Genomic DNA, 60,948 nt, shown 5'->3' on the forward strand with positions numbered 1-60,948 from the left:
CATTCAGTAGGCTTTAAAATTAATATCTTGTGGGACTGTATTGGTTCCAAGCACATTGTTGCTGCTTCCATCAAATCCGAAACAGAATAGGTATTGCAGAAAATCTTCTTTGTCTGTCCCATTTAATTATTGTTCCTAACAGAGGAAATTTATAGTTAAATATCATGTTTGCCTTGCGGATGACAATGATCATCTTTAAAATAGTTTTGCAACCAAAAGATCCTTTTCTGATCTTTAATTTGATTCCACTAACCCTTCAAATTTTTTTTTATTCTAGTTAGTTCTGAATCCGTACATCAAGATGTATTATGTACATTTTAGCAACTAAGACGTGGCACAGCCAAAATAAATAAATAAATAGATAAATAAATATTAAAAAAAATAAAATGTATTATGTACATTTTTATAAACAACACTATAATATCACAGAAAAAAAAATATTGACTCTGTAGCAGTCTAGAGTTTTAAGATCTATGAGAAGCAGAACGGACTTTAGCATTCCAAATGTTATAATGATATGCTGATTTTTAAAATAGTGAAATCCAAAAAGAACTAATCAAAGTAACTTTGGGAAAAAATGGTAGGAAGTGTGTTTCTTAATTTAATTTTGCTATATAATGTAGTTATATATTGTTTTATTTTTGTCACAGTGAAATTATATGTAAAATTACATCACAATAGCCCAATCCTTGTCTGTATGGATTTGAAACGCGCTGAAAAAGAAACAGTGGACCCCACCTACTTATGGGTTGGGCCTAATGAAAAGCCATTAACAGGTAAGTTATTCGATTTTAATACCTTCTTTTCTTAATGATGCGAACATTTTTTAAGAAAAGCACTGTCATTTATTGGAATGAACAAATTGAAATTTAATTTTAACTACAGATTCACTTACTCCATATTTAGACAATCATATTATATCTTGGTCTGTGCCTTATTTTCTCCTTAGGCAAAAACTGAAGCAGTAATTTTTGTACCTTACTTCCCAAAGCTGTATTAGTTCAGAAGTTCTTATAAAACCTAAAATTTATCCTTGCAGCACCTGTGATAGGAGATGAGGTAACTAATAATGTAATTTTTCACGATGTTAGGAGGGTGTCTTATAATATGAGCATTGTTAATTTCTGTCTTATGTGAAGAAATTGCATAGAACTATAAGGCAGTGTGATCTCACAGAATTACTGGCATAAATCAATTGAAATTAGATACCAAGAAATGAATTAAAGAAAACCAAAATATATTTCAAAAGTGTACTTATCTCATGTGGTTTTCCATTGAGTAATATGACAGAGTTACGATTTTGTTGAGTTCTTGAAGTTAAAATAGTCCATTAATTTTTAAATTTTTGTATTTATTTGTAACCCCAAGTTTACTAAATAATGTTTGAATTGTTACATGTTAAATACCAAGCAATTTACTCTTTCTGTTTAGGAAATAATAAAATAAATATAACCAAAACAGGAAAGCTGATGGTGAAAGACTTTCTGGAGCCTTTGTCTGGACTTTACACATGCACTCTTTCTTATAAGACTGTCAAAGCAGAAACCCAAGAAGAAAAGGTAGTAAAGCAGAGATATGACTTTATGATCTTTGGTAAGAATATAGGCACATTTTAACTTAAACATTTAATATGGATCAGAATTAAGTATATGGTTTCTTCATTTAGTGAAAATGAGTCTTATATATAATCATTATGACTTACAGAGTATTTTGGGTGTATTTGACTAGGCAAACTCTTAAACTGACATCAAAACAGTGTGTCCTAAATAATCCTTTTTCAGCCTCCCACTTCCCACTCTGGGTATGCAGGCACAATCTACATTATCACAACTTTGCCAGGTAATTTAAAAACTGATGTTTAATTCCATAAAAGCAAACTAATGATCCTTTTCACTGGACTGTGCTGACAGCAACACTTCTGTAAATTAAGACCCTCACCATCAAAATCTTATTTTTTTCTTGATACTTTTAACTTACATATATAGCCAGCCCACAGAAACCATACAATCTCTTGTACTGAGTGGGTAATATATCAGATGAAAATAACCTTTTTCATTAAAGTTATTCGTTTTATATGTTTTTGTGAGGACAAACTGTTAAAACATTTTATTAGAAAAAATAAAATACCCCAAAAAAACCCATTTTATTAGATAAATTAAGTTTCTGTGCTGGTTTGCAAGATTGATGGGATTAACTATTACATATTATTTGGAAATTAATGCTAGGCACAATTGTTTTATTCTCATCTTTTTTAAAGCCTACCGGGAACCTGACTATTCATATCAGATGGCTGTACGTTTTACCACAAAATCTTGTGTAGGAAAGTATAATGATCTGCTTTTTAGACTGCTGAAGAAAATCTTGCATAATTTAATCGCTGATTTGTCATGCCATATCATAGAACCATCATATAAATGCCATTTTGTTAAAGTCCCAAAACATGGCCTCATTCCTGAGCTATTTATAGCCTTTCAAGGTAAAAAAAGTTTTAATATTTCTTTAATTTTATGTGTTTAATCTTAATTACAAAATTAATTGCCATATTATTATAGAAAGCTTATAAATAGTAGGCCTTAAATGTTCGTTAAGCACTAAAGTATGTTGTTGGTCTTAACCTGGTTGTGGTTTTAAAAATTAACACATTATTTGCCTTCAACTATGATATATTGTTGCCTGTCTTTTAGAACTTAATATCATTTTATAAATATGGGCTTTAACTATGCAGCTAATATTTAACTTATAACTTCTTATAGAATTTTAAATTGTATTTTTGAGAACTTAACAAAAGGGAGAAACCAAACCAAACCAACCCAGAATTATTACTATTCATTTTAAAGCCTTGTAGTTACCTCCATTAGCCCCCAGATGGAGTGAAATCATAATGTATAAATCATTCAAATTGTTCACCTTTACTTTATTACTAGAATTACATAGATTAAACACATGCACACATGCATACTGAATTCAGCATTTGGCGCTTTATTGGAATGTTTGGAACTTTTTGGAATCTTTCTGTGAAAATGTTATTTTTCCCCCTCCAGTTAATCCTTTTGCACCAGGGTGGAAAGGTAAATGCAATGAGTCTGTTGACTGTCAAGATAACACTAACCATAATATCCTCCAGGTGAGAATTTCAGTGTAAGGGGAAAGTATTTGAATAGTATACAAAGCTATTTAAAAACTGAAATATGAAGTATTATTGATTTTTGGTTTCAGTTTTATAAACTGAGATTTTTGCGATCTTGGCTATTTAAAAATGTTTTGTTGTGGAAGAGTACATCTGGAATGTTATATAGCTCCCCAGGTTAATATTATGTATTTTTCCTATGACAGAAGGATGGATCACTGTTCTTTGTTCTCCAAATGTAACTAAGCAGCAGCTTGAAGAACAACCTTACAATCATGTCAACCTAGGTTAAAACAGTGGTTCTTCCAAAATTGTATCTGTACTGATCAAAATAGTTGCTCTCTCCTCTGCCTCCTTAGAGGCTAAGGACATAGTCTAAAAACTCCCTTCGCTCTCCTCCTCTATATCCCTGAGCGCATACCCTTAATATTGTGCATGGTTTATGGGTTATTATTAGTTATTATTTAAGCCCCATGCTCAAAAAATAAAACAAAATTTACACCATTAGTCTGTAATGCTGATTAGAGAAAAGTTTTGGCTTCCATTTTGCTTGGCTTTTTTTTTTTTTAATTTTACTTATTTATTTATTTATTTTTGGTTGTGTTGGGTCCTAATTGCTGCGCGTGGTCTTTCTTTAGTTGCGATGAGCGGGGGCTACTCTTTGTTGCAGTGTGCGGGCTTATCATTGCGGTGGCTTCTGTTGCTGCGGAGCACAGGCTCTAGGTGCGTGGGCTTCAGTAGTTGGGGCACGCGGGCTCTAGAGCACAGGCTCAGTAGACGTGGCACATGGGCTTAGTTGCTCCGCGGCATGTGGGATCTTCCCAGGCCAGGGCTCGAACCCGTGTCCCCTGCATTGGCAGGCGGATTCTTAAGCACTGCGCCACCAGGGAAGCCCCTTGGTTGGCTTTTTGGAATTAGAAATAATGAACTCCCGGTTATCTACATATGGAATAGACATGATGCAAATAATTCAAAACAAGTGCTTTTTAACCTCAATTTAGTTTTTCTTAACTGTTGTGCATAAAAATTGACCATAATTGATAAGGTCAAGGCTGAACTAATTTTAGTATTAACATGCAACTTTTCGGGAATTCATCTGTTGTGTAAAGCAATGGCATGTTTGTATTACGTTTCATTGCCTCTGATACAGGAGGAGAAATTTGGTTCATAGTTTAGTAATTGTACTTCTCTCTGGTGTTTTCAAATCTTAGGCAAGAAATCGAATAGAAGAATTTTTCCGGAGCCAAGCATATATTTTCAACCATGATTTTAATAAAACTCTACCAGCTATGCATTTTGTGGACCACAGTTTTCAGATAGTACGAATAGATAGCTGTCGTCCAGGCTTTGGAAAAAATGAAGGTCTCCACAGCAATTGTGCTACCTGTTGTGGTAATTATAAAATATAAATATCTAATTATTTAGGTTATATAGTCAGAATTCACTTAGCATAATTCAGTTGAATATTTATAGTGGTTCTCTTTACCAAAAAAATATGTTTAGTTAAAGGGAAGTAAAAATTCAAAGCCCAAATTTCTAAATATAATTATCTTCATTTATATGAATTCTGCTAATGTAATCTTTTGTATTACAAAATATTTCTGTAGTTTTTTTTTTTTTTTTTTTTTGGCTGCGTTGGGTCTTCATTGCTGCGTGCAGGCTTTCTCTAGTTGTGGTGAGTGGGGGCTACTCTTTGTTGCGGTGCGCAGACTTCTCATTGCAGTGGCTTCTCTTGTTGTGGAGCACAGGCTCTAGGCGTGGGCTTCAGTAGTTGTGGTGCACGGGCTCAGTAGTTGTGGCTCGCGGGCTCTAGAGCGCAGGCTCAGTAGTTGTGGCGCACGGACTTAGTTGCTCCGCAGCATGTGGGATCTTCCCAGACCAGGGCTTGAACCCGTGTCCCCTGTATTGGCAGGTGGATTCTTAACCACTGCGCCACCAAGGAAGCCCTTCTGACTTAAGCTACTATACTATGAAAGAAAACAAAATGGTCCTGCCTAGAAATTGTAAATAGGAACTAGAAAACAAGAAATAGGAACTCATAAATGAAGCAATGCAGAAGATACTGTAAAATGCTGATGCTAAAGGAAAAAGATAAGATTCTAACTCTTTTCTGTCTTTAAGATGATCAGATAACAATGTTTAAAACTTATAAATGGGGAGTTCCCTGGCGGTCCTGTGGTTAGGACTCTGCGCTTTCACTTCCGTGAAATCCCGGGTTCAATCCCTGGTTAGGGAACTAAGATCCTGCAACACGCTCAGTGCAGCCCAGAAAAAAACCTCATAATAACCTTCCACACCTTAACTGGCTGAACATTACTCATAGTATAACATAGATATAGAATGTCAGTGGTGTGACATTAATGGCAATTTGTATTATTGGTATAAGATACCTCTAACTGAAATTATAATAATCTACTCCATTGTGTTTTCCTCTGCAGTGGTTTGTGGTCCTGAGACTTTTAGTCCTGATGTTGATGTTACATGTCAGACCTGCGTTTCTATCCAAATCTACGGAGCTAAATCTTGCCCATAAAACTTCAAACAAAAACTGCAACGTGAAGACTAGAGGTGAAAGCATTGCTACTTGCTTGTGGAGGTGGCGAACATAAGATGATTTGTTTACATCCCAGACTGTCATAGATAGTTCCAGTAAGTAAGATCAGTAAGACCAAAACATTGGAAAACATACCTTTTAGAAACCCTAAAAAGATAGTTGACATGGCATTTCTAAGAAGGCATTTAATATCTCCAGTGTGCAAAGGAAAGTGTAAGTATGAGTGGATGAGTTTTATTGAAATATGTTTTGTTGTTTACAAACAATCTGTTTCTGTGTTCCTAAGACTATATTAAGGTAAAGAAAAGTAGCAAAGTATAATATAATAAAAACGTACTTTCCATGTATTATTTTGTTTGATATCACTCTTATATAAAGGCATATATATTACCTTTATAATTAGAACCAAAAAAGTTATTTCTTTTGGTGTCTTTGCTTTCAGTTTGTTTTTAGAATAATAGAATATATTAGTATAGTTTTAGGTTTACAGAATAATTGAGCAGATATTATACAGAATTCCATATACCCACTCCAGCCCACACCCTCATCCCTCCCCAGTTTCCCCTATTATTAACATCTTGCATTAGTGTGATGCATTTGTTACAATTAATGAACCAATGTTGATACATTATTATCAACTATAGTTCATAGTTTATATTAAGGTTCATTCTTTGTGTTCTGCAGTTCTATGGGTTTTGACAACTGCATAATGACATGTGTCCACCCTTAAAGTTTCATACAAAATAGTTTCACCACCCTTAAAATGCCCTATGCTTCACCTATTCATCTCTCTCCCTTACCCCAGAGCCACTGACAACCAGTAATCTTTTTACTGCCTCTATAGTTTTGCCTTTTCCAAGGTGTCATAAACTTGGAATTGTACAGTATGTAGACTTTCCAGACTGGCTTCTTTCACTTACCGATATTCATTTAAGGTTCCTCCATGTCTTTTTGTGACTTAATAGATCTTTTTTATTGCTGACTAATATTCCATCATATGGGTGTGTAAAGGACATCTTGGTTGCTTCCAGTTTTTGGTGATTATGAATAAAGTTGCTATAAATATTTGTGTACAGGTTTTTGTATGGGCCTAAGTTTTCAAATCAATTGCGTAAATACGAAGGAGCATGTCTGCTGGATTGTATAGTAAAATTATGTTTAGTTTTGTAAGAAATTGCCAAACCGTGTCCCCAGTTGGTCTCCCATTTTATATTTCCACCAGCAATGGATGTGTTTCTTGTTGTTCCTCATCCTCACCAGCTTTTGGCATTTTCAGTGTTTTTGATTTTGGCCGTTCTAACAGGTATATAGTGATATTTCATTGTCATTTTAGTTTTAAATCCCCTAATGACATCTGGTCTGAGCATCTTTTCATATGTTATTTGTCATGTGTATATCTACTGTTCAGATCTTTCTCCATTTTTTTAAATTGGATTAGTCATTCTTATTGTTGAGTTCTAAGAGTTCTTTGTATATTTTAGATACAAGTTCTTTATCGGATATGTGTTTTGCAAATATTTTCTCCCATTTTGTGGCTTGGCTCTTCATTCTTCTCACAGTGTCTTTCACTAAGCAGAAGTTTTTAATTTTAGTAAAATTCAATTTACCAATTTTTTTCCCATGGCTCATGCTTTTGGTGTCATACCTAAAAACTCATTACCAAGCCCAAGGTCATCTAGGTTTGCTCCTGTTGTATTCTAGAAATTATATAGTTTCATGTTCTTTGCATATGGATGGTTCCAGCACCATTTGTTGAAAAGACTATCCTTCCTCCATTGAATTGCCTTTGCTCCTTTGTCAAAAATCAGTTGACCAGGCTCCCCTGGTGGCGCAGTGGTTGAGAGTCCGCCTGTCGATGCAGGGGACGCGGGTTCGTGCCCCGGTCCGGGAAGATCCCACATGCTGCAGAGCAGCTGGGCCCGTGAGCCATGGCCGCTGAGCCTGCACGTCCAGAGCCTGTGCTCCGCAACAGGAGAGGCCACAATAGTGAGAGGCCCGCGTACCGCAAAAAAAAAAAAAGTCCACATCAAAAAAAAAAATCTTAAAAAAAACAATAAATAAAATAAAATTAATAAATCAAGGGACTTCCCTCGTGGTCCAGTGGTAAAGATCCACCTTCCAATGCAGGGGACTCAGGTTCCATCCCTGCTCGGGGAACTAAGATCCCACATGCCGTGGGGCAACTAAGCCCGTGTGCCACAACTACAGAGCCCACGTGCCCTGGAGCCCACACACCACAACTAGATAGAGAAAACCTGCACACCACAACTAGAGAGAAGCCCGCACGACACAACGAAAGATCCCGCATGCCTCAAGGAAGATCCTGCATGCCGCAACTAAGACCTGATGCAAGGAATTCCCTGATGGTGCAGTGGTTAAGAATCCGCCTGCTAATGCAGGGGACACGGGTTTGATCCCTGGTCCAGGAAGATCCCACATGCCATGGAGCAACTAAGCCCGCGAGCCACAACTACTGAGCCTGCACGCCACAACTACTGGAGCCCGCACACTGCAACTGCTGAGCCTGCGTGCCACAACTACTGAAGCCCACGCACTTAGAGCCTGTGCTCCGCAACAAGAGAAGCCATGGCAAGGAGAAGCCTGCACACCACAACGAAGAGTAGCCCCCACTCGCTGCAACTAGAGAAAGCCCACGTGCAGCAACAAAGACCCAACACAGCCAAAAAACAAAATTTGTTTTTTACATCTTTATTGGAGTATAATTGCTTTACAATGGTGTGTTAGTTTCTGCTTTACAACAAAATGAATCAGTTACATATATACATATGTTCCCATATCTCTTCCCTCTTGCGTCTCCCTCCCTCCCACCTTCCCTATCCCACCCCTCCAGGCGGTCACAAAGCACCGAGCTGATCTCCCTGTGCTGTGCGGCTGCTTCCCACTAGCTATCTACCTTACGTCAAAAAACAAATTTTAAAAAATTAAAGGGCTTCCCTGGTGGCGCAGTGGTTGAGAGTACGTCTGCCAATGCAGGGGACACAGGTTCGTGCCCTGGTCCGGGAAGATCCCACATGCCGTGGAGCGGCTGGGCCCGTGAGCCATGGCCGCTGGGCCTGCGAGTCCGGAGCCTGTGCTCCGCGGTGGGAGGGGCCACAACAGTGAGAGGCCTGCATACCGCAAAAAATAAAAAAAAAATTAAAAAATAAAAATGAAAAAAAGACCCAATGCAACCAAAAAAAGAAAGAAAAAAACCTTTAAAAAATAAAATTAATAAAATTAATAAATCAAGAATAAATATAAGAATATCATGTTTAGTTGTAATAAAAACTAAAACTGTTAATATGGGTGTCTCAAGGAAGTGGGACTAGGTTATAGGGTTCAGGGGTTTGAAAGGAAACTTTTACTTAATTTGTTTATATTCTTCTGTACTGTTCAAATATGTCCTCATGTGCATATATTATGTTTTTAAAGTTTTTATTGAGATAAAAACTCACAGTAAAGTGCGCAGATCTTAAGTGTTTAGCTTAATAAATGTTTACACATGTAAACGTGGTTACACATCCATGTAACCACTATCCGGATAAAGATATAAAATATGTCCGGTGCCCCAGAAAATTCCCTCATGCCCCTTGCCAGGCAATACTGCACCCACTGAGATAACCACTATTTTTTTTTCTTTTTTTTTTTGGCTGCACTGGGTCTTAGTTGTGGCAGGCAGGCTCCTTAGTTGCGGCTCGAGGGCTCCTTAGTTACGGCATGTGGACTCCTTATTTGTGGCATGTGAACTCTTGGCTGCAGCATGCATGTGGGATCTAGTTCCCTGACCAGGGATCAAACCCGGGCCCCCAGCATTGGGAGCACAGAGTCTTAACTACTGTGCCACCAGGGAAGCCCCAGAGATAACCACTATTCTGACATCTACCACCATCATGCAGTTTTGCTTGTTTTTCACTTCATTTACATGGAGTTATATACTGTGTGTTTTTTTAAGACTTTTATTGATGTATTGAATATAATACACTTACAGTAACATATACTGATCTTAAATGTTAGCTCAGTGAATCTTGATATATTTCCAGCCAGAAGATTCCCTCATGCCCCTTCCCAGTCACTACTGTCCCCACTAAGATAACCACTATTGTGACTTTCTACCCCTATTGCTTGGTTTTGCCTGTTCTTGAGCCTCATATAAATGGAATCATACAGTATTGTGGTGGCCATGGAGGGTACCACCCGGATTTTCTTTAGGAGAACCTGCTGTGGGAAGCAGAGTTGACCGAGAACATCTAGCCTACCCCGCTGTAGATCTGTCTTCTGAGCCCCAGCTCCCCGGGGCCACGTCCAGCCAAAAGCTGAGTATGAGGTACTGGAGCCTGGGCCTTCTGCCTGATGGGGAGCCCTCCGGCAGACCACCTTTGCTCAGGTCGGCTTGGCTGAGACCCTCAGGCTGTGCTGCCACCCGAGACCCTTCCTACTTAGTCCTTCCCTCCTCCTCTCCATTCCCAAGTTTTAGACCTTCATTGTGATTTGAAGGTTTGCCATGCCGATTCCTCCTCCCTCCCTTTATTCTTCACGGGCTTTCCCCCTATTAAGTCCCTTGCATATCTGGTTCCATTTTGGCACCTACTTCTCGGAAGACCCATGTGTTTTTGTGTTGGCTTCACTTGCTCAGCCTTCTGTCTGTGAGAACCATCCATGTTGTTATGTGTAGCAGTAATTTGTTCCCTTTTATTGCATAAGTGTACCTCAATATATGTATCCATACTAATATTATTGGACATTTGAATAGTTTTCAGCTTGGGGCTCTTATTTTAACGTTTCTGTACATGCAATCTTATGGTGAACACGTGCATTCATTTCTCTTGGGTATATGCCAAGGAAGTGGAGTTGCTGAGTCATAGGTATATGTTTAGCTTTAGTAGATACTGGTAAACAGTTTTACAAAGTGGTGGACCAAGCTACACTCCGACAGCACTTATGAGAGTTCCTGTTGCATATAATATTTTTACAAATTTAAATGTAAAAGTGACTAGTTCAAAAGATAGATACAAAACAAATGTATGCTATATCATTCCTAGTTTAATGTTTAAGTTACCATTTTTAAAACTGCTCCATAGAAAAAATGTTCACATACCCCAAAATGTTAATAGTGGTTATATTAAAGGGAGAAGGGAGATCACAGAGTACCTTTACCTTTGACTTTGAGAAATATCTGAAATGCTTTACAACAAATATATATTTCTTTTGCTTTTAATTACATTGTCTTGAAAAATGTTACATAGAACTAAAAGACTTATGATGAAAACCAGCAGTCTCCTCCTACACTCCTACGCATCCCTCAGTCCCATGCCTCCTAGCTTGCACTCCTATAATTGCTTCCTTGCTTCCAAAGATGTGTTGAAATCCCTTATCTGCTGCCTAATTCTCTTTATTCTTGTGGGTTTCTATCTTTTCCATCACTTTATTGTCATTTAGTGAGATTTCAAGAGGGAGAGGAAATTAATATGATCAATCTGCCACTTTTAATCTTACAATCCAGGCTGATTTTTGGACATTATCATGGTGAATGGGATGTATCAAAAAATAGCGGCTTGTTTTAAAGACATCATTCTGGTGATTGGGAATAGGGATGGTGAGAATGGACTGGGGAGGGGAGCACCCAGAGGCTTGTGGGGAGAATGCTTAAAGAGCTGACAGGAGGGACTTCCCTGGTGGCGCAGTGGTTAAGAATCCGCCTGCCAATGCAGGGGACACGGGTTCGAGCCCTGGTCTGGAAAGATCCCACATGCCGCGGAGCAACTAAGCCCGTGCGCCACAACTACTGAGCCTGCGCCCTAGAGCCCGCGAGCCACAACTACTGAGCCCGTGTGCCACAACTACTGAAGCCTGCACGTCTAGAGCCCATGCTTCGCAACAAGAGAAGCCACCGCAGTGAGAAGCTCGCGCACCGCAACGAAGGGTAGCCCCCGCTCGCCCCAACTAAAGAAAGCCCGCGCACAGCAACGAAGACCCAACGTAGCCAAAAATAAATAATAAATAAATAAAGTTATTTTTAAAAAAAGAGCTGACATGGTATTAGGAAGACACAGAGGTAGAATTCTCACCCAGCTGCAGCAGGATGGAGACAACAACGTAGAGGGCACAGAGAGTCCGTGCCTCAGGGTCACAGCCCACGTCACGGGGCTGCTCACCCTGGTTCTGCTCCAGGATAGGCTCCACCTGGAAGGAAACCCACCAGACTGTAAAATCTAGAAACAAGGAAATATGCCAGAAATGGCAAATATTTGGCCGCACTCCTTAATCCTGAGCCCATGGCAGATGTAGCAATCCACCACGGCACTCTTGCCTGGAGACCCTCAAACTCGCAACATAGTGACAGGTGCTGCTGATCAGTCAAGATGGGGCCAACTGCCCTCCTGGGACTAACAGTTTTCCAACCCCCTTTCTTGCCCATAGGCAAGCAACAGAGCCTAAAAAGCCCATCCTAAATTGTCCTGGGAACTATATATCCGGGGAATTGCCACAAACCAGCTGCATAGACAGCTGGCAGAGGACTATGAAGTAGGAAGGGACTGGTCACTGGGACTTCTGGATCCTTGAGAGCACGGGCATTCACTTCCACCAGGACCTGGGCCCTCAGCCCAGGCTGTCTTACCTTGTCCTTCAAAAGGGGCAGGGTCCCCTTAACTAGGGCCTCAGCAACAAGCTGCCCCTCCTCAGAGAGCTCAGGGGGCAAAAAGGAGGGTGGCTGGTGGAGAGGCGAGGCACATAGTGGGACAGGGCTTCACTGTCTGGTGAGAGCTGGGACAAGCATCAGAAGTTCCAGAGAGCCCCCAGGAGTGCTAGATGGAGGGTCTTCCAAAGGGCTCCTGCTTTCCTCTTAGCCTGCAGGAGGTCGTAGGGGAAGAGGAGGCTGTCCCTCAATCCCTGGCCTGGGAAAGATGGCTAGTGTCTGAAGTGTGGAGTTCTATGCCTCACAAAATGTAAAAGGCAGTGTATACCCCCTTCCTCCCAAGATTTGATTCCCCACAGGCCCCTCTGCTCAGCATTTCCTCCACACCAGCTTACATCCAAACCCCTCCTCACCCATCAAGTCATCCAAGAAATCCGAAATGGCTTCTGTGTGCTCCTCTATCAAGATCCCAGCAGCGTATATACAATGGAATATTACTCAGCCATAAAAAGGAACGAAATTGGGTCATTTGTAGAGACGTGGATGGACCTAGAGACTGTCATACAGAGTGAAGTAAGTCAGAAAGAGAAAAACAAATATCGTATATTAACGCATAAATGTGGAATCTAGAAAAATAGTACAGATGAACCTGTTTGCAAGGCAGAAATCGAGACACAGACGTAGAGAACAAACATATGGACACCAAGAGGGGAAAGCGGGGGTGGGGGGGTGGGGGGATGAATTGGGAGATCGGGATTGACATGTATACACTAATATGTATAAAGTAGATAACCAATAAGAAACCGCTGTATAAAAAAGATAAAAATTCATTGTTTCAAAAAAAAAAAAAGATCCCAGCAGCGTTAAAAAGGCTGCATGACAGAACCTGCTGGGCCTTCCATCTGTAGCTCCCCGGAGCGCCGGACCTCAGACATCTAGGACCAGGAGATGGGGGAGATAAGCCCAGTCCCATTATAGCAGGTTGTCTCCCCACTGGCTCCTCCCTCTCTCTGCCCCAGTTCTTCCTTGGGCCTCTTACTCTTCGCTCTAGATCCTGCAGCTCTTCATCCTTGCTGAGGCACTTGGTGAAGCAGCTTAGCACCTCTTTTTGCTCCTCAGTCGGATTCTGGAGGACTCGCACCATGTCCTGCATCCTCTCCTTCACGCTTGGGAAATCCTCCAAACTCAAGGACTTCCCAGTAGAGGCAGAAATTAAGAACCCCACCCACCTAGCCTAGCAAGCTCCATTACCAAGGCCCCCGAGACCCCATTCTTTATCTATCTTTCTTCTGGAGACCACCTCTCTGTATATTCCCTTCTTCTAGTCTTTTCCTGTTAAAGCATCCTTCTTCCCAGACGCCCACCAGCATTGCCTCCCGCTGACCCCACTTCCACCTCCCCAACTCACCCTCAGTCTTGTACCAACCCCCAATTCTTCTCCATCTGCAGGAAATCAAAGCTTATGTCGTCCTTTCCATTCAAAGTGCAAGCTTTGGGCCCCAGCAGGAGTAGTGAGGATTTAGAGGAAGGTAGAACAGTGGTTCTCAGCCTTGACTGTGCATGAGAATCCCCTGGGGAGTGCCCAGACCCGATGCCCAGACCAGGCCACACCCCCAGATCACTTAAGTCAGAATTTCTAGAGGTGGGACTCAGGTATCACTACTTTTAAAGTTCCCCCAGGTGATGTCTACAACCCATGAGAATCACTGTGTTTAGAGGAGACAGATGCACTCTCCAGACTGAAGTTGAAACCTGCTTTGGGCACTGTCCTACCCTTCTCCTCCCAACGAGCTCCACTGCCACACACACATATGCACACACACTCACACACACTCAGCTGCCCCACCTGAGCTGCACTTCTTGAGGGCAGAGGGCTCAAGAGTGAGGAGTGCAGCTACCCTGAACACAGCTGGCTTCCATCCTTACCTAACCAAGATGAACCGCCATCTTTCTCTGCAGAGAGGAAGAATAATCTCAGAGAGTTTTCAGGTCACCTCCACCCACCTGTGGATCTTCTTGTCCCAGTGGTGGAAGTTTTCAATTTTGGACTCTGAGCCCTCACTGCCCATGCCAGGGAGCCTGCATCCTCATCATTGTGTGTAAATGACAAAGCACTATATTTACAGACCCCTTCCTACACCCTCGGAGATAGGCAGGCATAGGATTATGCCTGGATGATTGAAGGAGAAATGGAAGCCCAGAGAGGGCCGCTCAGCAAATCTGGATCAGGGCAGGAACTGGAATCTATCCCCTGACTCCTCTGTTATGGCACTGTAGTCTCTTTTGAGCTAGCAAGACCTTGCCAGGACTGAAACTGCAACTTCTACAACTTCCAGAAATTTTTCTTGAATTTTCTGCTCCATCTAGACTTCTCTCTACTCCTTCACAAGGCCTTTTAGGCAGTAACAACCCTTATTGGATTCAGGGAAAGACTCTGAAATTCCAGAGGAAGCCACATTCAGAATCATAGGGATCTCCTGGTCTAATCCTAGTTCTTTTTTTTTTTTTTGCGGTACACGGGCCTCTCACTGTTGTGGCCTCTCCCGTTGCGGAGCGCAGGCTCAGCGGCCATGGCTCACAGGCCCAGCTGCTCCGCGGCATGTGGGATCTTCCCAGACCAGGGCACGAACCCGTGTCCCCTGCATCGGCAGGCGGACTCTCAACCACTGCGCCACCAGGGAAGCCCCCTAGTTCATTTTAACGTCAGCATAACCATGGCTCAGGAGGCTGTAGAGCTAGTGAGTGGCAGAGCCAGGACTAGGCCCTGAGACCGTCTGACTCCTAGTCCAGTGCTCCTTTCAGTGCTAGTGCTATTGTGTGAGAACTGGCCAGACAATTCAAGTGTGCTTCCTAGGCCAGTAACCCTTCAGTAAGGGCTGTGAGCCCAGGATCCAGCACACTGACCTGCACAGAGCAAGTCAAAGCTGGCGGAGCCTGGAAACCCTAGGTCAACATGCAATCCAACCTACTTCTCCAACAGGCAGAGTTTTCTCCTGCCCTTACCACAGTTCCCACCTGGGTGCATCCTATTACATTCTTAGCACTAAGAACTCTATAATCCCAGGCCATTTGTTATCCTCTTTTTCAAAATAGTATCCTTGCCCATTCTGGAATGATGAACAGGAGGCCCAGAAGCTCACTCACCTTCTGGAAAGGATTTTTCTTTTCTGCCCGAGAAAACCTAATACCTAAACCAGTTTGTAAAAAGAGAAAGAGAGAAAGACCAGTTATCAAAAAGCTCCGTTCTGGGACTTCCCTGGTGGCACAGTGGTTAAGAATCCACCTGCCAATGCAGGGGACACGGGTTCGTAACACTGGTCTGGGAGGATCCCACCTGCCGCAGAGCAACTAAGCCCCGTGCACCACAACTACTGAGCCTGCGCTCTAGAGCCACGAGCCACAACTACTGGGGCCCCCATGCCTAGAGCCTGTGCTCTGTAATAAGAAGCTCACGCACCGCAACGAAGAGCAGCCCCCGCTCTCAGCAACTAGAGAGGGCCCGCGTGCAGCAATGAAGACCCAATGCAGCCAAAAATAATTTTAAAAATTAAATTAAAAAATAAAAAATCGTTTTTAAAAAAGAAAGCTCAGTTCTCTCTCTGTAAGGTCCTCTTTCTCCCCAACCTTCCCACCTTGCCCTCCAACAGAAAAAAAAAATACTGGGAGAGAGATGGGAGTTAACACTTCTAGGGAAGAATTAGTGTCATGCTGGGGCAAACCCTGGGTCAGTGGTGTCTGAGCAAGGACCCTTCATCACCCTTCTTCTCATTCCCTGGAACTTCCCCCCACCTTCCAGCTCACCAGGGCCCCTCCAGGCTGGCATAGACTCCAGCTGAATCAATCCCCAGCCTACTCATGTGTTCAGGCTCCCCCATCCACCCCGCCTCACCAGGCCTTGCTTACCCATACTCTCTGCGTTGGGGAAGACTAGCTGCTTTACTCGATAGCCCAGGACCTTCTGAGGGGTGATGCTCACTTCCGTTTGGTGCTAGGAAAAAGGAGCTCAGGTTGATTGATCCCTAAGTGCTTGACATAGTTATCTTGCCTGATCTCCCAAACAATCCTGGGAGGTAGACATTTTTATCCTCATTTTACAGATGAGAGAACCGAGGCTCTGAGAGGGTCAGCAGATGAGCCCGTTTCACAGCAGTAGAGCTGAAATTTGAACCCGCATCTGACCCCAAAACTCATGTTGTTTCCACTTCATTCAACAAATATTTATGGGGAATTCCCTGGCCATCCAGTGGTTAGGACCTGGCGCTTTCACTGCCAGGGGCCCGGGTTCGATCCCTGGTCAGAGAACTAAGATCCTGCAAGCCGCGTGGCGTGGCCAAAAAAAAAAAAATTATAGAGGACAAAACATGCCCGTTTTGTTCCAGGCATCGTGGCTCCTGCCCTCCTGCCTCCTGGAAAGGGAGGAAGACAATGAACAAGCAAAAAACACCCGAGTAACTATGAACCGTGGGAAGCGCTATGAAGCAAATGAAGACAAAGCACCACTAGAGAGTAACAGGGGAGAGGCTGAGTGATGCCACACAGACTTTCTTGGGGCAAGAAGAGAAGCCGTAAGAAGGCCAAGGAGCAGGCAAGACTGCTCAGAGAGGTCTAAAGGAAGAGCTGAAGAGTGCGGCGGCTGGGCTGGCAGCCCCTGACCTGCAGTGGGTGAGCCGAGCTGGCTCTCCCACAGTCCCCACCTCCCAGGATCCTAACCTTGTGTTCATATCGGAGGCCAAAACATTTCATCGGGTCCCAAAAAATATATTGCTTTTCACTTTTCAGGATTACAGTCTTTGTCGTCTTCAGAGTTTCCGTCACTAGATAAAGGTCTTCTCTCATTGCCTGGATTGATTGGAACATAGGGGTCAGTTTCCTCTTCAGCTTTCTGGAGGGAGTAAAGGGGGAATGAGAGGGGCCCCACCTCCCAGGGACATTTGTCCCTCTCCAGCAGCTCGTTTCTATTTGAGATTAAGTGCCTCTGAGGCTGGAAGACCACAGCACCCCTGTCCCAGTTCACTTTACCCACTGTGGGCGGGAACGGGGTGCAAATGGGAAGGGAACCTGCTAGCATTTCTGGAAGATTACAGTGTACCAGCACTGTGAGATACTTCACGCATCATTTCATTTAACGCTCACCGCCCCGCTATGATGTAGGCAGGATTGCATCCATTTTTCATATGACGAAATTGAGGCTTAGAGACAGGTCGTGAATGGTCCAAGTTCACACAGCTAATAAGTGTATAACTGGGATACAAACCCCAGTCTGTATGAGTCCAAAGCTTGTGCCCTTCCCATGGCACTGAGACAGGTATCTGCCCAGTCCACAATACCCCCTTCTCTGAGAAGGGGCTCCAGCTCCCTGCACTGGTCTCTGGGGCCTGGTTGAATTGTCCACCCTTGGGGGTCCATGAGGCATCTCTGATTCCATAAAGAAATTCATTTGGTGACTTAAAACAGCCTGATGGGGGACTTCCCTGGTGGTCCAGCAGTTAAGACTCCACGCTCCCAATGCAGGGGGCCTGGGTTCAATCCCTGGTCAGGGAACTAGATCCCGCATGCATGCTGCAACTAAGACCCCAAGCAGCCAAATATAAATATATGTATAAACCTCCCTCCCTCCCTACCTGATGGAACTTCTGGTATTTGCAACCAAAAGACCCCCAAGAAAGTCCTACATCCTTGCCTGAGCATATCTTCCTCTACCTACCCTCCCCCCCACAACTCTATTTACACATTCCACATAGCTTCACTCTAGAAACAACAGGCATGCTAGAAAAATGGAGTTCCCTCAGAAAAACTGCAGAAGGCCCCTCCCCAGCAATACCGTGGTGGGTAGGGGTAGATCAAAGGACCAGTACAATTTCACTGCAAGGCTTTCAGTTTTTAATTAAAAAGGAAAAACAAAAGGCATCCACCTTGCTCAGGGAGGGCTAGCCCAGGAGAGCGGTGGGGCCCCTTCCCCCGACCCATCCACACTTTCCAACAATTGCAGCTAGGGAAGAAGACACCAGTACCGACCACAACATGACTGCCGAGGAGGAAGGCTGGTGATATCCCTCTAAGTCCCTTGGAAGGACCATGCCCTCAGCTATCAGAACTTCTGTGGCACTTGATTGGTGCCACCCTGGTGGGGTGGGCCGGTGGTACATCCTGTGCAGGAAATGTTCGACGGGGGTGCTTTGATTTCATTGGGCTTCACTTCAGCTCTCTTACCAAGTACTTACCATGTGCTGGGGATAAACAGAGAGGTTAGTAAAGTCAGTCCCTGGTCACAAGTTGTTCTGAGTGCAGTGAGGGGAGGGAACATGGAAACCACTGGCTTGCCGCAAGGCAGAGTGAAACAGGCACAAAACACAGATTTGAGCAGCACAGTATAAGTAAACAGAGGAGAGTGTGGCCTCTTGAAACCAGCCAGTTTTGGTCCAAGCCCAAGTAATCAATCACCCCGGAGGACAGCAGGGAAATGAGAGAATTGAGGACCTCAGAAGAAGGGCTCCTGGAGGCTGATCCTGGAAGAATGAGAAGGCTTCCTGAGGGTGGAGAAGAGGAGGGCATGCTTGAGTGAAGGAGTGGGGCGGGGAGAGCTGGGAGTAGGGAGTGGGAGGCTGCACCAGCCAGGGGCCCCCCACCTCAGATGCCCTTGGTGCCCAAAATGGGCTTCTCCCTCTCTCCCTCCCTCCCCCTTGCTGCCCGCATCCAGCCTCACTTGTTCTTAAGGGAATCCAGGAATTTCTGGAGTATCCAGGTCTTTGATAACTCGATGCCCTGCTCTGGGGACCTGGAGAATGTTATTCCCATGTCAAGTGTTTTTTCTTTGGGTAATTTCACTGTCAAACTTCCCTTTGAGTCTACGCTGTCCATAACTTGGGACTTAACCTCTTGACCTGGAAAGAGAAAGGTAAACGTCACATTGAGGCTGACCCCAAAAGATCTCTCTCTAGAAAATCCTCCCTGGTGCACCCCGTCCTGGGCTCCCCTCCACGATCCCCTTCCCTTCTGAGGAATTCTTCCAGTTGTGGCTCTCCAGCCAATGCTGTTCTCACCAGAAGTCATCATGCCTGGAGCCCACTCTGCCACCTTCTTACCAAATGACCTTGGATAAGTCACATCACCTCTGAATCTGTTTCCTCATCTATAGAAGGAGAATTTTTTTTTTTTTTTGGCTACGGCCTGCGGCATGTGGGACCTTAGTTCCCCGACCAGGGATCGAACCCATGACCCCTGCAATGGAAGCTCGTTGTCTTAACCACTGGACCACCAGGGAAGTCTCTATAGAAGGAGAAATATTAATAGTACCTACTTCTCGTGCTTGAGGAAATTAATAAACTAATGCAGTTAAGCACTTAACAAAGTGCCTGGCACACATACTAAATGTTCAGTAAATGTGAGCTAGTCCTATATAACTATTTGAGAGGCTGAAATGAGACAAGGAAAAGTAAAGTGAAAGAATTAGGAGGCCCTGACCTTTGGGAAATAAAAGTTAAGCAGAGTTCAGTCTCTGTGTTTGTGTGCACTGTGCATGTGTAAAGTGAGGCAAGTTTGCAAAGTTGCCCACCCAAGTGGACTCTGCCCAGCCTTGCATAAGGCCTTGCATAAGGGCGTGGACTCCAAGTCAGTTGCTGCCCTGGAGTTAGTGGAGCATATGTGGAGATGCTGCCAGGCTGAGTGCCCTTCTCTCAGACCTCCCAGTTCTGAGCCTACAGAGCAGGGAGAACTTCTACTGCTGGATTTGGGGGGGCAGGGCCAGATTTACAGAGAAGAAATGCATTTTGAAACTGGTGGAAATATGACAGACCTAGAAATAGTGCCTGAAATCAGTCCTGTGTGTGGGACGCTAATGTCTCAGGGCCCAATTGTTTTCTGAGTAACGTAAAAGTTCGTGGGTACTTTATCAGAGAGAAAGAAAAATCAAACCTTATGCACACAAAGAATACAGTATGGGGGAATTCCCTGGCGGTCCAGTTGTTAGGACCCTGGGCTTCCACTGCAGGGTTCAATCCTTGGGTCAGGGAACTAAGATCCTGCAAGCCACACGGTGTAGCAATCAATCAACCAATCCACAAAACGGTATGGAGGAGGGGCAGGGGGAAAGAGTAACTTGACAGTGGAGAAACCCGACAGGCAGTACCTCAGCCAGCTGACCAAGGTCAACATCAACAGTGGTAAGTCATGTTGATAGTACATAGCCTTGATATGATGGGGACAGCACTTTACCTCTGCAGTCTTCCTCCCCAAAACCCATTACCTAGGTCTATCCATAAGAAAAAAATCAGACAAATTCCAATCAGAGGGGTGTCCTACAATATGCCTGACCACTACTGCTCAAAACTGTCAAGGTGGCTTCCCTGGTGGTGCAGTGGTTGAGAGTCCGCCTGCCGATGCAGGGGACACGGGTTCGTGCCCTGGTCCGGGAAGATCCCACATGCCGCGGAGCGGCTGGGCCTGTGAGCCATGGCCACTGAGCCTGCGCGTCCGCAGCCTGTGCTCCACAACGGGAGACGCCACAACAGTGAGAGGCCTGCGTACCACAAAAAAAAAAAAAAAAAAAAAAAAACTGTCAAGGCCATCAAAAACAAGGCAAGTCAAAGAGGAGCCAAAACGTGACAACTACATGTAACATGATGTCCTGGATGGGATCCCGGAACAGAAAAGGGACACTAGATAAAAACCAAGGAAATCTGAATAAAGTATGGACTTTAGTTAATTTAAAAAAAAAAAAGATGTACACCATCTAGTTAAAAAAATAATAATGTTTGAAAAGGGAGCAGGCCAAGTTGCTGAAAATCAATTTAAATGACCAGTTCACCTCATTCTTAAGGACTTTTTTAGTTTGGTTTCATCTCTCCCTCTGAATTTTTTTATGCAAACAGATAGACTTTCCCTTAAAGCAAGTTAACTGACTTAGTCAAATTTTTTTTTCCATAATTAAACTTGCCCCTGCCCCCTGGGGAGTAAGATTATCATTGCAAAACATTCTAGTCCTGCTTTAAAGTTTTCTTCTGTTTCCAGTGAACTTGTCTTTTTTTTTTTTTTTTTTTGAGAATTAGCTTTTAGTGAATTTGATTCTTGGCAATTCTCGTTTCAGAGAATTGACTCAGAGTCTTTGAAAAATACTAATCTGAAAATTTCCTAAAGTCCCCTTGCTTACTTAAACCCCACTTGTGGAAAAGCCCACCACCTCAGAGCATTCCGTGCACTGCTCTTGGTCACATAACAGCAGTACCAGGCACGTGGCAGGTGCTCTAAAACTATACAGTGGTGTTGTTAGAATTCTCTTCCATCTCTTGGTGAGACCCAAATGGGCTTTGGCAGAGATGTCGGAGCTGTAAAACTCCTCACCATGAGGCGTGAGATGCTGCAATACGTCTCCAAGTGAGGGTTCATCAACACCTATCCTGGGGCTTCTGAAACCCAAGAAACCCCAGGAGTCGCTGAGCTTGGAAGCAGGGGGATGGAACAGACTTCTCTACTAAGGCCTTTGAGCCCTTAAGGGAGCTCTGCTCACCAGCAACTTCCCATTCAGCCATGATGTCCAGGAACAGGAAGAGATAACAATAATAACTGCCACCAGTAGAATGATTGAGGCGAACTTTTATTGAATGCTCCTTCTTGCATGCACTGTGGTAAATGATTTATGTAATTTATCTCTTTTGATTCTTGCAACAGTCTTCTTGAGTTGATAGATGAGGAAACACACTTAGATGAAACCACTTGTCCAGAGGTCACCCAGCTGGTAAGTGTGGCAGAGCCAGGTTTCGAAGGCAGATGCCCCCAGTTCTAAAGCCTGAGTCCTTTCCTAACCACTAAGCTAACTGCCTCCATTTAATTATCCATTTAAATGATAAACATTATAAACACATGAGAAGACCTCAGCTAATTTAAAAGCGAATTATTTACAAAGGAAAAAAATAGGAAAGACGACTATTAAAGAAGAGTTTCCAATAAAAATAAATTTCCATTTCCCCTATTCCCTTCTCCCCATGCAGCTCTCCTGTACATTTCTTTAATTGAGGTGTATGGACGTGTACATACAAATACCACAGTTCCTCTTTTGACTGGCTGACCTCATTGATAGCAATGGGGTGTTGACAGTGGGGTAGCGTAGGCGTAGACAAAGTCTCTCACCCACCTCATACGGACCTTGGAGCCCAGGAACCAGCTTATCAAACAGCCCTTCACCCTTGTCCATCTCCAGGATGTCCTACAGGGTGAGGTCTCTCTTATCGTATTGGTATCCAAAGAAACGTCTCCTCTCCTTCACCAGATAGAAGCAGTGGAATCTGTCAGCATCAATGAGGCTTCTGACAGCGATCATATCCCCACCAGCGTCCACGTGTTGGACCACAGCTCTTGCAATTTTCTCAAATACCGCGAGCATGGTGCCTGGACCAACTGGGAAAAGGAAGCCCATTGCAGTTTGGGGGAGGGAAATATTAGTTCAGGTTTTTAAATCTTCTACCTTTGGCAGCTTGGGGTCAAGAAAGATCCAAAAGTTCTAGGCCAACCAGAACGGTTTGCCTTCCCTGTTTCCAGAAGGTGTGGTGGTCACTACACACTAAGGTGGGATGGCCATCACAAATGCTGGATTCTCCTCTGCCCCTTGTGGAAACTTTCTGGAGGAAAGCTGGAGTGGTGATTGCCCAGAAGGAAAGCGAGATCTGTTTTCTGCATCTCCCACAGCAGAGTTGCCCCTTGCTCAGAGGGGCCTGATGGGTGGGAAGGTAGGCTCACCATCCCCAGCCAGACCCTCACCAGTGCTGATGAAGAGGACCCAGGAAGAGATGAGGGGCATGACTGCCGGACCTCACATTACCAACCCCAACAGATGACTCGCTTCGCTCTGACCCCTGGGCCACCCCCCCTTTCCTGTTCTGCAAGGCAGTTGGATGTTGCCCCTACCAACCATTTCCCAGTGAGATGGTCATAAACTGGCCTCAGAAGGAAACAAAAGAGAAAAGGTAGTGCTCTACCTTTGTACTCAAGAGTGGCTGGGAGCTAGGTGCTCTGGACAGCCCCCCGCCCCCAAGTCCTGTCTCCTCAGTTTCTGGTCAACTTCTGAAGGGTCCCCTTATACTTGGTAAAATAAAATGAATCCCAAAACCCCGCCTGGGGCATCTCCCTCCACCCACTCTCCCCTTCACCCTCTCCTGGTCTACTGTTGTCTCCATCTTGCCTGCCCTGCGGGACGCTCCACGGGCCCACCACGGGGCCAGCCTGACACAGCTGCTCCTCCCCCATTTCTGTTCAGCAGCAGCTCTTGTGTCCCCACCACGTTGGACCCTTCGGGCTCTCTTTCCTCCAAATCCTTCTTACTCTTTCCCCTTCCATCAATCATTCCGCATCTCCTTCCCTTTCTTCAGGCTCCTCTGTCACCCTCCTGAGGCCAGATCACCCCTCACAGTCTTCCTGGCCGCCTTCCCCTAAGTCCCTTCTGGCTAGCCCAGGCACCTACTCACCCATGCTCCCTTCTCTGCCCCTGCCCCCATCATGGTGGCCAACTCTCCACTCACTCCCCACCTAGGAATTCATCTGGGTATATGGAAAGGCTGTGCCCAGGGCCCACAGTCCATCTCAGGGGCCACCCTCTTTTTTTGTCCTCAGCGACTCACCAAAAATGGAGGTTGAAAGAGTCCCCTCTGTGTAAGATCTCTGCACAGTTCCTGGCCACTGTGTCTCAGGAAATTATAAAAAGGGAATTGAAAAAAAAACAAAAAAAACCAAAAAAAACTGGAAAGCTAAGTGCCCCACCTCTCAGGCGTTTAGATAAGCCACATTACAGCTGGGGTGGAGGCAGACAGGCCAAAGGTAAGAAACCAACCCTTCCCTCCTCCTGGACCCAGGGAGCAGGTGGGAGATAGATGATAGACATACACAGATGATATACACAGATGATAGATATACACAGGTGACAGATATACACAGATGACAGATACACAGATGACAGATATACACAGATGACAGATATACACAGATGATAGATATACACAGATGACACTGCACTGAACGCGCTGTAAAGACTCCTCCCTCTCCTGGCCATGTGAGCCTCAGTAAGTCCTATTCCGTCCCACTCACGCTTATGGTGGGGAGAAGGAAGCAGGAAGATTCCTCTGAAGACACAAAGGCCAGGAGGAGATGCAGCCCTCCAAGCCAAGGAAGACAAGTGAAACAGGGCAGGAATTCAGAGGAAAGGACTGGGCACCCCTTGGGGCTCTGCCTTCTACATGAAGCCATTGCTGAACTGACCTCCTCCCTGGCCGTGTCACAAGCTATCCCTCTGCCAGCCCAGCCTGGCTGAAGCCCAGAGGTGTAAGTTCTGTCTGAGGACCAGCCAGGCGAAGTCCCAGAGCAAAATGCTGCTCTCTGGCCGGCCTACTGCCTCTGCCAGTTCCCCGCCAGCCCCTCCAGCTTGCTCTGCTGGAGGTGGCAGGAAAAGCAGAGGTCCCAGGGGCCCTCCCACCATCCAGGCAGAGGGTCAGACTGATGCTCCACACTGCCCCGTCTCCGCCCCCTCCAGGAAGCAGAGGCCAAACTCAGGGGAAACAGGAACACACTGTCCTTTATTTGTGTTTCTCAGAATACTGTACAAAGGGAGTAAAAATCCTATTCACACTTTGCTTAGAAAGATTTTGAGGTCAAAGTTCCTTATGATACGTGGGGCGGGGGTTGGGGGGACCAGGATGCAGAAAACAGGGCCAGTGACGCCACCACCGCCGCTGCCACCGCTCCCTCAGCGCCCCGGCACCCACACCTTCTCAGAAGTAACACGGACCCCAGTCAGGCTGGGGAGGGGAGAAGGCGGCTCCTTCCCGCCACTGCAGGTCACTCCCTGCGCCTGCCACTGTCCCGCTTGAGAGGGACCATGCGGGACTCTGAAGCCCACCAAACCCCTTTGGAGGTGGCCTGATGGCCCCAAAGGTGCATGCCACACGAGAGGCCCTGCCCCAGCGCAGTCTGCACAAGAAGGTTACCGGGTGAAGGGTTGCAGAAGGGCCCCACCATTCATCATGTCTGTCCCATGTCCCCGCGGCCCTCACACCACTGCAGAGACGGGCGTCAAACCGGACCTGTGCTTACGATGACGCACAGGCCCCTTCCACCCATCTCCACCCCCTCATGCCAACCCCGGAGCTTCAAACCCATAGCCGCCTCCCTTCCCATTACCCCCACCATGCTGTGGGTAAGTGACCCTCCAAGACTGTCCCCTTCCCTGACCACTTCCCAAAGAATGAGGTTGGGTCTGTTCCCCCCACCACCCCGCATCTTACACGAAACCCCGCTGCTCTGCGGCCCCGTTGTTTTCAGTCTCAATTCACCCTCCCCACCCCTGCCCCCAGCCCCCTCCCCACCTCCACCAGGGCCAGAAGGCTGCAGCCCTGGCCCCCCACCTCTGGGACCAGGCCATGCACACTCAGCCCCACCCCCCCACATCTCCTTACCCTCCCCACCCGCACCTAGTACCCCGGGGGGTGCTGTATGGGAGCTGTCTGACTTGAATTAGACAATTCTCTACCCAGAGGGATGAGGCACGCTCACACAACTGCTTTTGTATATATAAGCACACACTAAGTGTCATCCTAAAGACTTAAGAATTAAAGTGAAACAAACTAGAAGCTGTACCGTTCCCTCTGCCCTGCTCACGGGGGTTAAAGTGCTTTAGCAGGCCAAGGAGGCGCAAGCGAGCAGGGGGCTTCCCTGGCCTCTCGTCCCAACCTCATAGGTCTGTGTTCAGCCCAGGAGCCCAGCCCATTCCAGGAGCACCCCCATGAGGCAAAAGGAAAAGATCAAAAGAATCAGGAGGGGTCAGAGCCCCGGGGGGGGGGCCCACCCCAAACTACTTCAAGTCTGCTACTGTGGGAAGTGAGGGGGAAACTAGGGCCCAGAGGCTCAACCCCCAGCTCCGGCGGTACCCGGCGGCTCCTTCTGTCTTCAGCGTCACAGCACAGGCTTCTACCCCTCCCCTGCCATCCCAGGCAGGGGAAGGGGCTGCACCCTCAGTACTTATTGATTCCGAAAATCCGGACTCCATGGAGCTGCGGCAGCTTGGGGATGAGCACGCTCATCAAGGACACAGTGTTGAGGATGAAATGGATCTGGTCGTACTTGGTGTAGAAGCTGGTGAGGAAGTACCTGGGTGGGGAAGGTTGGGGGCAGGTATAAGACGCTGTTTGGAAGACGCCTTTCTCCCTCACTCCCTGGTCGGGGGAGGCAGATTCCTGACAGCCGAGGAGTTATGGGAAAGACCCCCCCCAGAACAGAAGTAGGGTGGCAAGATCTGCGCAGCTAAGGAAGCTCCTGCTGACCCAGTCCCCTTGCTCTACCCCAAGCCCATGGGCCAAACTCACTGGCAGGAAGGAAGCCCCAACCGAGGAAAGACAGGACCAGGGAGGCACAGCCTGAGCCCAGTGTAAGACCCAGGCACACCCCAACCTTCCTTCCTTTGCTCATTCCTGTGCCAAGAGCCACAGCTGGCGAGGGGTTTAAGCCTTGCAGGGCCCCAGGGTCCCCCAGGCCTTGGCCTTCCTGCTGGCGTCCCCCTCTCCCTAAGGCACTCACAGCACGATGGGTGTGATGGTCAGGAATTTCCGAGATGCCGTGAACTGCACTCCATAGTCCATCTGCTCCCAGTGGGTTAGCAGCCTTGCCTTGCCCTGGTCGGGGGTCTCAAAGGGGGTCCCCTTCACCGTGTGCAGGAAGATGTACATGCCCTGGAGGGAGGGGCCTTTGTTAGAGGACGCAAAAGGCCGAAGGCCCTCCAGCTCAGCTCCTCCACCCCAGTCACAGACGTGGGCTCCTGGTGACCTGGAGCCCCCTCTGCTGGGCAGGGGGATGCGGGCTGGAGGTCAGGTGGGAGGAGCTGGGAGCCTGGCCAGAAAATAAGGGGACCCACCGGGGGAGAGGGCAGGCCTGGCATGAGAACTCCCGGGGAGGTGTCAGCCACAGAACCAGCATGGAGACGCCACCCCTCCAGCCCAGGGCTAGGCTCCCTGTGCCTGCCAGCTGGCAGGGGGCAAGCAGATGGGAAGGAACGAGACCCCTGCTTGCCCACCAAAAGAATACCAGGGAGCAAGCAGGTAGCGAGGGAGCAGAGAGGGGCAAGAGGAAAAGATGCTCTGAGATCCTAACTCGGGAAAGAGGCATTTCTGCCCCAGGCTAGGACCTGGGTCCTCTGGACTGTTTAGGGCCCTTAGTTCAGCTCTCCGTGGCCCATCTTCCAGGTCCACAAGTCACCCCATCCTAGAGGTGTGGACATATCTGCAGATTTTATTCCAATAAAGAGGAATGGGGCAGAAAGAAGAGGGTGGGGTCTGGGCTCTGCTGACACGTGCCGTCAGCAGGTCACCCTGACGTCTGGCCCAGGTCTGGCGGGCTCCCATCCTCCCCGGCCCCACCAAAGGCAGGCAGCAACAGGTCCTCACCATGTTGTGGATGAGGTTGGTGAGGGTCCAGACGACGGGGACGCTCACAAAGGGAATGCTGAGCAGCACGACGTGGAGGAGCCCGATGGCCAGCACGTAGGACAGCCAGATGCCACGGCTGTTCATCACCCGCGTGTTGGGGTTCACCTCGCTGTGTGCTGTTCCCACATTCATCCTGCTGCCCCTCTCCTGCCACTGTTCTGCAAACAAGCAGCACAGGTGAGACAGGTCACACCACTTTCCCTGCCCTCTCACACCCTCCAAATCCTGCAGGGAAGGAGGCTCTGCTCTCCCCGAGAACTCCAAGCAGGTCTACCATTTTGATTCTCAAGCGAGGAGGCCAGAGAAAGTCCATGTAGACTTAACTCTATTCATTTCTCACTGCTGGGTTGGGATGAACACCAGGCTGCTCCGCACATAGTCCGATCAGGACAGTGCCCTTCCAGGCACTGGGACTGCCTGGGTGGATAGGTCGTCAAGAGGCATGGAGCCCCAGAGTCAAGAAACCACTGCCCATCCCGCAATCTCACCCTCCAGAGGGTCCCCTTCCCACGAAGCCCAGGGGAGGGGAGAAGAGGCCTGTGCCCTTAGAATCACTCGGCATAACCCCTGCTGGACTCCGTCTTGCTGAGGGTCTGATATAAGACACCTCCATCCCTGAGCCCCCCGCCCTCCTGTTACAAGGAATAAAAGGAGATGAGAACAGTCAGTAGTGGATAAAATATTTGGGGGGTCATTGCTTCTACCCATCTCCCCTAATTCTCCAATCCTGGGTATGACTGGCAGCGTAGAAAGAGAGGGAAAGGGAAGAAAAGAGAAAACACACTAGAGATGAACTTTGCCCAGACCTGGAAGCTGCCTTCTTGGTGACACAAAACAACCCGTCCAGACAGATGTTTTTTGTTTTTTTTTTTTCCGTCCAGATGTTTTATCCATTTGGCAGCCACTCAGGCTACCCCTCCTGATGCCACCAGTTTTGCTGCCAAACTTCCAGGGCCCTTTTCCCCACCAGAGGAGAGGCCAGGATAGAGAACACAGCCAACACCTACAGCTCCCACGGGTGGCTGGAGCCCACATCAACATACCTCTCCCAGGGACACAAAATCACACCTGTGGCCTCTCTCCTACCCCCCCCCCCGTTTTCTCTCTGCCCACCCATCCTCACCTGGGCCTCCTTTCCCAGCACCTGTTTCCAGGTGTAAGTTAGCACCACGCCTTCCCCTGCCCAGCTCTAAGGGCAGAAGCCCTGCAGCAGGAGGAACCAGGAGGGCTGCCCTTGATGCCCATGAAACAATGCAGCCGAGCTGCATTCCTGGATGCAGGTAAGGAGGGGAACGAGCAGCCCCATGTCCAGAGCTGAGCTCTGGATCCCTGAGGGCCCTGTGACCAGCAGGAGGTGGGGACAGATGGCACCTTTGTACTGGCTCTCCTCCCTAGCTGAGGGAAGATCCTGCCTGATAAAGACCCTAAGGTCATCACCATGATAACAGCCCCATCTTTCCTGGGGATACAGATGAGGGCATCCTGGAAGTGCCCAGAAGGTCACCTCCCTCACCCTGCTGCAACAAACCCCCTCAGAATCGGTTGCCCTCTATCTCTGGCTAGGATCACAGAGTCTGCAAAGGAGCCGATTCTCAAGAATCAGTTCTCTACTTCCAGGATAATGGGAACAAGTTTCCTCCTTTCAGATGGCTCCAAGCTTAAAGACCTCAGGGGAAATGTGACCCACAACACACTTTCCCAACATACAAACACATGAGATGGCCCAGGGTGCAACCAGAAGTAGCGATGCTCCTGGGGCCCACCAGCTCGACCCATTAGGCTGGATCACTGGGCCTAAGAGAAACCCAAGGAACCAGAAAACCAGGAGTGGCTCAGGCGTTTACCTTCCCAGGGCCTTAGGGCTTCAGTTACCCTACCAGAGCTCCTGGGATACCTACTGCACAAAAGCCTCCGCCTGGTGGACAGGGTGGTCGGGGACACTTGGCTAGGAAGTGAGGGCTCTGAAGGACTTCATTACTGACGAAGGAGAGAGAAAGAATTCCCCAAGTTGACCAGACACTGCTGCCCCTCCCCACTTCTCCCTAACCTAGACCCTCAAGGGTGTAGGAGTAGCTAGATCTCTAGCCCTCCCTAGTGTTTTGTCCAGGAGTGCTAAGAGCCTTGCTGAGTTCCAGATCATCCTACACTCCTTTCTGGCTGTATCAGGGCATCCAACGAAGCCTGATGAGTCTAGGAGGGGCCCAGACCTATGACTTAAATGACACCCTGGGAAGCTTCTTCCTGAAACCTGAACACGAAGTGCCCTGAGAACAAAACATCTCAGGAGCCCACCCCCCCAAGAGGCCCCCCCCAAAAAAGAAAAAAACAGAAGAGGTCAATAAACTAAGAAAAAGACTGGAAGCAAGAAGCACTCTTGAGACTTTTGTGTGACTAAGGGTACATATCACCACTGCTAGTGAAATAACCAACCCCCCGGGCCCAGAAGGGGAGAAATGGAGAGAAGAAGCTGTTGGAGAGAGAGAAGGCGCACAGCAGCTGAGCCTGAAAAGTTCTGCTGCCACCGCTGGCAGCGGGCAGGTGGCTGCCTGTGTCAGTCCCTGATGTGGTTTCACAACCTGCCTCAAACCAGAGCCTGCAGCAACTTTGTTCTGTTAACTACTTTCTTGCTGGTAACTCTTTCCTACTAATTCCCTCCCTTCCCCTCTGGCTCCGTATACAAATGTCTCTGCCTAGCCAGTCTGTCAGACACCTAAGCCGAGGCCACAGTGCCAGCAGCCAGGTGAGCGCTTCCTAATCTCTCCCCCAAGTAAGGGCAGCAAATCTTTCGCCTTCTGGGTTGAAGAGCACAAAGCCTGCAACCTGGACCCCAACGGGGAGTCCCTGGCAGCACGCCACAGTGCCATTTTCATTCCGCCCACCCCGCAACCCGCAGGGCCACAGTCGTTCACCTCGCAGCTCCGGCTCTGCCTCCCGGACTCGGGGTGGCGGTGGGAATGGAAAAACCGCGAGTACAGGAGGGAACCCACACTAGCACGGGAAGAGGGTGAAGCGAGGAGGCGGAGTTTTCACTATTGTTGGGGTTTTCTGAGTGGGACTTCAAGCCGAAGTGGGGAGCCTCCGCTCCGTTCCCCAGCCTGGGACCTCGCACTCGGAGCCTGGCCCGGTCCGGAGCCCCACCCCCACCCCCACGCGTTCACCCAGCCCTGGAAGCGAACAAACCTTTATCCCCGAAGCCCAGCCTCTCCCCGCCCCCCACCCCCAGACCGAGCACTCCTCCTCTACGCCCCATCCCGGGCCTCCGCCCGCACTTTCCCCTTTGGGCATCCCTTCGACTGATGCACGCCCCCCTCCGCCCCCCGCTCGGCTGACGCACCCCCTCCACCTCCGCTCACCCTGTCCCGGTCCCCTCCAGCCACGGGCGCCTCCCCAGCAGCCCCCACCTCCTTTCCCGTCCCGCCTCTAGCCCCAGGAGGCTCCCGGTTTGGCCACTCCGAAGCCGCCCGTCCGAACTCACCGTGCGCGGCCGGAGCTCGAGGCCCGGGAGGGGTGCCCGGGGGCGAGGGCCACTGCTGCTCCAGCAGCTGTAATAAGCCGCGGCGGCAGCCACCCCGCTGGCAGCTCCGGCCGAATCAACGACCCGCGCCGGCCCCCATTACGTCACCGCCCAGCGCCGGCCCGCCCGCCGCCTCCTGGGAGTTGTAGTTTTTTTTTTAAACCCCTGCTCCAGCCCAGGCCTCGCTGGGGCCGCACGGAGCTTTCAATAGCAAGAGAAACAAAGATCAGATGGTATCGCTTTGGCGCATGGCAATGCCTGTTTCGGCGTCTGCGCGCTGCTTGTGGGGTTTACTCTTGCCCAGTTTTGCTGGCGAGGAAACTTGGAGTTTTAAGTAGCTTGCCACAGCCCCCGGCTGGGTCCCCCCAGAAATTCTGACCTCAAGTCAGAGTTTTTCATCTACACCTCGCTGCCTCTGCCCTGGCCCTCCAGAAATCGACTGGCGCAGCCGGTGCTGGGCACTCCTGGAAGCGGGTTTTTCACAACGTTGCTTAGGATGAGAGTCTGCAGGGCAGAGAACGCAGTCCACAGCCTGTCTGCTCCTCAGTTACACCTGACCCAGGCTGGCCTGGGCCAGGTCCCATCCTCGGCCTCCCCACATTAGAAGTTGGAAGAGGACTTGGGAAGACGACCTGATGAATAGCCAAGACCCTGAGTCCCAGCCCCTGGTCAGCTGTTTGGCTTTGGGTGGGAGGCTCTCGGATCTGCACTTTTCACCTCTGCATGCTCTAGAGGCAAGGGCACAGATTTTCCTGTCAGGTAGACTTAGCAGGCACTGCTTCACCAGCAGTGTCACCCTGGGCAAATAACTTGTCTTAATCTCCAATTCCATGCCTGTGAAAACCTACCTCCCAGGTTGTGGGAATTCAGAAGAATGTATGTGTAGCAGCTGTTGCGTGGTAGGAAGCTGTTGCTCTAGGAGGTTGAACTAAACGACTCTTGAGGTCTCCTGGGTCACTCCCACTCTCCATGTCACCAAGAGTGCCTTGTTTGAGGAGTTTCCAATCCCCTGACCCAGGTTCTAAGTCCACTCTATGCACAACAGGGCTGGAATAGCAGGGTCAGGTGATGTCATGACACGCCAATCTGACTGGCTGTAAACACACACTGAAGGTGAGGGGACAAAAAGGAGAATGCTGGCCCAGCGAACCTGGGGAGCACTCCTCTGTGACCTCACCCACCCCTCCCCAAGGGGGCTTCCAGGGAACAGCTGGCATAAAGCAGGAGTGGGGCCCCCAGAGGGGGCACCAAGCAGGTGGATATCTGAACCACCCAGAACAGAACAGGCAGCTTCTCGAATATTTCCAGGGCCAGTAGCCCAGGAGCACTCAGCCCAAGACCTAAATGGTCACCCCAGAGTCTGAAAAATTTTTGCTGTGTCTTACAGAAGTTCCTACTGGTAGGGAGAGGCCCCTTTCCTTACAGTCAGCCTTGTGAAGAAATAAGCAAAAACCGAGTGTTGTCCTTTCCTTAGAAGCCTCCCCGGTATTGAGGCAAAAAAAAAAAAAAAAATCTCTTGGGCTTCCCTGGTGGCGCAGTGGTTGAGAGTTTGCCTGCCGATGTAGGGGACACGGGTTCGTGCCCCGGTCCAGGAAGATCCCACATGCCACGGAGCGGCTGGGCCTGTGAGCCATGGCCGCTGAGCCTGCGCGTCCGGAGCCTGTGCTCTGCAACGGCAGAGGCCACAGTAGTGAGGCCCGCGTACAGCAAAAGAAAAAAAAAGTCTCTTATTTTTCCCAAAGTGAGCCTACTTGTCTCCTTCGACTTTTCTCTGGGATTCTTCCGTCTTCGCCGAAGTTGATCAAGCTCTCTGATCTTTGCCAGTTTCCTCACTCTCTGTGAAGTTCAGTGACCCAGACTGGATCCGTGTCTCAAATGAGGGTCTGACTAATGCATAGTCTTAACAGAAAGATTATTGGACATGCCATGCCCTATTAATAGCTCCTGTTATCAAGGGTTTGTTGTTTTTTATCTTTCACAACAGGAATGAACAGAGTACTGACTCACTCTAGGTTTGTGGTAAATTGTGGATCACTTTCTGCTTAATTTAGCCTGAGTCCCTGTCATCATCTTTCTCCTCTAGCTCTCTGCCTTCATAATTATCACGTCTTCACCAAACATCCTTCAGCCTTGAATAGGCCTAAGTACTTAGAATGAGTGACAGCACTCTTGTGTGGTGCTGGGCATGCATAACCCCTTGGACAGACACTTGGTGATCTGTGCCAAGAGGCTGAACGATTGTTCAGGCCTCAGAGCCATGATTCCATTTCTGGTAGCATATTCTAAGGAAGTACGTACCATGCACTATGTGCGAAGATCTTTATTCCAACGTTAGTTATAACAATGGAAAACTGAAAGCAACCCAAATGCCCAAGAAAAAAATAATCGTACTATATCCATTCGGTGACATAGTAGGAAGCCATATAATAAGCAGTATAGGAAAATGTTTGCTAAGTTAGATGAAAAGATCAGGATACAAAATAGCATGAGCTGGGAGTTCCCTGGCGGCCCAGTGTTTAGGACTTGGGGCTGTCACTGCCATGGGCCCGGGTTCAATCCCTGGTCAGGGAACTAAGATCCCACAAGCCCTGCCCCACAGGACGGCCAAAAAAATATATATGTATATAGCCTGAGCATTCTCCAGGGGTGCAGTCAGCAAAACAAACACAATTCCCTTATTAACAAATAAATTGGAAGAAAAAAAGGAAAGGGAGAGACTTACACTTAAAAGAAATTAAGCAATCTGTCAACCAAAAACCTTATCTGGGTCCTCATTCAAGCAAACCAACTTTTAAAAATATATATATTTTATTAAATTATTGAGGAAATTTGAACACTAACTATTCAAATTGATGATCTTAATGAAATATACATTTTAAGGCATGATATGGTACTGTGGTAATTTTTTCAATAGAAAACCTCGGGCTTCCCTGGTGGCGTAGTGGTTAAGAGTCCGCCTGCCAGTGCACGGGACATGGGTTTGAGCCCTGGTCCGGGAAGATCCCACATGCCGCGGAACAACTAAGCCCGTGAGCCACAACTACTGAGTCCGCGAGCCACAGCTACTGAGCCCGCGTGCCACACTACTGAAGCCCCTGTGCTTAGAGCCCGTGCTCCGCAACAAGGGAAGCCACCACGATGAGCAGCCTGCGCACCACCGCGAAGAGCGGTGCCCGCTCGCCACAACTGGAGAGAGCCTGCGCACAGCAGCAAAGACCCAATGCAGTCAAAAATAAAATAAATACATTAAAAATAATAATAATAAAATAAATAAATAACCTCCTTATCTTTTGGAGATAAATACTAAAATATGTGTGGATGAAATGATATGATGACTGGATTTGCTTCAAAATCATCGGGGCTGGGGATGGGGGAAGGGATTAAAAGAAACAAGTTGGGCCATGAGGTGATAATTATTGAAACTGGGGGAGGGGAACATGAGATTCTGTTTGAAATTGTCCATAATAAGTTTTTATAAACCTGCATATGCATTAACGATTCTGATGAGACAAAATAGAGTAACACTGGTAAGATCCTGGCCCCAGACTGCCAGGGTTCAACTCCCATCTCCTGTAGTTACCAGCTGTGTGACCTTAGGCAAGTCACCGAACCTCTCTGTGCTGCAGTTCCTAAAAATGAAGGATGTTGATGATCATGGTGATACCCACCTCATGCTGTTGTGAAGATTAAATGGGTCGTTAAGTGTGAAGCATTTAGAACAATTCCTGGCACACAGTGAGTACTCTATATATGTATCAACTTTTGTTAATCCGTTCCACATTTGAGTGATATTTGAGCATCTACTTCACTAGGCTGTGGAAATTCAATAAAATAAAAACAGATCTTGTGTTAGGATGGAGGGTTTGGGGGTGATCTTTTTCATTCTCTAGTTTCAAACTTTGTGTAATGTGAGATTATTCGTTTTAAATTTTTTATGAAAACTGTTTGTGTTTTTAAAACAGAGTGAGTCACCTTTGCAGGCTCTCCCAGCCCTCTGGGAGCTCCTTAGTCTGCTCAAGTAGACGTGTTCCCAGCCTTGGGGTATTTCCATCTGGCAGGGTGGTGTGGCCTCTGCTTGCCATAGATACACTGTGTGGGCCAAGATAGCAAACACGGGCAGGGTAATAAGCTGGGAGTACATTCCTGGGGTGATGGTAGTGGTGGGAAGTGAGGAGGTGGGGCATCAAGAAACAGAGCCCCTTCTTCTGACCCCTGGGGGAATGAATGGCACCCCTCCATTCTTACCACCTCCTACTCCGCTCCAATTCACTCCTGCTACCCTCCGGCTCCCCCCACCTCACCTCCCCCCTTCCCGAAGGGGAGGTTTTGAGGTCACACCCAGAGCAAGTGCGATGAAGCAAGGAGCTGTTTATTTCGTTGGCAGTTGTTTTTATTTGGGTGGGGGTACCATGGGCGTGTAGTGGCAGCGGAAGGGAGGGGGCAGTGATGCTGAGCAGACAGAGCACTGAGAGCTACCAAGCTGATGAGAAACAGGAGGAGGTGCCGGGACGGGCAGCATTGCCAGTGGGCACTCCGCTCCCCTCCCCTCGCCCAGCCCTGTGGTTAGCTATTTTGGGCTGCAGAGGGAAAGAGTCAAGTCTGCCAGGGCCTCCAGGGCCAGAGCCAAGGCCAGAGAACCAGAACCTCCCTCTGGGAACCAAGAGCAGCCTGTTCTTTAGGAACCCCTCAATCTGCATATTCTCTGATACAGACAATTGAGATTTTCTCTCATGAAATAAAAACAGTTTAGAAAACTGTAAATATTACAGATCAAAAGGGCAATGGATATAAAAACAGTAGCTTCAGGAAAAGCTCCCCTCACATCCTTCCAGTCGCATTACTACCCTTAGCAGGCCTCACCTCTTTAGAAATTCTGGGCGGTCACTGCCCCAGATCAGCTTCCTCCTCTTCCTAACACTGCTCCTCCTTCAGTGACAATCACAGCCAACATTATGAGCATTTGCTGTGTTCCAGGCACTGGGCAAAGGCTTTTACGTACATAAGCTCTCTTAATCTTTAAAACGGCCCTGCAAAGTAAGTATTTTTATTATCTCCACTTTACAAATGAGGAAACTGCTGTACAGTGAGTTTAAATATTTTGCCGAGGGTCACACAACTAGGAGTGGCATTTCTCCCAAAAGTCAATCCTGGACACAAACACTCCTCCAACCATGAGTCCCTCATGTTTCCACAGGTGCCTCGCAAAGACTTCTCTCCTGGGCTTCCCTGGTGGCGCAGTGGTTGAGAATCTGCCTGCTAATGCAGGGGACACAGGTTTGAGCCCTGGCCTGGGAGGATCCCACATGCCGTGGAGCAACTGGGCCCGTGAGCCACAACTAGTGAGCCTGCGCGTCTGGAGCCTGGGCTCTGCAACAAGAGAGGCCGCGATAGTGAGAGGCCCGCGCACCGCGATAAAGAGTGGCCCCCGCTCGCCCCAACTAGAGAAAGCCCTCACGCAGAATCGAAGACCCAACACAGTCAAAAATAAAAAAAAATAAGTAAATAAATAAATAATATTTAAAAAAAAAAAAAAGACTTCTCTCCTACACTGAGGGTGCTGTATTTAAGTTACCTGTTACACATCCGCTTCCCCTGGAGGCTGCCTGCTTCATATTTCTTACTCATATTTGCATTTCCTGCATATACTGAGTCCTCAGCAAACATTAGCTGAGGGAGGTAATAGACCCATACATCCCAAGCTACAGTCACACCAAGCCCCTAACCATTCTCAGAACACACCTTACTCTTTCTTGCTCGTGTTTCAGCCTACAATGCCTTTGTCCATCTGGTAGACTCCTACTTGTCCCGCAAGGCCACCCCTCACCTGTCACCTTCTCTGTGAAGCCTTCCCCAGCTGTCCAAACAGAATCCACCGCTTCTCCTCTAGGCTCCTCCGACACCTGCAAACACCTCAACTAGAGCCCACCCTAGGCTATCAGGGGGCTGTGTTTGTGCTCACATCCATCTTCACCATTGTCTGGGGGCTGTTCTACTTCTCTCTGCATCCCCAAGGCCTAAGAAGCCCAGGAGGTGTGCGTTGAACAAATGAGAGAGTACATCGGAGGATGGGAGCAGGAGGTGTATACACCCTTGTCAGTTTCCGCAAGGAACAGGAATGGCAGAGGCCTTTGCTGCCCCTCCAGCCCACACTGCCTAGGAGACTGGCGTTAGATGGGTCCCTGGCTGACATGATGGGTAAAGTAGCCAGCCCTCCTGCTTTCCCTTCGACCCCCCTTCTACCCATGCTGGATCCGGGAGCTTCCAACATCAGGCAGATAGGGTCCTAGAAGCCTGCTGAACTTCCTTCCAAGGTCACATCTTTGGGGCATGGAGTTACTCCCCTTGGAGGAAGGAGTTGTGACTCAGTCGGCCCAGGGTGGGGGCCTGAAGGACCTACTTTCTGGGACCCTGAACTTGGGAGCCAGGCCCTGACGTGCCTCAGCCTCTTCCCTGTCCCACCATCATAGACACATTGAACATCAGGCTGGCAGGGATCTCAGAGGCCATGAGGTCCAGAGAACCGAAGGCCCAAGGGGATTGGGAAGGGATGTGCCCAGTGGCACAAATGTCTGATGATCTTGGGCTCCTCCAGGCATAGCTCCTTCAGTCCCATGCTCTGGCGTCCACCCAGGCCCTCATCACCTCCCACCTGGACTGTTGCAGTAACTGGTCCCTCTTCCACCAATACATCCCTCACACAGCCAGCAACGTGATCCAAATATCAAAGGTAATTTTAAAACCCTTCAATCGGGCTTCCCTGGTGGCGCAGAGCCCATGCTCCGCAACGGGAGAAGCCACTGCAGTGAGAAGCCTGCATGCAGCAACAAAGACCCAATGCAGTCAAAAATAAATAAATTAATTTATTAAAAAAAAATAACCGTCAATCCATCAGCCATAGAACCAAGTCCTAAATCTTACATGGTGTATAAGACCACAGGGATCTGGTCCCTTTCCACTTTAACTGCAGCCTTTGACACCACCCCTTCTGCTCTACTGTCTAGGAGAAGCCAAGCCTTCTCATGCTCCCTTGACCCTGCACATACTCTGCTGCTTCACCTGATGAACTGAGCCTTAAAGACCCGGCTCAAATGCTACTCCTTGGTAAAGCCTTCCCTAACATCCTGGAAAAGTTAGTGTATCAGGTAGGAATGCTCTCAGTTAAAAGCAATAGAAAACCCAAGCAAAGGAATTTTTGTGACCCTAGGTTGCCATCAGAATCTCTTAAGGATCTTTAAAAAGTCCCATCACTGTACACATGCCAGATCAATTTAATCAGAATCTCTGAGGTGGACCCAGGCATCCGTAATTTTCAAAACCTCCCACATTCGAATGTGCGGCCAAGTTGAGAAGCACTGAAAGAAGCAGGAGATTATTTTTCTCACATAGTGAGTCCAGAGGTGGGCAGCTGCCTGTGTCGGTTGAGCGGCTCAGCGATATCCAGGCCGATGTCTCAGTGATACGCTTCACCTTTCCTTTCGGCTTTGCTGCCTCGAGGTCACAAAAGACTGTGGTTGACCCTTCATGTTCAAAGCCTGAAGAAAGCTGTACGGAGAAGGGGAGGGCCCAAACCATCCTCTTTTATGAGCAAATCAAAGACTGTCCTAGAAACCCCTTTACAGACTTCTGTTTAGACGTCATTGATCACAGTGGACCACGCCCAGCTGCCAAGGTGTCTGGGAAAGTGGACGAGATTTCTGACAAACTGAGAGGACCAATCAGCTCTGTCATGAGGGTCGGAGCACATCGCTACTCCCAAAACAGTGTGTATTATCAAGGAAGGAGCTTGAGAATGGATGCTGAAGGGTGGCAGAAGACACCACCCCAGGGGCTTCCCTGGCTGTGCAGTGGTTAAGAAGCCGCCTACCAATGCAGGGGACATGGGTTCGAGCCCTGGTCGGGGAAGATCCCATACCCCGCGGAGCAACTAAACCCGTGCGCTACAACTATTGCAAGCCCGTGCACCTAGAGCCCGTGCTCCACAACAAGAGAAGCCACTGCAGTGAGAAGCCCACGCGCAGCAACAAAGACCCAACACAGCCAAAAATAAAATAAATTTATAAAAACAAAATACACCACCTCAAAATATGCCACTTGGGCTTAAGGATTATTTTGAGCAGATGCAAGAAGAGCATTCTAATCTCCCCTTTTCTTCCAGAAAACGGGAGACCAAACCCCCATGTGAAAGATGCCCTCCCTGTATGGGAGAAAAGAAACGTTCTTCAGTGGAGAATCAAAGCCAAGAGAATTCTGTACAAACAGGCCTTGTTAAAATAGCTTTTCCCTTCCTTTAAGCTCCCCGTATATTTTAGTCACTTCGCTACAATCACTGCTCTTTATTCAACCCAGTATAAAAGTATTAATGTTTTGCCACTTCCCTAGGTCTCCATTTCCTTATGAGGGCTCCCGTGTCATTAATATAAATTTTTTTTTTAATTTTAAATTGAAGTATAGTTGATTTTTTTTTTTTTTTTGGCCGCGCCACACACCTTGCAGCATCTTAGTTCCCCGACCAGGGATGGAACCCGGGGCCCCCTGCAGTGGAAACGCAGAGTCCTAACCACTGGACCACCAGGGAAGCCCCATTGAAGTCAAGTTGATTTACAGTGTTTCAGGTGCACAGCAAAGTGAATCAGTTACACACACAGTAGGACTTTACAGTAGGACCTTGTTGTTTATCTTTTTTGTATATAGTAGTGCGTATCTGTTAATCCCAAATCCCCAATTTATCCCTCCCCCTCCAAGACATAGAAATGTGTACGCTTTTCTACTGTTCATCTGTTTTATGGTACTTTAATTCCCAAGCCCACCTGAAAAGCCCTAATTGGGTAGAGGTTAAAATGTCGCCCCCCCCCACCTCCCCCGACAACACCAGCAGAGTCTGCCACAGTGACTTAACCTCTCTCTGGGCTTCACAGCTCTGGGCTTCACACATTGCTTCTGGCAGACATCACCTTAAAGGCACCGTGCGGACATGTGTCCACACGTCCACGTCTCCCTCTAGACCGGCAGTTCTTTTTTTTTATTCTTTCAAAATGGCCCCACACTGTTTTATTTCAGCCCTCAAACAACATAAAGAGGTAACAACTTCTGATGCCATGCAACTAACAATAAAGGAACAAAAAAATATTTTATTTTATTTTTTTATTGGAGTATAATTGCTTTACAATGTTGTGTTGGTTTCTGCTGTGAACAAAGTGAATCAGCTTTATGTATATATATATCCCCTCCCTCTTGGACCTCCCTCCTCCCATCCCACCCCTCTAGGTCATCACAGAACATCGAGCTGATCTCCTTGTGCTATACAGCAGTTTCCCACTAGCTATCTATTTTACACATGGTAGTGTATATATGTCAATGCTACTCCCTCAATTCATCCCACCCTCACCATCACCCCGTGTGTCCACAAGTCCGTTCTCTACATCTGCATCTCTTTTTCTGCCCCGCAAATAGGTTCATCGGTACCATTTTTCTAGGTTCCACATCTATGCGTTAATAGACGATATTTGTTTTTCTCTTTCTGACTTACTGCACTCTGTATGACAGACTCTAGATTCATCCACATCGCTACGAATGACCCAACTTCGTTTCTTTCTATGGCTGAGTAATAAGGGAACGAAAAACATATTAAAAACACAGTCTTTGAAAGGCTGCTCACAGCAGTAGGTTGGCAGCAGTGGGAAGTATTTCTGGCCAATGGCTTCCAACAAGAGGGGTCTGAACGAACCCCCTCATCTCAGCAAAAGAGCTCCCACACTTTCCCTCGATAGTTTACACACTCTGCGTCACGAGTGCCACGCCACTACACTCACCAGACTTTTGGAATTCACATCTTAAAACATGTTGTGCGTAATCGCAACAAAAACTGAAAACAAAACTGTGGCAGAAAAGTAAACAAATCCAGTGTTTCCAGTAAGGCATCAGGGAATCACTGCTGGCTGCGCCCTTCATTTCACCAGTTTAAAGAAAAGTTTGATTTACGTCTCTCAGCAAACCCAATATTCAGAAGCTTAACCAGCAGCCTCAAGTTAAAAGTTTAAAAGACAGTCCTCCTTTCTTTTGGTAAATGGTTCATATACAACATGAAATCAAGTTCTACTTTATAAAAAAAACTGAGTATTTTTAACAGCAAATATATATATGTTTGTTTGTATTTCTCTTTTTAAAAAAGACATTTAATAGCAATAAGTCAGAGGACAGGATTTAGCTAACCCCCACCCTGCCAAGCTGTCTACATGGCACAGATACTTTAAGGCAAAGGCTCCTGGAGAGGCATGTCCGCCTCGGCGGTGGGATGGGGACGTGAGGGGAACACACTCCGCTCCTGCAGGGCCACTTTAGAAAGGCTTCTCCCTCATGTTCACCGAGCCGTCCTGCATCCCAAAGTAGACTCTCTCCGCCATGCTGATGAACAGGCCCGTGTCCACCACACCTGGGATCATTTTGATAGCTGTGTTCCCTTCACTCCATTTGTGGACCCCGTCAAACTTCCAGTCCAGGATAAAATTCCCATTACAGTAAGTCCCCTACGTATGAACCTTCAAGTTGCGAACTTTCAAAGATGCGAACGTGCGTTCACATGTCCAATCACGCAAGTTAGTTCATGTGTCTGGCGTACCTTGTCACATGCGTGCATCCTCTGCAAGTTGTTGTGCTTTTGTGTACTTTACTGTACAGTGCTGTTGCTATGCAACATGAGGAGCTTACTAATGAAGACCTGGTGGAATTGGAGGCCCAGAGAAAGGACAAAGAGAGACAAGAGGAAGAAGTAACTGAAGAACCGAAGAGAGTCGGGATGCAAGAAATGGCAAGGGGATTTTCTTTATTTGAGGAGGCACTGTTAGTTTTGAAGCACAGGACCCGAACATAGAAAGGTTCAGGAAGGTTGCAGCTGCCGTTCAGGATGCAATCCAGTGCTACCATGTCATCTATGATGAGAAAAAAAGAGCTACTACCCAGACATCACTGGATCATTTTTTCAAGAGGGTAGATAGAATTGAATCCAGCAAGGAATCAGAACCTGTGCCATCCACGTCAGGCGTGAGTGAAATTGCAGCTTGCCCCCCGTCTCCTATTGCTGACGATCCTTCAGCTCTACCATCTCCCACCTCCTCTCCCTCCTCCAGTCAGCAGCTCTTCTTGCCTCTTCACTCGATGCAGCCCCTGTATGCCAGCTGTTGTACTGCACTACTGTACTTTTCAAGGTACTGTACTGTAAGATTAAAAATGTTTTCTTTAATTTTTGTGTTTGTTTTTTATGTATTATTTGTATGAAAGTATTATAAACCTATTACAGTACAGTACTATAGAGCCGATTGTGTTCATTGGTACCTAGGCTAACTTTGTTGGACTTATGAACAACTTGGACATATGAATGCGTTCTCAGAACGGAACTCATTCACATGTAGGGGACTCACTGTTACCCATCACCAAGGGATCTGCCTTGTTGATGGCCATTCGAAGTTCAATCATGCCCCCAAACTTCTGGGTCACAGCTCGGCTCACTGGGACATAGGCCATCGGGATGACCTTGATGGGGGTTCCCCTTGTGCCACTGATTCCCTGAGGTTCTTTGAACCTTTCCTGAAATCGGTGATCACGATGAAGCAACTGGCATTGCCAGCCACAATTTTCTCCTGAGTCAGGCAGCCTCTACTGCCCTTGATGAGATTGAGATCAACATCTACCTCATCAGCACCATCGATGGTGAGGTCAGTCTCTGGGTGTCGGTCCAGGTCACCGAGAGTTCAGCCATACTGCAGGATGAGCTGACGGGCCTGGAAGGAAGTGGGAATACAGACAGGGTTCAGATTCTCTTGTTTCATCCTTTCAGCTATTTGCTGCACGGCGTGGACAACAGTAGAACCATTCCCAATTCCCAGCACTTGGTTATTCCTCACGTGGTTCTCCACCGCTGCACGGCCTGCCGGCTTCTTGGCCTCCTCAGCCTTGGACATGACGGAGGGGGCCAGGCAGATGCTGTTAGCGTCCCCGCCACCAGTACTTGTCTAGACCGGCAGTTCTTAACTCAGGCTGCACGTTAGAAATACCTGGGGAGCTTTTTAAAATGCACCAGGGCCTAGACCCCACGCACAGAGATTTTAACTAAATTGGTCCAGGTAAACCCAAGCATAACTAATTTTAGAAGCTCCCCCAAGTGATTCTAATGTGCAGACTGGGTGAACCACTGGGTTAACCACAGCCATCTGAGACCCTCAGAACAGGGGCTGAATCTTGAGAACAGTACTACTTATAACATGGGGCTCACAGGAAACCCTCACTGAACGAATGGATGAATGAATGAATGGCAGGGAAGAACTTCTGCTCCAACCTTGTCAACCCCCAGTCTGCACTGTGCACCGTCCTGAGTGTGGTTCCTCCCTCCTCTCTGTTCTCCCTTCTCTACTGAGCACTGCACTTAACCACCCTCAGTGCACCACGTCCATGAGCCAGCTGGACCCTCCTAGGTGAGCAGACTTCCTACTTCTCCAGCAGCTGCTGTGCTGGAAACCCCAGTCCCACTCTTTCCTGGTAGCTGGCCTAGTCGGAGAAGGAGATAACTCCCCTCTTGGCCTTAGTTAAAGCCCCTGCCCAGTGTGACGTGAGAGCAGTGGGAGGGGTAGGCTTCCATGTGCTTCCTCTTCTGCTTTCAGGCCCAATCCCAAAATGGACTCCCAAGTATTCAGTGGCAGAGTGCCTGGCCTAACTAACAAGCAACCACAGACAAAATGTTTACTTCTCCTGTCCAGGTGTAAAAAGTGTGTCTTATCTGATTCCTTGGACAAACGGGAGTCTGAGAAATGACCCTGTTGATGTCACCAGAATGAGTCAGTGGTAAATACATGCCCACAGATAACATCATCCAGTATCCTACCCTCTGATTCTGGCTTCCATCACGCGTCTGAAATTGCTCGTCCAAAGGTCACCTACAGGGCCAGCTTCAGTGGCCTGCGACCTGTGCAGTCCCACAGGGCCTCACGCCCTGCATTCAGAAGGGCCCTGCACCTGGTTTTACGATGTGCTGTTGTTGCCGTCTTGAAATTCTTAACAGTTTTGAACAAAGGAGCCCCACATTTTCATTTTGCACTGGGCCCTCACTTCTGTTGTCCGATTCTGGTCACCCATAGTCTCTTACAAAATCCAGCAAGGTTTTCCTTCTCAGAAAGGTCTCCACAGCGTATGACCTCAGGCTCCTTTGTGCAAATCTCTGTGACACCCAGTTTTCTGTTCCCTTCCTTTACATTAAAAAAGGGTGGTGTGATGGGGTGGCATGGCTGCACGTGATGGTAGGGATCAAAAGACCCTGGGGAATAAGTTGTACAAGCCCTCCTTGACTCCCGGGCCTGAAGGAGAGTTAACAGTACCAACTTGGGAGCTCAAGGCCCCAGCAAACTAAGAGAATCTCAGTCAGTTCCAATCCAGAACAGAAAATCAGCGTGAAAACTTGTAGATGACCGTATTGGACTTCAGAAAGCTTGAAGAACCCCTTCCAACTCCTTGAGGGGCCGTCTACCAACAGTGCAGAGAACTAACGCAGTGCCCCCTCCAGGCAAGGAGGTCGGATACCCTGCGAGGAGCCAGGAGATGAGGTCCTCTGCAGAGAGAGAGACAAGTTTTCCAAGGAAAAGGCTGAGGAAAGTTTGTTCACCATGGGAGACGGTGCACTGTAGGAGGGCAGAAGGGACGTATGGAGCTGAAGGGAGATGAGTTCAGGAGACAGTGGATGTGAGAGGGGGCCCACCCCAGTTCTGCCCCCCAAGCCTGCCAAGCAGGGTTCCCTCTGCTCAGACAGGCTCTGGGCAGAAGGCAGAGGTTCTAAGGGGCAGAGTTTCAGCCCCGGCTGGAAGAGGAAGGATGGAGGATAGCATGTCAAGGCCTCGGAAGGGGAGCCTGAGGCAGGGAATGGAATTGGGGCCCAGTCTTCCCAAGGCAGAGCTCATCAGGGTCCGGGATCTGCCCTCTCTTGGCATCGCCTGGCCAGGCCATGGCTCAGGTATCTGACACCTGGGACCTGGAGTCATATGCCAGGAAACCCAACACTCTTGGGCCCCAGCCCCCAACTTCCAGCAGCTACAAGCGAGCGAGCAAGGCTTCTGGAGGAGGAAGCGGGTCTCCAGAGCCGAGCAGCAGGGAGGCTACTTCCGGGGAGACGGCAGCACAGGAGAAGGCTCTCCCACCAACAGGGGTGAGAGGCTGGGAGGAGGAAGGAGAGGACAGGGGGGAAGAGTGGGGCGGAGAGGACAAAGCCGGGACGGGCAGAGGGGCGGACGTTCCAGGAGAAAGGGTGAATGGGTACAGAAGCTGGGGCCTGAATCACCTAGCCTGCTGGACGCTGCAAAGCCCTGTTGCTGATCGGGCTCTCTGGGGCCTACCTGGCCCACCTGGCAGCCATCCAGGTAGGCTGGCAGGAAAAGCCTGTATTCCAATGAAGGAAATCAATACATGAGCAGAAGCAGACACTGAGAAGCCCCCAGACCCATAATGACCAGTAGGGCTTTGGACCAAGAGACTTCATAGATTAGCCTCCCAGAATCAAAGAGACCCTAGAAGAGTTTCAGGCCCAGGGGACCCTCTACCCAAAGGGCCCAATAAGGAGTCTTGGACCCCAAAGAAGCAAAAAAGCCACGCAGGCCTGAGAGAGCTCCCAAAGGAGAGGCCCCGGCCCAAAAGGAATCCACAGGGGGACTTCAGGAAGAGAATGCTGGCCGTGGGAATGGAATTCTCTGGACTCATTCTTCATTTACGGGGCTTTTTCTTCCCCAGATCCTACTCCACTCCAGGACTATGCCAATCTGCGGCCATGCTCCCACCAGCTGGTCACCTCCTGTCCCTGCTGCTGGTGATAGGAACAGGGGGGACTGTGCCCAGCCCCCGGCTGTCTCCCCAGGGCTGCTACGTGGCAGAAGAAGCTGGGGAGCGGACATTCCGCTGCAGCCAGGCAGGCCTGAGGGCTGTGCCCACCGGCATCCCTAACGACACCCGCAAGCTCTACCTGGACGCCAACCGGCTGGCGTCCGTGCCGGCTGGGGCCTTCCAGCACCTGCCTGTCCTGGAGGAGCTGGATCTATCCCATAATGTCCTTGCCCACGTCTCAGGGGCCGCTTTCCAGGGCCTGGCGGGCACGCTGCGCCACCTCGACCTCTCTGCCAACCAGCTGGCCTCGGTGCCCGTGGAGGCCTTTGCGGGGCTGCAGATCCAAGTGAACCTGTCTGCCAACCCGTGGCGCTGCGACTGTGCCCTGCAGGAGGTGCTTCGGCGGGTGAGGCTGGCACCAGGCACTGAGACGGGCATCGTCTGTGGCCCGGGAGCCCGATCAGACCTCGTGGGGCAGGAGTTCCTGCCGCTGGTCGAGGAGGAAGAGCTGTGTGGGACGGGGCGGGGCGGGGCCCGGCACAGCACCGACGTGGCCCTGCTGGTCACCATGGGGGGCTGGCTGGTGCTGGTGGTGGCTTATCTGGCCCAGTACGTGTGGGAGAACCGGGATGGGACCCGACGTCCCCTCAAGCGGGCCCCCGTGCCGCCTGTGCCCTCTGAGGGCTCCTCTACCCTCAGCACCGTGGTCTGATGACCAGGGCTACTCTTCCGACCCTGCACCCCACACCCCTGCTCCTATGCCCTCTCCTCTCCTCCCACCCCCTCTGCCTCCTCTGCAGCCCCTTCCCACCGCCCAATTCCACCTCCTTCCTCCTCTGTCTCCCCGGAACACCTGATCTCTCTCACTCCTCCAGCACCCCCCAATTCCACCTCCCTCCTCCTCTGTCTCCCCGGAACACCTGATCTCTCTCACTCCACCAGCACCATCTTTGGTGCCTGGGAGCTTTGATGCCGACTCTGGGTCTGGGTTGTGCTAGATTCAGAGACCCAGAGCTTCTGAGTCCACAGTGATGGGGGGACCCCAGAACAGAGAACGATGGAAGATGGTCACGTATGCCAACTTGGAGGTAGGAGCAGGCAGCTTGAGAGCGTGGCGGAGATGATCTCAAAGGCTGCGCCGTATGGATGTTTGAACTGACTCTGCGAGAATGTGGGGGGCTTTGGGCAGAAGAGGGAGGCCCCCAGCTGAAAGACGGTGGACCAAGACGAAGAAGATGTAAAACAACTTCGAATGTCTGAGCAGCGGCAAGACATATCTGGGGGCTGGAGAAGAGGGCGCATAGAGGGGCAAGGGGATGGCGGGACCAAGCTGGCAGTGAGGTCAGAAAGGACCCCGTGGGCTCTTCCTCTCTTCTCCCGCGCCTCTGCCAAAAAGCTCCCCTCCCCGCCCCCTGCCCCATGCTTCTTGCCTTTCTCACAGCCCCAGGCTCTTCTCCCTGTACCTTCTATTGTGACCCCCTGGCTTAGGGCTCCCTGCTTCCTTTTCCAGAGATTCCCTATCTCTCTGCTCTCTCCTTTTTACCCAGAAGGGCTTCCTGAACCCCTTCCCTTGGGGGAGAAGAACTTTCTGCTCTGCCTGAGCTGGGGATGGGTCACTAGAGAGCTGGAAGGGAGGTGGGGAGGTTTCCCATCCCCAGAACATCACTGGACAATCCAATAAAGCCCCTTTATTAATGCCCCGATCTCTTTCTTATCATTCAGTTTGTTGAACACGTGGCCCCGCAGTGAGGAGTGGGAGGGTGTTGAGACCTCCTCTGCTACCTCCACCACCCCTTTGGTGCGGGTGCTCCCGCTGGGCTGCATGCCAGCTCCTTTCTCCCATGCCACCTCCCAGCTCCTGACACCAGAGCCTGTCTGCCAGGCATGCCAGGGCCTATGCATTAATGATGATGGAATGGAAGAAGGATGGGGGATGGAAGGGGACATGGAGGGAGGACAACAAGGGAGGAGGGAAGGAGGTCAAAGCCCAGGCATCAGTCTCCAGCCTGCTCAGGGTGCACAGGAAGCAAAGGAAGAGGGAGCCGGTACTCTCTTAGCTGTCTGTCCCTTCTCTCAGCGGGAGTCTGAGCAAGGGGTAGGGAGAAACTAGATGTGCCCAAAGTTAGTAAAAGAATTCCTGGGCAGAGGGGGAGGGCAGAGACCAGGTTGGCTGAAGGAGGGGGCCATACGAGACATCCCTATCACCAAATAGGCTTTTCAAGGGACCCAAAGGGGCCAACACTCCCTGTCCCTTGCCCCTGTGAGGGTGATACATCATGTGGCTTCCATGGAGGAAAAGCCACTTTGGGAAAGCTCTTGGAACCCATAGTAGAAACTGAAGATAAGAACCACTGAACCAGGGTTCCACCCAACTTACGGCAGAGCTTGGGGCAGAATAGGCGGCCACTCAAGGAGTGGCAAAGAGGAATCCAGTCACCTCCCCTCGTCCCTCTGACCCATCCTGACTTCCCTGTCTCCTTTCCAGCCCTGCCCCCTCCTCTCTCGATCCCTGAGGCTCTTCCCACCACTCCAACGCTGAGCTTCCTCACCTCATCCAGGAAATCTCAACTTGACTCATCTCAGAAGAACATGGGACAGCCCCCCATCTTCTTTTCTCAGGGGACATGGGCCTCCCTCTTCATTTCCAGAGGTGCTCAGGGATGGAGGAAAGAACTTGGATGTGGGAAGTTTCAGGCTGTACCTTTGACCGTCCACCCAGCCACATCCTGGCCTGGGCCTTAGAATCCTGGCCCCATCCCTATCAAACCCTCTGTCACTCCCTCCCCTGACACTCTCAGAATCTGTCCCACTCTGCTCACCCACCCCCTTCTGGAATCAGGCTGGGACTCATCTCCCTAGGTTCTGGGAAATAGATTGTGGAGACCCATGGGGGTGGGAGGGTGGGGGTTGGGTGGGGCACTGTGTCCCTATCGTTGATGCCCATTCCTGGAGGCTCATTCAACTTCCTGTCATCCTGAGCAGCGGAGATAGCATCTTTAAGGTCTGCAGAGAGTGGGTTCCCCTACCGTCACCCCTAACCCCAATGCTCAGAGGTAAGTTCAGGATGGGAAAGGAGCCAGGGAGGGAAGCTTTGCTTGGAGCCCAGATCAGGAGGGGTCCTGGAGCCCTGGATAATAAACGTCCCACCAGTTATCATTATGGTTCCCCTCTGGCTCAAATTTCTTTCCCTCTCTGGAGCTAGGACAGGAGGGAAAGGAGAGGGAGGACAAGTGGGGCAGAATATGGGGGGGCAGGGTAGGGAGGTGGCAGACAGATGCTTCACCGGCTCTCCTCCCCAGGGAGAGACCTCTTCGCCCGAGCCAGTTGGGGTCTCTGAGTCAGAACTTGGTGTGAGGGGGGTGTCCAACGCAGTAACTTCGGCTCAGCCCATCACAGGAGACTGGGCAAAGTGGGGCCGCCACAGCCTCAGAGAAGCTCCTGCTAGGACACCAGTTACTGAACCCCTAAGCCCTACCATCAGCACCCTGGCCTCTGGGTTGTGTTTGTCCTCTGGGCAGGCAGGAAGGGGTGACAGAGGTGGTTTCAGCCCCATCCTTATCTCTGCCGGAGACCAGTGATCATAGGACCAGTGTTCCGAGACGCCACGTGGGCCCTGGCAAGGCAGCTGGATGGCCTCGTTTCGGTTGCCTGCTTCTGGACCTTCTGCCTGGTACAGAGGAAAGGGGGACACGTTATGTCAAGACCAACCTCTCCCATCGGGATGTGCTGGAGCCAGGAACAAAGCTGCTTCCCTGGTGGAGCAGTGGGTAAGAATCCGCCTGCCATTGCAGGAGACACGGGTTCGAGCCCTGGTCCAGGAAGATCCCACATGCCGCGGAGCAGCTAAGCCCGTGCGCCACAACTACTGAGCCTGTGCTCTAGAGCCTGTGAGCCACAACTGCTGAGCCCGCGTGCTACAATTACTGAAGCCCGTGCGCCTAGAGCCCGTGCTCCGCCACGAGAGAAGCCACTGCAATGAGAAGCCCGCGCACCGCAACGAAGCATAGCCCCCGCTCGCCACAACTAGAGAAAGCCCGTGCGCAGCAACGAAGACCCAACACAGCCAAAAAAAAAAAAAAGGCTGCCAGCTACCAAGAGAGCCCAGCCACATGCCTGGTCCAGCTTTGATGCAAGAACCCAGGAAGGCAGATCCTGGCTTGTCATCCATGGGCAGCACCCTGGAGCCGGTGGTCTGTGGGTGGAGGTGGGAGGAGAGGAGAGTCCCTCACTCAGCCCTTCCACCACCAGCTTCTGGAGCAGCAGAGAAAGCAGACGCTGCCCTCAGGGAGCCCCAGTCTGAGGAGGAGAGCTATGACCCTATCTCTCAGGGAACCCCCAGACTAATGGAAGAAATAGGGTCCTTTCTCTTTGGGGAGCTCTGATGCTGGTGAGACCAAGACATCTCCCAGACACAGAGACTGAAGCACGTACAAAGCCTAATTATCTACTAAAGGAAGTGGAGAGAGAACAAACCGAGTACAAGGGAGCTGAGGGAGGCCCTTAAGAAGTAGTGCCCCACCCTTCCTGTCCTGGGCTCCTGTGCAGACATTCCAAGTGCAACCCTGAATGAGGGGTGTCAGTATCAAAACCAGGAGAACCCAGGCAGCTTCTTCCAAGTACCTCCCCCATTAGACTATGGGGAGTTCTAACCAGAAACAGTTTCCTCTCGTTTCTCTGGGGTCCTGGTATCAGTAACCTCGGTTGCCTGTAAGGCATGATTTCCCAAACCAGGAAGGCAGAAAACCAAGCAGACAGAGCAAGGCATCTTAGCTGCCAAAGCGCATGCCACCACAAGTCCACTGGCTCATTCAACAAACATTTATTGAGTTACTACTACATACCAGGTGCTGCAGATTCAAAGATGAGGAAATTGTGGTGCCCATCCCTGGAAGACCTGACAGTTAGTGATGACAGCCCGGGCGACAGAGGTGTGCGCAGGGGCCACGTGAGCCCAAAAGGGGCATCTAAAGCAAAGGTTCAGATACTTTGTTCGCCGGAGCACTCACTCAGAACCCATTTATTTTGCCTATGTTTTAAAATCTTATTTTACATAGAGTTCTAATAATTTTGGAACTATGGTTTCCTTGATACAACAGGTTAGAAGCAATATATTTGAAGTAGGAAAAAATTTCACTACAGATAGAATAATAGCAGGGAGTATCAACAGCCTGAGAGCAGGGAGAGACCTTCCTAAAAGTATTTTTAAGAACTCAAAAAGCAATGCAGTAGGGCCCTGTAATGTCTTCTTTTTTAAAATTTATTTTATTGAAGTATAGTTGACTTACAATGTTTTGATAGTTTCTGGTGTACAGCAAAGTGATTCAGTTATACATGTATATACATTCTTTTTAGTTTTTAAATATTTATTTATTTGGCTGTGCCGGGTCTTAGTTGCGGCACGTGGGATCTTTTTAGTTGCAGCATGCAGGATCTTTAGTTGTGGCATGCAAACTCTTAGTTGCGGCATGTAAGATCTAGTTCGCTGACCAGGGATCAAAGCCTGGCCCCCTGCATTGGGAGCACGGAGTCTTAGCCACTGGACCACCGAGGAAGTACCTACATTGTTTTCCATATTCTTGGCCATTATGGTTTATCACAGGATATTGAATACAGTTTCCTGTGCTATACAGTAGGACCTTGTTGTTTATCTATTTTATATATAATAGTCTGCATCTGCTAATCCCAAACTCCTGATGCATCTCTCCCCCACCCCTCCTCCTCCTTGGCAACCACAAGTCTGTTCTCTATGTCTGTGAGTCTGTTTTTATTTTGGAGATAAGTTCATTTGTGTAATATTTTAGATTCCACATATAAGTGATATCATGATATTTGTCTTTCTCTTTCTGACTTAGTACAATTATCTCTAGGTCCATCCATGTTGCTGCAAATGGCATTATTTCATTTCATTCTTTTTTATGGCTGAGTAGTATTCCACTGTATATATGTACCACATCTTCTTTATCCATTCATCTATTGATGGACATGGAGGTTGTTTCCATGTCTTGGCTATTGTAAATAGTGCTGCAATAAACATTGGGGTTCATGTATCTCTTCAAATTACAGTTTTCTTCAGGTATATGCCCAGGAGTGGGATTGCTGGATCATATGGGAACTCTATTTTTAGTTTTTTGATGAACTCCGTACTGTTTTCCATAGTGGCTGCACCAATTTACATGTAGTGTCTTCTAAATGACCCTGTGTGGACATATTATTCTCCCCGCCTCTAAGGGGCCTATGGATGTTGGCAAAATTAATCTCACTGACTTTCAGTTACCTGCAAAAAAGGTCAAATCTTGGAGTGTCCACTTTCAGGGACAGGGAGCCTGTGATGCATTTGAGAAAGTTTCCCTCCTATGAGGGCAGAAGTAAATAATGCAGAAAGACTATTGGAAAAATGCTTGTTCTACCAGGGCTGCCTCCTTGTTCCTTCCTCCATGGGACCAAGATCTGCCCTGAGGCTGTGCAGAGCAGCCCTTTGAATGGGTGAAGATGGCTCTCCAGCACCTGATTCAGCACATCATGGCCCTTCTCTGTTCTTGTCTCTCTGTCCCCAATTAATGTCCCACGATCACCACCACACCCACACACCTGCCTCAGGTCCCTGGAAAATCCAGCTTATCTCCTCCCAGTCACGATACTCATTTCTGCACTTATGACGATTACTCTCTTCCTCTTTTAGAATGTTTAAAAAAAAAAACAAAAGGGCTTGCCTGGTGGCGCAGTGGTTGAGAGTCCGCCTGCCGATACAGGGGACATGGGTTCGTGCCCCGGTCCGGGAAGATCCCACATGCTGCAGAGTGGCTAGGCCCGTGAGCCATGGCCGCTGAGCCTGCGTGTCCGGAGCCTGTGCTCCGCAACAGGAGAGGCCACAACAGTGAGAGGCCCGCGTACCGAAAAACAAAACAAAACAAACAAACAAAAAAAACTCAAGTCCCCACACTAAAACTAATGTCTGAAGTCAGCACTCAATTTTTATTCATTTTAGGGGTCGGGGCAATTTATCATGCAGAGTCAAGCCATCAGGGAAGGTTCTCTCAAAGGATGTATGGGAACGTTCTCTCAAAGGATGTATGGGAACAAGCACAATGGCATGGTGTCTGTCCCGGAGAACCAAGAAAAGACTCCAAGATCACCAAGACTGCAGTCGTAGGGCTCCTGGTGAATATCTCTGTCACAGTCAGCAGCAAATGTCAAAATTCCATGGACATCCAAAACCTCAGCATTGTGAATGATCTGGAAAACCTAAGAAGGGGTGAGCTGCTGAGTGAGGTGGGGAGGCAGGTTGAGGATGCCAGGCCAGCCAAGGGGGCTGGCACCAAGGGGCATGCCCCCACCCAGAGGGGTTCAGGCTATCAGAGATGGCAGGGGTCTTCACTTTACAAAAAGGCCCAGAGAGGGATGGTGAGTTGTCCAATGTCACACAGGGAGTCAGGGAAGAAGCAAGACTAGAACCCACATGTCCCCTGTCCCTCTGACACACACACACACACACACACACACGCTTCCTTCCAAGGGAATGGGCTGAGGGAAGGGTAGACCTAGGGGTGCCACTGAGGGAGCTGGACATGGATCAGAAGAGAGCCTCACCCACTCAGAGCCAGCTCCACCCCCGCAGCACAAGAAGCTAAGAAGCTTCAGGAGCATGGGGAAAACCTGTCTGTACGTGGTGACCGAGGCTGTGAGATGCTGAGGGAAGCCACCCTGGAGGAGGGGAGCGAGACTGGAGGGGTCATTCCATCCCCCTCCTCACTGCTGCTGGATTCAGAGTCGGGAACCTCCAAGATGCTTTCCATGCCCCACCCCATCCATACACACGCTTGCCCCCACTCCTTCCCTCCCACAGCCCTTGAATCTCCCCTGCATCCTTGCCCATCATTAGGGCATCCTAATGTACCTCTCTCCCGTCCATACCTGCCTCTCATCCAGTTCCCCTAATAATGGCGTTTTCATCTTTTATAATACCGCTCTTCTCTTTTCTAAGGATTTTTCCATCTATTATTTCACATGAGATAGGTAGGCTACTTGCTATTGCAATCCCCATCTCACATGTTTAGGAAACTACCTCGGAAAAGTCATTGGCTCACCAGCTACTCAGTGGGCAATCTGCGAGCAAACCCCAGGCTTTAAGACTCCAGCCGGTTCTTTTCGCTCACAGCTCCAGCCCCTGCCAGAGTTCTCACCTCCCTCTGCCAAGTTCCCCTCTCTTCATTTCTCTTCCATCTTCTGCCACCACCACCTGCCCCTTGATGACCTGTCTTTCCCCAGGGCTCTCTCAGTCCCAACACCACCATCAGCCTACCCCAAGCAGTAGTCACTGGATAGAGCAGGGGGGGTGCCCTGGATGGGAGCCGGGTGAATTTGAAGGAGAGGAGGGGAGGCAGACAGCCCAGGGTTGGTCCCCCAGTCTCAGGGCTGAAATCTGGGCGGTGGGGGTCTTCCATTCCTCTTTAGGCTCTGCCCCCCAAACCAACTGATGACCCCAGCCCCTTCCAACACTTTCTGTGCAGCTCCCTAAAGCATACACCTCTCACCACTCCTCCCCTCTCGGAGACCACACTATGTGGGTGTGTGTGGTGAGGCGAGCTGGCCAGGAAGGAGGAGTTGGGAGTCAGTGACAGCCAGTGCCCCATTTCTGAGCCCTCACAGACATCCTCCCGTTCAAGGACCAGAACCTGAAGCTGTTCCCCTCCGAAGGTGAGAGAAGCTGAAGGACTCTTCTTCCCTCCACATCCCATAATGTGATGGGGGCTGGGGAAGGGTGGACAAAGTCTCAGAAGGCGAGAGGGACACAAAGATCCCCCTTCTCCAGCAAAGGAAAGAAACCGGTCAAGTGAGGAATTCAAGCCCAGAGCCCTTTCTCAAAACCCTGGGGTGGTGGTGGGTGGGATGCAGAGGGGTCTCTCAGGATGCAGTGATGACAGGCATCCCAGCCACGGGTTTCCTGGGCCTTTAAGTGCATCCTCCCCCTGCCCCAGGCTCCACCAGGCTCTTCTAGGCAGGATGAGGCTGAACCCACCCGGGGCTGCACCAGCGGTCAGGAGGACGCCTCTTCCTTTAGGGCTCTCAGTCCTCCTTCTTCGGTCACAGTCACCCGTGGAGTCACTTTCCCCTCTGCAGGGTCCTCAACGTCCATCAAAAAATACTGTAAGGAGCTGAGCTCCCCCGTCACCCCACACCAGACCCTGCCCTGATCCTCTTTCCCTGGGGAGGGGCACTTGAGGGAGACACAGGACACCAAGCCTCAGAAGGGGGCCTCTGTGCCTGGGGGTAGGGGGACCCTCTGGGTGAAGTTATGTGAAGGCAGACGGAGCAAAGTAGGGTCCTAGTCACCACTGTCCTGTCCTCATAGCTCTGTCTGGGCCTGAGCCGGTCCCCCGGGAGCCCACGAGGTTTCGGGAGCTACAGGCTTAGGTGGACGAGGAGCTGCTGGTGCTGAAGGGCCTGACCCGGAACAGCAGACCGCCGGGCTGAGGGAAGGATTGGCGCTGCTGGGCCAGGGGCGGAGGCTGCAGGAGCTGTGGGACACGGCGGGGGCGGGGCTGGGGCTCGGCTGGGGCTCCTGGGGGCGGGGCCTGGACGGAGTGGGCGGGATTGCGGGAGGCTGGGGGCGGGGTGATGAGGGAGTTCCGGAGCACGCTGGAGTGGTGACTGCAGGACTGAGGGGGCGAGAGGCGGGGCTTAAACGGCTGGCGGGGGTCCCTGGGAGGGGGGCTAAACTGGTGATGGCTAGACTGTCCGCCGCGGGGGCGGGGCCGGATGGTGAAGGCGGGACTACGGGAGCGAGGGGAGGGGCTTAACATGGCTGGGGGCGGGAGTGGGCGGCCTGGGGCGGGGCTACGGGTTGCTGGGGCCAGATGCAGGTTGGATGGGGCGTGACTGGCCTCCTTCAGGGATATCTCAGCCAGCACGTCCACTCGAGGGAGGATTCTTTATGCTAAGGGAGAGACTAGGCTCCTGCCCTGAGGGAATCCTCACTCTGAGTGGGGAGACCTGCTCCCTCTCCCTCGGGGAGCTCTCTGTCTCACTAACTGCAGGAGTATCTAGCTGATCACTTCCCATCTCTCTGCCAGGTGGATGGGGCCCTGGATTTTAACAAGCCAGAGGTTCTGGGAGTCCGAGGGGCGGGCCCGGTTACTCAGTCCTCGAATGACTACAGGAGACTTCTAGCAAACTCCGTTCCATACTGGCTGGATACATCCTCTACGTGCTGGAAGTTCTGAGTGATGAGGGTCGGGAGTGGGGATGGGGTCAGTCTCTGATGTGACTGATGGGCCTACTGGGTTGGGCCCAATTGCACCAAGAAGGACCTGCAACGTAATTTACGAGTCCCACTGCAAAAAGAAAAATACAGGGCTCCTTGTTAAAAATTTATTAAGAAATATTCAAGGTGACAACAGCAGAGCATTAAACCAAGCATGGGACCCAATGCAACTGCATAGGTTGCGTGCTGTGGTACCAGCTACAAAGCAGAGTGTCTCAGGGTCCAAACCCAGGTGTCACCTCCGAGGAAAAGGCAAGAAGTGCAAGCCCTTCTACCCCACCCACCCACCCATTTTTCCTCAAAGAAAGGGGAATATATCCTCTTAGAAATCTTCTCTTATCCTCTCCTGGAGGGGATTGAATCTGCTGTCCCCCAACACACACACACACACACACACACACACACACACACACCCCAACTACCAGAGCTGCCTTACAATCTGCTGCCCACCAGAGGGAGAGAGTGTGCCCCTGTCCCTCACGTGGTCTCTACTCCTTTACCCTCTGCAGAGCTGAGCAAGGAGCAACAGCAGCTACTAGCCATATCCATGGAGAAAGTGTTCCTTCCCCAACAGACAGAGCTGATGAGGATCTGAGGGTCGCAAGATGGGTGTCAGGGATGACAACTAGGGTAAAATTGAACGCTAGAAACGATGTGGGAGTGCATCCAGCTCCACTCCCTCTCTCACTGATGAGCACTCTGGACCAGAGAGCAGAAGGTACTTCTCCGGGGCCACACAGCAGGCTCTTGGCAGAGCTCTCTACAGAACTCAGGTTTCCAAATTCTTAACCCATGCCTATTTTTCCTCTGCTCTAGCACTAATGGGCAGAAGAGGTCAAGGATGGGGGCAGGGGCTGAAATTTAAAATTTTACTGCAGGGACTTCCCTGGTGGTCCAGTGGGTAAGACTCCATGCTCCCATTGCAGGGCACCTGTGTTCCATCCCTGGTTGGGGAACTAGATCCCACAGGCACGCCGCAACTAAGAAGCCCACATGCAGCAACAAAGATCCTACGTGGGGGCTTCCCTGGTGGCGCAGTGGTTGAGAATCTGCCTGCCAATGCAGGGGACATGGGTTCGAGCCCTGGTCTGGGAAGATCCCACATGCCGCGGAGCGACTGGGCCCGGGAGCCACAACTACTGAGCCTGCGCGTCTGGAGCCTGTGCTCCACAACAAGAGAGGCCGCGACAGTGAGAGGCCCGCGCACCGCGATGAAGAGTGGCCCCCGCTCACCGCAACTAGAGAAAGCCCTCGCACAGAAACGAAGACCCAACACAGCCAAAAATAAATAAATAACTTATTTAAAAAAAAACAAAAACAGGAAAAGATCCCACGTGCCACAACTAAGACCTGGCACAGCCTAAATAAATAACTTTAAAATAAAATAAAATTTTACTGCGGACCACCTCTGAAGTTGGTAGCTCCCCAAATGCAAAGCACCTTGTAATGTTTATTCTCTACTGTGCAGGTGGTGATCATCCTGGACCAAGTTTTCCAGGGGGATGCAGTGCTCTTCTGTCTTCACTTCAAGCTACTCAGGGGCTTTTAGGGCGAGGAGCTGAAGGTCACCCAGCCCTAGTCGGACTCTGCAGCCTTGACATACAAGGGGATGGACACCATTATACCCGGGACCCCAATGCCTTGTCACCATTCTGCGCCCTCCATGCCATCCTCGCCGTATTTCAGGTGTGGCCAACAACACCTGGCTTTCCCCAACCAGAACTGGGGAAAACAGAGTGGGACTTGGCGCAGGCCTGGGGGAGCTGGTGAAATGGAGAGGAGCTTCGACTCCAAGTTCTCCTGGAAGCAGAGCTTCAAAGGCTCCATCTGGGACCCAGTCTCTTCAACAAGGATCTGGGACCTCTGTCCCATCACGAGGGCCTAGCAGTCACAGCTGAGGAGGAAAGCTTCTCTTTCATCAGCTGTGAGTGGACAGGAGCTCCAGCACCTGGCACAGCTGCATCTTCAGCCTGACTAGGGGTAGGGGGCCTGGCAGCAGAGGGCTAGGGGCAGCGAGGGCTGGCACCTTGTAGTTTGACCTTGAGTTTGACGTACTTCTTCAGTGATTCAGCACAACTTTGAGTAAGTGTCACAAGCCACTGACCAGTGTCTGCTCAGCCAGGATTTTGGAGATGTCTTAGGCTCTAAAGCAGGTTTGAGAATTTAGGAAGAACATTTTTTTAGGGGATAAGAAAAGAGTCTGGGGGTTTTACTCCATTCAGAAAAGAAGTATAGTTTATTTATGGAAGTATAGCTCACAATCGGCAATGTGCACCCCAAAACTTCCAACCTCCCATGAGAGATATAATTTTTTTTTTTGGCCTCGCATGGGGGATCTTAGTTCCCTGACCAGGGATCGAACCCGCTCCCCATGCTGTGGAAGCGCAGAATCTTATCCACTGGACTGCCAGGGAAGTCCCCCATGAGAAATATAAAACGCAACGCCCTCACAGCACATTCTTCCTGCTTCTCCACCACTCCAGCCTGTCTTCATCCCTAGCTAGTCCACCTCCTTTAACTCAGCAAAGGTCTGGGAGTATGTCTGTGCAGGGGGTCCCTTCCCCCAAGTGCTCCAGGCTTCCCACACCCTACAAATTGGCTCTGTCTGCTACAGGCACGTTCCTTAAGCTCCTTCCTGCCCTCATAACTCCCAGGGTGTCAGCTTCTTCCCATTCTTGCCAGGATCAATGACTTCCACCCTCCTGAACTTCAGTAGCCTACCCCTCTCTCCTTCCTCTTTGGCCCCGTCCTGAGGAGAAAATTAAGAATAATAAAGAAGAATAACCCGGCAGTCCAGTGGTTAAGAGTCCACACTTCAAATGCAGGGGGCACAGGTTCGATCCCTGGTCGGGGAACTAGGATAACACATGCCACGCAGCGTGGCCAAAAAATAAAATAAAATAAAATCTACAACAGAAGGAAACCCCATCCCACCCCCCAAAAGAAGAAAAAAAACTGTAAAAAAAAAAAAAGGAGATTAAAGAAGAAAATGGGTAAGTAAAATAAGTAAATAATGCCCCGTCCCAATGTCTGTGTCTGTCTTCAGAGTCTGCAGTGTACTCTGTGGGTCAGCATCTTAGAGAACAGGTGGCTGGGGCTTCCTCCCCTAAGTCGATTCCCTTGCCTGACCCCCATCTCCTAGCAACCACACACAAATCAGGAGATTGGAGCAAAACTCGGGGATGATTATCGCCCATTACCTCCCTTAACTGACCACCAGAGGGAGATACAGAGTAAAGCCTGTTGCCTGCATCAGCACGGTGCCCTACCCAGACTCCTGTTTCAATAAATCACTATTAATTGACCTGAAGAGTACTTACACATTAATCCAACTTAAATTTCCTCCAACACAATTTGAATTGTGTCCCAGATTCCCCTGAACATAAACAAGGACTCTGAGGAAAAGAAGTCTCTGGACCCTAAAGTGATTCTGTGGCCTATCCCTAAGGACTTTACTGGAGGTTTTCTTGAGGAGCTGGTGCTGAATGGGGTAGAGGGTGACAAAAAGACAGGATATGCTGGGTGGGAGGAACAGCACTGGGACAAGCCTGGCATGGATGTTTTTATTCCAAAAGCACAAGACCTTCCAACCTGACTGACCTCACAAGCCCTTATTTCTTCTCTGTGCCTTGAACCCTCAAAGGCTCCTGCTTGGAACACCATCATGCAGTTGGCGGGATGGTGCGAGGGGGTGAAGGTGGGGTGGGAGCAGGACAAGGAGAATAAGGACAGGTCTGGTAGAGTTCAGAGGGAAGGAAGGAGGGCAAGAGAAATAAAGTAGCAAGATTTCTAGGTCAGAGGAGAGAAAGCTGGCTTGATGGACTTTCTGGGTCCTCAGGAAGAACAGAAACAGGTGTGACTTTTTTTTTTAATATTTATTTATTTATTCTTGGCTGTGTTGGGTCTTTTTTTTTAATAAATTTTTTTTTTTTTTTTGGCTGCATTGGGTCTTTGTTGCTGCACGCGGGCTTTCTCTAATTTCAGCGAGCGGGGGCTATTCTTCGTTGCAGTGTGCAGGCTTCTCATTGCGGTGGCTTCTCTTGTTGTGGAGCACGGGCTCTGGGCACGTGGGCTCTAGAGATCAGGCTCAGTAGTTGTGGCGCACGGGCTTAGTTGCTCCGCGGCACGTGGGATCTTCCCGGACCAGGACTCGAACCCATGTCCGGGCAGACTCTTAACCACTGCGCCATCAGAGAAGCCCCTGTGTCGTGTCTTAGTTGTAGAACACAGGATCTTTTTGTTGCGGCACTCGGGCTCTCTCGTTGAGGCACGTGAACTCAGTAGTTGTGGCACTCAGGCTTAGTTGCCCTGTGGCATGTGGGATCTTATGTCCCTGACCAGGGATGAAGCCCTCATTCCCTGTGTTGGAAGGCGGATTCTTAACCAGTGGACCACCAGGAAAGTCCCAGGTGTGACTTCTTGAAATCACTATTCTCCAAGTCTTTGGAGGATGAGCTGAACTGGAAACCTTGGCTTGCAGTCAGTGGGAGGAAGATAGACACTAGGAAGAAACTCCCAAGAGTCTGGCTGAGGCAATGGTGGGCTGGGAAGAG

General features: G+C 49.4%; 4 protein-coding genes and 1 pseudogene across 7 annotated transcripts in view; 2 read left to right on the forward strand and 3 right to left on the reverse strand.

Moving 5' to 3' along the window:
• Positions 1–6,700, forward strand: part of ZPBP2 (zona pellucida binding protein 2) — a 7,680-nt gene extending 980 nt beyond the window's left edge. The window contains exons 3-8 of the mRNA XM_060134655.1: positions 651–776; positions 1,432–1,593; positions 2,258–2,476; positions 3,042–3,124; positions 4,339–4,519; positions 5,566–6,700. Of these exons, the coding sequence (XP_059990638.1) occupies positions 651–776; positions 1,432–1,593; positions 2,258–2,476; positions 3,042–3,124; positions 4,339–4,519; positions 5,566–5,660 (866 nt within the window). The 3' untranslated portion in view covers positions 5,661–6,700. The remainder of the gene's footprint in view (positions 1–650; positions 777–1,431; positions 1,594–2,257; positions 2,477–3,041; positions 3,125–4,338; positions 4,520–5,565) is intronic.
• A 3,849-nt stretch (positions 6,701–10,549) lies between these two features.
• GSDMB (gasdermin B) lies at positions 10,550–22,991 on the reverse strand. Its single transcript, XM_060135726.1, is given in 9 exon segments — positions 10,550–11,861; positions 12,298–12,370; positions 12,731–12,795; positions 13,175–13,517; positions 14,247–14,268; positions 16,219–16,303; positions 17,026–17,197; positions 19,019–19,196; positions 22,453–22,991. Coding segments are annotated over 9 exon segments (1,353 nt in total). The 5' UTR covers positions 22,724–22,991; the 3' UTR covers positions 10,550–11,717.
• Positions 22,992–26,032: 3,041 nt separating this feature from the next.
• On the reverse strand, positions 26,033–32,358 carry ORMDL3 (ORMDL sphingolipid biosynthesis regulator 3). 4 transcript variants are annotated; one of them, XM_060133189.1, is made up of 4 exons: positions 32,133–32,358; positions 27,729–27,923; positions 26,866–27,017; positions 26,033–26,439 (listed from the first exon to the last, which is right to left on the reverse strand). In XM_060133189.1, the coding sequence occupies exons 2-4, from the start codon at positions 27,900–27,902 to the stop codon at positions 26,304–26,306; spliced, it is 462 nt and encodes a 153-aa protein (XP_059989172.1). In that variant the 5' UTR covers positions 27,903–27,923; positions 32,133–32,358; the 3' UTR covers positions 26,033–26,303. The 4 variants fall into 4 exon arrangements, with proteins under 4 accessions (XP_059989172.1, XP_059989170.1, XP_059989169.1 ...); XM_060133187.1 differs by having other exon boundaries at positions 27,729–27,928; positions 32,133–32,357; XM_060133186.1 differs by lacking the exon at positions 32,133–32,358 and adding an exon at positions 31,246–31,390 and having other exon boundaries at positions 27,729–27,928.
• A 9,205-nt stretch (positions 32,359–41,563) lies between these two features.
• On the reverse strand, positions 41,564–43,253 carry LOC132511114 (ribose-5-phosphate isomerase-like; annotated as a pseudogene).
• A 2,726-nt stretch (positions 43,254–45,979) lies between these two features.
• On the forward strand, positions 45,980–47,815 carry LRRC3C (leucine rich repeat containing 3C). The gene has a single exon (XM_060133936.1). It carries the CDS (start codon positions 45,980–45,982, stop codon positions 46,844–46,846), a length of 867 nt encoding a protein of 288 aa, XP_059989919.1. The 3' UTR covers positions 46,847–47,815.
• Positions 47,816–60,948: the final 13,133 nt, after the last annotated feature.

This window comes from Lagenorhynchus albirostris, chromosome 20 (assembly GCF_949774975.1).
Source record: "Lagenorhynchus albirostris chromosome 20, mLagAlb1.1, whole genome shotgun sequence".
NCBI lineage: Eukaryota > Metazoa > Chordata > Mammalia > Artiodactyla > Delphinidae > Lagenorhynchus > Lagenorhynchus albirostris.

Excerpts from the sequence above, each read along its gene's own strand:
- ORMDL3 (XM_060133189.1), bottom strand. The coding sequence starts at position 27,902 with ATGAATGTGGGAACAGCACACAGCGAGGTGAACCCCAACACGCGGGTG. Across the intron at positions 27,018-27,728 it reads CCAACCTCATCCACAACATG|GGCATGTACATCTTCCTGCA; the intron begins GTGAGGACCTGT and ends CCCTCCCTCCAG. Across the intron at positions 26,440-26,865 it reads ACCATCACACCCATCGTGCT|GTACTTCCTCACCAGCTTCT; the intron begins GTGAGTGCCTTA and ends TTCCCCACCCAG.
- LRRC3C (XM_060133936.1), top strand. The coding sequence starts at position 45,980 with ATGCTGGCCGTGGGAATGGAATTCTCTGGACTCATTCTTCATTTACGG.